Here is a 72,089-nt window from a genome sequence, read left to right on the forward strand (position 1 = left end):
ATCATAATCAAAAGACGTCCATTTAATGTTTGTGACGTCATAACTAACTTTTCTAGAAGCCCCCTTTTCTGTCTTCACTTAATAGAATAAATCACATATATCACCGATTAGATTACAAATGACATTCCGATTGACTTTATAAATATAAGCATGCTATATAGTAGCATTAAGAATTATCTGTTATAGTTATATTATCTTCTTATATAAACTAACATTATTAACATATAACATAACACATATTTCAAATGATCGCTAAGGAAATAATCATTTTATTTCATGTATTGTTGAAATTGAATATACATTTCATTTATAATTTATGTCATATTTTGCTTTTCTGTCATGGTAATATTGATTTGATATATTAGTTCGTGTGTTGCTTAAACGTTTGATTTATATAAAATTAAAATTATTAATATATTTTGTTCCTATCATATTTAGTGATGTATATGTTTTGTTCCTATTGTTTATAATGATTACATGTACTTTTTTTTGTTTCTTTCACAATCATAGTTTGAGTGATTACATGTAAAAACAAAAGGAAATAAAATATATCATTATCATTGAACATGTTTTCGTTTCATTTGAACACTTTCAAAATAACAAATAATTTGAATTTTGATCCTTATGAGAGCAAAAATAAGAAAATACAGAACTGTCATACTGATAAGTAAAATATATCACTCCTTTGTGAATCCTGATATTAGAAATTTCTTGACTTGCATCAAACAAGAGTGATTATTCTTTGTTCTCTCACACTTTTATATCGTAAACGTGACACGTAATGGTGAACGAAATGCATCGCGCCATCATCAAGGACTTGTTAACTTTGGGACAAAATGTGTTGACGCTACCCTGGTTACACTACATGAAGTGATGATGCGTTGATGACGGTTTAAGAATACTATCGCCTCAGGACAGGTCTTATTTTTACGTGTGATGTTTGGCGGAATTATTTTGCTTACATATGGTATACAAACAGCGTCACACACAGGGACAAAATGGAAGGACACATCAAAACTAAAGAAGGAAAATACATAAACCTAATAAATAATGGAGGGTATGCTCAAAAGTGAAAAGAAAGCTAGCCGTTCATAAATGTTTTATGACATTATACATTTCAAAGGCCACTATGAAGACATTTTACAATGAAGCATTTAGCATACATATGACAAAGGCATCCTTGATTCGGTAAGATTACCATGAAGTCTTCTTGTAAGTTATCATCGGGGTTTTGTCATAGGAACACGATCGTTACATGAATCGGCAAAATAGATATTTACCGTTTACAATTTTGTCACACACAAAGCAGGGAAAATATGTATCACCAGCTTTTGTGAGATGTCTTTTTACTGAGAATTATATTGTATGCCAATGTAATGCAAATATAAACTGTTGAAAAGGCTGCTGTTTATTAGTTTTTAGATAATTATGTTCCTTCTCAGTGTGTGACATAAATATGTATACATAAATCACATCCGTGTTACATATATACACAAGTATAAGTAGCCCTAAAACTACATCCTTATCAAACTGCTATAACAGGTTCCAAGTTGTGGTCAAAGATATACCTGGGATGCAAGCCGACTAAGCAAGAGTTACTTCCCTTCATTTAAATAAAAATATGTTGAAAAGTTGAAAGATACTACAGCATCAGGATATAATTCAGCTGTTGTATTTGCTTGTATCATTAACAGGTTAAATAAGATATAAAGAAGAAAAATGCTGCATTTGGAAATCTCTGATTGCATATAGCGTTTTAATCAAATTAAACTGACGTCTGATTTCTGGAGAATCATTTAATTTTGTCATAAAGAATATTTGTCATAAAAGTAATTTACAAAGACATGTACACTTTTTAGAAACAATTGCATTAAGTTGGTTCCGTTCAAAATTCAATAACCATATTAATTGTTTCGTTTTCATCATTCTATGTAAACCTGATGTACATTTTGCAAAAAATAATATTTCTGAAAGGAGGAAAGGGCAAGGCCGAGCGACGTCATAATCGAGAAACATTGGGCTGGAACTCAATTACGTTTTGTTATCATTTGAGATTACAGAGGTTCTTAAGGGAATCTTTCTGGTCACCAACCAATAACGACTGCTTCGCTATCTTTCATAAAGATAACCGATTTAAATAATCCCGTATGTGGCCTCATATTTTCGTTTATTAATTAGATAGTTCGATGGGCCAGGAAGATATCTGACGGTAGAAGATGACGTCTTTAGGACCTCGGTATCATCGAAAAGAGGCAATTTGGCTCGCTACCAGATGCCGGGCACATGTTTACGACATCTCCAGCATGCACATGACATGCATCGATTGCATAACGTGTCATTTTCGGCAGGCTTTGACGAACGGCAACATATACAACATGGCGGTTGGGTCAAGGGTCAATACAGGTCAGTAAAGGTTACGCCGAGTTCGTGCTGTTCTTATCGTTAGCCAAGTCCGTGTTTCACCATTGGTGATCAGTTTCGATTGTGTTGATATGTCGGGCCAACCATTGAGGCCTCGTCGGTTCATGTCGAAACAAATAGCACAGTCTAGAAAATGAGTTTCCTGTCACAATTTTATTTTCAGGTCGACGGTTTTTAATTAACAAGTTCAACGAGATCATTATTTCAGATGTCCGTTCACAGTGTTTTGTTTAATGTCGCATACTGAACTATTCATAACTCATTTCGGTGTTCAAACTTTTCACTTAGAAAATGAATCTGACATTCCGCCTTTGTCGTTTGCTGGTATCCATGATAATGAGTTTCCTTAATATTTAAATATAGATTTATTGGTCTATACGCGTCTAGCCGTGTGTACTATTAACCTTGTCCGGGATCTGTGACTACATAAACAATTCAAAAATACATTATACACGTATTTATCGAAGTTATTTGGGTGTTCCCAACCAGGGTTGTCACCAGTTATCTTTCCTGGTAACCACAAAGCTAGGTGACAGTAAAAAAGGTCATCTTATAGACAGCATTCGGCCTAAGTAATAGGGGATGTTCAGACTGGTTGTCTTCCACCTCTAAACACTGATATGTTTGTAGACGGTTAGATAATACACAAACTTGATGTAGACTAAAATAATTTGACAAAAAACAGAATAAAGGTGATGACATCTACAAACTGTGTTCTATTGCTCAAACCAATGCCGGCATCTTTAATGTATTCTAGCGCCACTGGCTGAGTATTGAGACAAAATAATCCCTCACGGTGTGGTATTTATGATACTCTCTGGAAGTGGCATGACTTAATTAAAGGCTGTACTGTGCTTCTTCATTCAACATTAAAAAGGTGAGAACTACTAGTCAAGCATGTCCATGCGTCCACCGCTATCAAACGACCACATCTGTTACGAGACCCTATTTAATGTCCCCTTTATAGTTTTTTAATTTTAAACTGTACTTGTATTAAGAGTCCATTTGCGTTAAGAAACCACGGTTTTGGAAAACTCGAAGTTGGTCTCTTCATACTAGGCTGACCTTATATAAAAATAAGAAGAGGGTGATAATCTAGTACCAATAGAAAAAATATAACACAGTTTAACTCAACAAGGTAAAAATCCTAACTAACGGCTACGTCAGGAACTGATGATCCTACAAAACAAACAGAAAAAAACACCTAATGAACACTCATAAAACTGTAGAAGGGTTTCTTTTTTCGTTGGCATGGCACTCGTCAGGATATGTCTGCCTAATCATGTAAGGCATGGTAAATATGCAAGAAATTGAAATACAATCCAAGGAAATATGGTTTTATTGAAGACCGTAATAAAATTATCTCAGCTTGTATTGCAGCCCCTCCAGTAGAACTTCTCGTCTGGGTAACTGCACACACTAATCCAGGAAGTCCCGTGTTTATACCAGCTATGAGATGGAAACTCGACAAGGAGGCTGGTGTGAGGAGTACTGAGGATATTGATACAAAAAATAGTATTTTATAACATTGTCTTTTCACGAAAATTATTGTGCCGTAATACGGGTAAGAAGACATTTACGGTGAATGAGGTCAATATTGTTTTTATATTTCAATCCAATAAACTGATTCATCTTTAATTATCAGTTGACTCGATAGCATTACAGTATCGACTTAGATGTAAGTTCATGTGTTGATTCATTTAATGATCGCTAGATACCTTCATAGTCAGTAACAAAAGCGATACCAACAACAGCCGAACTAGAAAAGGTTTCCAGAAGAGAAACACCATACCAAGGCGTTTTCCGTATTACTATAATTAAATGTTACTTAAATTTCACATCGGTGTTACATTACAAAGCTGTATGATTTCTCTGATTATCAGGAACCATTTTAAACTTGGCTGAATACTTGTGTTTATCACATTCTTGACATTATATATTGGCAACTATTTGTTTCTAAATTCCTCCACATACCTAATATACATGTTCAGTCGCTAAACCTGTACAGCGAATCCGTGAAAGTAACCCAATCTCGTGGTCAGAATCTGAACGTTGACACATATTTCTCGATATACAATCTCCCGGCAGCTTTGTTTTATACTTGAAATAAATTTACTGTATCTCGCATCTTGCATGAACATGTTTTTCAATTTTCAAAAAATATAAAAAAATAAAAAAATAAAGATATTGCTAAACGTCGCCCCAAAGAAAAAATATGAGACAATTTGACAGACACTGGAAACATGATCCAGAAAAACAAAAAACAAAAAACAAAAGGAAAGACATCATGAACTGGACAAAACTCCTGTAGAAATACCAGGTCCTCCTGAATGGTCAGAATGTCCCTAGCTCCTGTTGTAGCGCCTATACTACTGCCTATCAGAGTGACTAGAAAATAAACAGCGTTATACTTGCTATTTATTTGTACTTAATAGTATTTTCAAAAATCCTTGCCATTCTGAAATGTGTTGAAAGAAGTTTTAGGTCTGAGCCATATGTTCGAGCATGCCCGTCTCGCGCTCGCGCGCTGAAGTCCGGGCCCTTACAGATCACCTCTTTAATTGGCAGTGTTATCAGAGAATATGAAACGAACACCGTCCTGTAGATAAAACCTTACACCCAGGAATCAAAGAAAGCGAGTGTATAGGGATCTTATCCACTCTCATTAGTAAGAATATATGGGAATTATTGGGTGCTTTGTTATCTACTCGATGTTTATTTTAATGGTAGGTGATGCAAGGCAGTAGTGAGGATCTATAATGTGACCGCTGCTATGTTTATTATCGGCTTACTAAAGTAAAACTTACACGTTTAATATTGTTTAACAAACATCAGGGAAAAAAATCTAAAGCTAGGGAACAAGTCAAAAGTCGGTTGTCTTAGCTTGTAATAATCGTGTCTGTTACTGTAGTATTTGTCAGTAACCGGTAAAGTATTATTTTGAATTTTTCAATATTCTCCGTTGTTTTTTTTAATTTAACATGATAGACGATAGTACTTCGTATTCTATCCAACATAATTTGAACAACCTCTGTACATGTCATACATGTATCAATTTTATGACTGTAGCAAGCTTTCATATTGTCATTTTGTTCTCAACGGATGTCATATTCCATGTGTTTGAGTAACGAAAGCATCTCCTTATGCCAATGTTGCAGGTTTTATATTGTACATTTCTTATTGAGAATCCCCACCCCCAACCCTCACCCACCCACCCCTGAGCATATACATCTTTGGTTTGAAAACAAATATTTCGCAGATAAAATTTGCTGTGCATATAAACCTTAGTCTGGCGGTATAAATGTTTGTAAAAATATAAATAGTGTTAATTGTCTCAAGAAAGAGGAATTTCAATGTATAGGGAAACCATTTTGATATATTGGTGTATATCTATGAAACAGACGACCCGAAGTGTCTCAGCAAAGCTGACTTGTAGAATCCTGGTATTTTGTAGACGTCGTATCTTAGAGTTGTGTTCAAAACAAAAACTGGTTCTTGAGAACATAATCATTTATACAGGTTGTTTACGAGACATACCATCGGGTTCATCTGTAGGCACAATCTACGGGAAATCTAAAGGAAGTATTATAAAGCTTATCATCGCAATCAAAAACTCTCGCTGCATAAAGACTTTCTTCGCAAATAGTTTTATCGTTGTTTTAAGTTTCATTATTTCCGTTAATATATCCTCAATGTACTTGTATACAATTCCTACACAACAAACTGCAGAATACCTCCCTGCAATAAACCGTTTAATTGTGCAGATTTACAACGCCGGAAACACGTGACTATTTCCCAATCGTCCGTGAGAAAATAAAATTGGCCATGTTATCCGAGTTCCGTACGAGGAGGCGGTAGCTTTGATAGATTTTTATAACGTTAATCTGATACGGACCAATGGTATTATGAAACTTAGGAACTATCAAAGGAACGTGGAAGATTTCTGTATCTTTCTTCAAAGAAACGATCTATTATTCGAACAGATTTATGTGTGCACGGATTTCCAATTTTTGCCTGAAGAGGTATATCATTTTTATCCAGATTCAAGTGTTTTTGTTGTGGTTTCAGTGCATTTTTCTCAGATACTGTTTCGTAAACAAATGCATCAGGAACAGCGCTATCAGAGACTCCACAATTCGTTTTTGGAGACCAGAACATCTTTTCCTCTTTTTCTTTTGCATCTCGTACAGTGTCCCTGTAGTTTTGGTCTAAGTACGATTGACTGAAATCACCATTTCCATGTTAATCGTCTGTATCTTACCAAAACAAAAGACAATTTATATAAAAAAGATTTATTTTTATAATTATGCATATCAATAAAGATATTAAACGATATTAAACGTATGAAAATAGTTTACAGTCATTTACAACAGAAAGGAGATGTGTACAACAGTGATAATACTGTCCTTTAGGGACCACACATTCACCAACACGCTCAGACGTGAATCTCTTACGCGCATGCATCATTTATAAAAACACACATACACACATTCATTTGTTCATTTTCACTTTATAAACATTTGTAACACGAACACACATACGGTGAACAAGAGACTCTACAAACATTTCTTTTTTCAAGTCGTAACGAGTATTATCGTGATTTCTTAACACAAAATCACAATCATTCAATGTAATATACAGCAATGTAATCTTTTAGTATATAATTATACATGTACCCTTTATCGCCCATAGCACTTGGCAAGGATTTAAATTTTAGTTGTAACCCTTGGTTGAATACAATATTGAACAGTGCATCAAAGAGATGAAGCACTTTTAAACAATTAAAAAGCAATTAAAAGATTATTAATAAATAAATGGTTTAACAAGCGACCTTTTATATGTCAGTTTTAAAAGAAAAGACCATAAACGAGAGAAGTTTTGTAAGCAATGCTACCTTTTGTTTGATGGTCATATCCCTGATACAATTTAATAAAAGTAGGCACTATCACCTGGCAGACATCACAAAATATAGTACGTACTCAAAAGAGCATGTTACCGATTTTACATGCCACAGATTTTGGAGCTATTCATGACACTTTTACCCAACACATATATATATAATATGCATAATCAGATTTCAGTATGTTTAGAAAACATATTGTATATTTAACGTTAATATTGCACACCTGAATCAAAATAGCTCTTTGGAAAACGCTTATTCATAATATGAATGTGACTTGATCACGTAGATGCTTGATTTTATGCTGAGACGTACACTTGAGCTGTATGACCTTTACTGATGACCTTGATACTGTCAACGTGAAGTTACTGCTCGTTATCGCGCATGATATTTTCGATGATAATGTCAATGAGACGGAATCAGTTGGGATGATTACTGTGTAGCTAAGAATACCTTTCACTTGCAGATTCACATCACGTGACATTATCGGCGCTATGATCTCTGGGCAAGTATGTCTTTAACACTCGAGGAAGACGGCGTATAGACACAAATTTCGTTCTGAATCATGCACCGCCAGATATTTTTGGCGCTCTAAGAGTTTTCGAATGTTGCTGAGGGTTTTCGGTATTTTCTTTTTCTGACGGATACAAGTTATATAGGGTTGAACTGTACTATTTACAAAACATATCGTTTATAATGGCAGTGAATGCTTAAATGCAATATGATAAGGCACATTGTTTTTATGTAAATACGTTATCTTTCGATCAGTATGAGCTGCAATCGTACAGGAAATGCCATAATGTTCGAATTATATCAAATGGTAATGATACTACCATCTAAAAGGAATTGAATGAGAAATTAAACTCATTGTTTATTTGAAAGGGTTGACGTTATTGCGATGTGTAAGAAACACCCGTATTTAATAAATGCTTTGTTTCCTGTTTCTTGATTGATAAAACGTTTTTCATAATTCCTCAATTGCAACAACCAATATACAACGTCACACGCATGACGTTTTTTCTCATCTTCCAGCACGTGTCACAACCGAAAGTTCTCATTTGAGTAACCCATTATACTTTCAACAGAATATAAATGACGCAGTTGCTGTGGGCCGCCAAATGAAGCATTAGTCCACAACAAATCCTCGAACTATACTTCTCAATGTCTTCTTCACTCGAATGAAATCTTCAGAACTGAGATCCAAGCTGTTTCGTGACATTTTGACGTCATATAGCTTGTCAATATCAGGGGTGTAACACACACGTTACATCATACAATTTAAAAGTAAACTACAGCGTCTTTGCTTCACGTTTGGCTATATCTGAGCAATTGTGTAGTTATCATTGTCTTGTGTTTGTAATCCATGATTTATTTCCTGTCCAAATTGCCCGTACGGGCTACCATAAGTCTGTTTTTCCCCTCCCAATGCCCCACCCACAACGTTAACCCCACCCACTCCCGCACCCCCTCCGCCTAGTCATTGCTGCATTTGATGCGCGTATGGATTATGTTGCATAACGTTATTGTATTCTTGCGCCTTGAGTCGAAGACAAGCAATGCTGGAGCCGATGTTTGGGGGAGGTGGGGTGTAGGAGTGGTTCGCCAGGGCACAACTGTTTGATGTCGTGGAGGGACTGTACGCGGGAGGGGCGTACCACGACAGGTTGTCAGTGTTCATAGATGATGGGCGGGGCGTGATGGGTTGTTCAATGGGCGTGTTTTCTGGCCGCCCGTAAAGGTTTCCACGTTGGGCCATCATATTACGTTCATTTCGACGGAATTTTGCTCTTCTGTTTTGGAACCATACCTGAAATGTAATAAAAACAAATTTAAACATTGTTAGTGAAAGAGGCTCTCATAGATATTGTCACAAGTTGGTTGGAAGGTTATTGGCTTTTGGGACTATACCAATGTCAGTGATTGGCGAGCTATACTTTATGGATAATTAATTATTTTCAAAGCCTTTTCAGGGTTTGTCGTTCGAACAATTTTCTCAACGTAATGTTGTCATTATTTTACTATGCATTAACGTAGTAAACTGTGTCAAATCTGAAACAGACACATTCTAATTTTGGTAAATGAAAATCAATAGCATCTCACCAGGTATTAACACGTCTGGTTAAAAAGATGATTACCTGATGAAAAGACAAATCTGTTACTACATATCAAACTGACATATCTGTAGCTACAGGTAAGACAGACATACGCAATACTGTAGGTGAGACTACGTGTAAATACAGGCAAGACAGACATACAAACTATAGATGAGACTTGCACCATTGATACTTATAAATAAAAATCGGCATACTTTTTGCTGCATTTGGGGCAGACATACCTTTTCACCATACTTCAGACTATCAGTACGTGCTTCATGTATGGCAGGTGTACATATTTAAATACAGTTGAGACTGACGCAACATTTTTAGGATAGAGGAATGCAGCGATACTAGACTGGGTCGATCGTCGGCGACTAGCTTATAGCTAGTTCTCTCAATTGGTAGAGCGTCCGTCTAGAGTTCGAAAGGTCCCTGGTTCAAATTTTGATCTGGCCATGCGTTTGTCTGTCTCCTATTGCACTAGTAAGACTCGTTACATGTGAGACAGACACGTTTACTACACCTGAGACGGGTGTACCTGTCACTACAGGTGAGAAAGCCGTACCTGTACTCTGGCCTCGCTGAGGTTCACTCTCCGCGCCAGTTCCTCCCTGACGAAGGCGTCCGGGTAGTGTGTTCTCTCAAACACTCGTTCTAACGCTGCCAACTGTGTACTGTTAAACGTCGTTCTGTTTCGTCGCTGCTTTCGACGTCGTTTGCCATCTTTGTCATCTTTATCATCGTCATTGCCTAAAAAGATAAAAAAAAATAAATAGAATGTCTGTTATAGCAATGCCTTCAACCACACCCATCTTCTGTCCGAATCGGGTCAAGGTCACCATGTTCTTAATTCACCATTGTATACACGTCGTCTTTCAATATAAAACTATCATATGCTAATTAATTTTTGAAGTTATGTGAACCACTCAAGTTACATTTAAAAAGTGTATCTTCGTACAAATATGCCGCTTAAAATATTTTTATAAACATCCAAACATCAGCTATATATGATGAGGATCTCAAATCATGTATTCGCCTTTATTCATGTAAACATTGTTTACATATTGCGGATCTGTATTGAGGGTTGGGTGCCCTATATTTACCGTACACCAATAACCTTATTGTGCCAAATCTGTTGGAGCCCTGACAAACAACGCTATGCAGGAAGACTGTTTACGATACCTAGGACATTTTGTACCTAGCCCATTAGAGTGAAGGAAAATGTTAATGGTTATAGGGAAACAGTAAGCTGTATTTCTCTTCACTCTTCTCCTTCCTCCTTATCACCTTATCCTACTCTTATCTGCCTCCTCATCAGATCTAACGTCTCCATATAAAATCTAAGGGCGTTGTTATATTCAGATCGTTTGTTATATTAAGATCTCTGAATGACACTTATATCTCGAGTAGGAGTAGATGATTTTGTTTCATTGCATCACCTAAGAACAGTTGCATAATACATGCATGATCAACAACAAAAAAGCGGTTCTATTCTCGAATTATAAATGTTAAGAGGATATGTGTATCGAAAGCATAAACCTTGTATATCGAATACGACATACATGTGAAATGATAGGTATATTACTGTGTAAAATTTGTGTCCGACCTAGGAATAAAATACGCGCCAATGAAAACATTTTTTTTTTTTTGTTTCTCGATTAATTCGTGTTTGAATGTGAAAAAAATCCCTTCAAAGAAAAGTAAAAAGATGTTTCTAACCAACTAAAGTTTAAATACATCTGAACGTAAACTACTTCTTACAGCTCCCTCTCGACACGTCTGAAGGAATAAGAAACCTTGTTCCAACATATCAAAACTACTTATGCCCAAATGTACAATAACTGAATTAAACGTGTATTTTTATGCATTTATTTAATTTTTCAGAAAGTCGATAGACACTGTTTTAGTTGGTAATGTCTTTGCTCTGCTCTCTAAAGCAGACTATGCATGCCTGTTTTGGTTGTCGGGCGTTATACTATTCGTCCTAATGAAGCTACGACTAATACGCGAAGAAGGTTAGGACCATCCTAACCCTAACACATAGTACGGCAATGCGATAGGTCGTCTTTGGTAGCTGTCTTTTGGTGCACTGCGTTTTAAATGGTCGCTGTGTGTTTGTGTAGCAATGTTCCAAGATGTCTGTCCTACGCTACCCCAAAGTTCTTGTACACAATCTCAAATGATTTCGTCCCTATGTTAGAGGGGGAAAATACAAGAGTGTTGTTATGGCATGTGTACGCTTTAGTTGATGGTACGCGCTACCTTACATATATAGAACACATGTGCATATCATAACTTATCTACTTAACCTCGCTGTACGCTTCCCTTTCATCCGTGACGCTCGGGCCCTACTGGTCCATCTTGTTGGGCAAATTAAAACGTAAAAATGACATGAGAGGGATAGCAAATGGCGCCATCTTACGGCATTGAGAAGAAGAGGGAGAGAGAGCTCTCCTGTTTCCGTAGCCTCTCGACTTGACTTATCGTTGCAATGGGGGAAAATCAAATGACAGTTTCTCTACAAGTGGTAAGGGTGATTTACCGGACCTTAAACACTTCATACCAATGTTTCCGCCGCTAAATAGCAATGTTCACCGTAAATTTATCATCAAATTAGAATCGTTCGTATTCAAGCGCAGTCCGTCCACTCAAGACATCAAAGCGAAACTCTTGAGGTCTGAGGCATTTAATCTATGTCCAAATATTTTTTTTGCTACATTTTCATCAGCATCATGCTATTATTTATTGAATCTCAAGACATATATAATAAGATTTTTTTTCATTTAAAAAATATGAACAGTCCTTTAAAACATTCAAACTATTTGACTAAAAGAGACCATTAAGACCATCCACTTGAAATTTCAAACTAGCTGAAGTCGAGCCGATGTTTCCGAGGGCGACCACTTCATCGAAACCATGTCTACATCATAAATATTGGAAATATTTACTTGAAAATGTTAAGCATTCGAATACGAGAACCTTCTTATAAAGTGCTCTTCGGGTTGACTGAAGTTAAATAGATTTTCTTACTGGTAGAAAACGAGGCAGTCAAGCATAAAACTCAAAACATATTTGTTGTCGAGACAAACTACAAGTATATATATACATTATTACACACATATATATCATATACATAGTATCAGTAGATGATATCAACATGTACTCAAAAACTTTGATGGAGTATTCAATAACGGCACACGAGATACAACTTCAAAGACACTACCTGAATAGGTGCACGGAATACACGTGCGTACATGTTTGATACATCGAAAAATCTTCAGAGACATACAAAACTCGTACAATTATGGTATACAAACCAAAGCCGGAATCCCGTATGTATTATATATGCAGACGAAGATTCATTCAAGTATCGTCAACTTCATATCATATCAACTTATTATGTACAGTTAGTTATAGGAACACATTGCTTAATATTTACTATCTTTAAATTAAATTTACATATGATAGTAACATGAGATCACAACTCTTAGCTTTGAATCTGATAAATTTGAACTAATGTTGTATTGACAGCTTATAAACTAACCGCTTTCCGTTAAAACATGTTTATATTTGTCGTCTTCAAGTTGATGATACTTAGATTAAATCGTGCAGACATCACCAGGATGCTCAAGTTCTGACAATACTATTTTCTGACTATCACACAGCGTAAGTGCCATCTGTTATATGAAAGCAAGAATAGAGGGCTATTTATCCCTTTGATTAAAGTATTATGAGGCAATGAGGAAAAGACCCGTTGTATGAACCCGTGTGAGTGCGTGTCTAAATACCCCCTTCATTACTGTGTCAACGTTGTCTCTGCGACGAGGTGTGCATATTGGATGTAAAATATTAAAGATATGTTATTCTGAATACAAAGCATTTGGAATTAAGTTTACTTCAACTGTGAATTATAATAAATGGGTTTATTGATATCAAGAGATAAACATATTGTTGTTCTGTCATTATCAGTCCTCGACTGATCCAACTTTTTAGCAAACAACTACGAGCGCCTGCGTTTTGGAATCAAGGGTGGTCGGTATACACATTGCGCATTTTTAGTCGTCAAATAAACTTTCTTTTACAAAAATAAAGGCAAGCAATAACCACAAATCACATGTAAATAACACTAAAGAACCTCTGTGGCACGAACCGAGGCACAGACCACGGTCTACAGAGGAGGCTGCCTCCTGGCCGAGAAGTCTTATGAACGTGTAAAACATTCTGCAATAGGCTAAGATAGACTGTGCTGTCAAACTGAAGACACAACGGAGGATCGGAGATTTATACTCGTGCCACTGAGGCACGTGAAAATCCGCTTTGATAGGTACACAAGCGGCCCACCATTTCTCTCTCTATGTACGCCGTCGCTAGAGATAGAGAAAAGGAACATGTGTTACGGAGGCTCAATTCACAGTTCTGGGGCCAACATCAATCAGGGCATTATAAATCTAGGTTTTCCAAATTGACATCGATATATATTTCTGCACTAACATTCAGGGACTCCGGTAACAAGTTTATGTGCTAAGTAATTCTCTTATCTTGGACCAAATGATAATAAAATCGTTTAGCCCCACTAGTGAAGCAATTCACTGACAGTGTCTTTAGACGCTTGATACGATTATAGCAAATTTAAGGCAACTTTTATAAACGTGTTATGTTTTTTGTTTACATTCGGGTAACACAAATACTCTGTCTTTATGTATTAACTATAAAGATGTCTTGTTTACAGATATCCGACTGTTAGTGAGGACACAGCATCACGTGATTAGCAATCGACTTCATTTAAACGCTTACAGACTCGACTGAAAGCTGAGATTCGTAATATTCAATTGCATCAGTATCACATCAACGCTTATACAAGACATTTATTGCTGAAATGTAATTAAACAACACCACGTGACGGTTAGGTAAAGTACGACATGTTCTTGGCTAGAGTTCGGTATTGGAAAATAAAACACCGTAGATCATCCAAGTATACTTTTATTAAGCACGGATAGATTGCTTTACCTCGGCAAATTGTCGAGCATGGCCATCTATATAGCCCAAGGTCGCTCTCAAATGTGCTCTGTATCCGTTAAGGAAGCTTTGGAGGACATCGTTCTTTTGTATTATCTACTTAAGTTTTATAACTTACGTTAAGTGAGTCACACTGACAATTTGGACAAATGGACAAAGACATTCACTCTAACATGTACACATCATCATCAGCATCATCATTATCATCATCATCAGCATCATCATCATCATCATCATCATCATCAACAACAACAGACAGAAACCCCTCTTATTCAAACAAACATTCATACACACGGTCAAATCTGATATCATCCGATACACCCAACAGGACTTCTTTATTTCACAAACGAAAAACTGGACACAGAAATCAAATTAGACGTTGAGGTTATGCAATAATAAAAGCTGTCGAAATTATGTGTAGCCATTCCTTTATAGTCCAGATGTATTCACCACACAAGGTGCTATAGTTTGGAAATTAGACAATGTCTTGTAAATGTAGTTTAAAGAGTTCATTTTAAAACATAATGTGTCCGGTCTTACCTATTGATATTTCACATAATCGCTCGTGTCCCCATGACAATGTCGTCTCTACATACGAAAGACCCATACTGTGTTTCCCTGACGATGCTGTCTCTACATATGAAAGACCCATACCATTTGTTTCCCCTGACTGGACCGTCTCTACATATGAAAGACTCGTATCGTACGGTACTCTTGATGATGTCATAACTACTAATAAAATATACATACTTACTGTTCTCTTGAAAAAAGGTGTTATACAAACAAAAACAAATCACACATTCATATTTTTACATTGTGTATATACATAAGGGTTGACCTCATCTAACTATTTATGACATAAAATACAATTTCTGATTACACAGACTTTTGATTTAAAATACAATTGCCCCTTCCTGCAGCAAACAAAGATGTAGAGGTCATATATTTAAAACAAATGTTACAAGAGTCGGACAACGGGGAACCGTTTCTATCAAAGGAGTCAAATCTTGAAAAGCCACGGGCTCGATCGATAGAGATTTTATATCGCATTTTGTGTAATCGTAAATCTAAAACATAAAACGCCGAACTCTGACATAAATGTTACGTAACATGTTCACGAATCCATTAAATGAAATTGATCCTTTGATTTAATTTCTTCCGTATAGATTTAATTTCTTCCATATAGAAATTAGGTATGTTCGAAAAGTATTCAACCTAGTTATTGTAAAATAGTCCCACAGCGCTGTCTGATGTTTACTCATAAATCATAACCGTAAATGACAAAATGAAAGACTGGATACTTTCTAACATATTCACAAAACTATAAAAATGAAATCATATCTTTCCTTTTTCTCATATTTCACATGACGTTTTCTAGTATCGGTTGCGTATGGAGGAAACACTATTATAGTTTTTATTTAATTTACAATCGTAATAAAAGTGTATACGATTTCATTTTTCGTATCAAATTTGTAAGGGAGTCTTATAGGTCCGCGCGGGTTCATCTCGAGATAGTCACGGTGAGTAATTTCCTGGCATTAACTCCTCATGCCGCTCATGCGCAGGGCTAGATTCCCCTGGCACCCCGCCATATATTTACAACGTTTTAAATTAACCACAAACTGCCTTTATGCTTCCGATATCCTTTTTTACGTTTACTCATATCAAAATCACGAATTTAATAGTATTCCAAACGTTGTCCTCGCTCTAACCTAAGCGTGTAGTCCCGTGTTTTGAGAAACAGTTCTCAGACTCGGCACTTCTGGAAACGACATGGGTGTACGGCGCAGACAGAGTGTCTCCGACAAGTAGATACCGCGAAAAACCCGCCGATTCCTGGCTTCTCAAGTATCCAGGGAGGAGGCCGTAGATCAGGTTTGAAGGGGGTCTCCTCGATACGTCCCTTCAGGAATGGCCGATACGCACTCTTTATCATAATCAGCCGCAAAATTGCAATTTACCATTTTAATCAGTATAACTATCGATAAATCAAAGACGATGGAGAACGTTTGGGAAGTGATTTTGGTTTCTTTTCCTTGAAAGTTCTGTCAATGTTATTGAAATTATCAAACAATATCAAGATTTTATCATTTTGAAATATGTTTTTTTTTTAGATATTTTGCAAATAAAAAACACCAAAAAGTTAAGCCTCAGTTTATCGCTGTTATTGATATATGGCATGAGATTGTTCTTAAACCAATGGCAGCGAAATGGCCTGGAGTGCAACATCAAGGAAATCGATTGATAAGATTAAAAAGAAAATTAAGTTTCGTGGCTGATAACCAGCACAGAAATAGTGAAATTTGAGCATGGTTTTTTAATCTTCCCAGAATTAAATTTCAAACAATTAATCATACTGGTAAAAGTAACTAGACTTCAAATGAATTACAGTTTCGAAGATGTGTTGAATGCAGATCGTTTAAATTGAATAATAAATTATGTTCGTTCCATCATGATGTCCTTCGCACTGCCGTGCACCGTTTTCTCCCTACCTCTCACTCACCAACACATACACATATGGTACACCGGGATGATGAATGGGAATTTTCTGTCGGGAATTCAAGAACAAACAGCCAAGGAAAACAGTTATTCATTAGTCTGACATAAGACTGTGCGGTATGGTGATAGCCTGCCCTAAGGGAGTCTGCTGGACCCCGGGGCACAATTTGGAGGTAACTTTACCCCTTTGTTTAGAAGTAACCACCCTAGGAGTGACCTGTCTGGGCATTCCGGCCAGCCAAGCCGTCCATCACTGACTAAGCTCACTGGTCAAGATGCTGAGTCACGAAATACACTTCCAGCTTCGTAGAAAACAAAATGAATGATTTAAACCGGCCAATTTTGGATATTTGAACTAAATGCCCAGAACGGTGCTGACTATATATTCAAGGGTAAGATATTTTATAGAGATATAGACATTCCTCTGTAAGCTATAATCTTGAACACAATGATAATGGTTTATGGTAAACTGACAATGCTTTTTGTCAGAATAGTGGATGCTGACCAGCAGGAGCGGGATAGTACAATACCAACATCTTGCATATCGTAAATATTGACATAGATATGGCCAGTGCTATCCGCCATTGTGCCAACACCTTCCCAGATTTGGCCCACTTGTGGGGATTGATGAGCACGAAATGCATGTGTGCGATGATACTGCACATGTTTTACAATATAAAAAGCTTCCGAAATAAATGTAAAGTTATTTAGATTGTTAATTCACAGAGATGATTTTAGTACGAATTCTACATCTTAAAACCATACATATTGTTTATTGTTCCCTCTTGAGGTGAACGGATTATTAACCATTGACAAACAAATGGCCTCCGATTTACACTCCCTTTTAATAACTCCTCAGGAATTAATCATTTTCCATGTTCACCTCACAAGAGAGCAGTAATTGTATAATGTCTCGTAGAATATATATCCTACGTGACCCTCTAGTCAACCAACGAGATAAGGTAGAAAAAGGGTATGGGGAAGGGGGCAGAGGGGGAAGAGGGGGTAGAGAGCTAGGTAAAGGGATTTGGTCATCGCTGCTGATGTATACATGATAAGACATTCTGTACTGCCATCTGCGATCAGCACATTTGAACATCCATGTCTGTTTAACGTATAATAATGATTAAGACACTCCCGGATTGTTGTAACCCATGGTACTAGGCAGTACAGCACACTCAGTAACATCCAATCACATATCTAATAATCCTTAAAATATCCTGTTTTTTCGTGGGATATTTATTTTTTCCTCATCTCGCGATCATATTTGACTGCGAAAACAGATATTTCGTGAATATTTATTAAAACACATTAAAACAATGTACATATACGTGTAGCTATCTTTCAGTTTGCGAGTTCAAATTCTCACGGAACATGTTGGAAGTATAACCGGAAAAAATAGTATTCACCAAAATCATGTGATTTACAGTAATCAACACTAATTGAATCTGTCGCTTATATTTCCCCGAGTTACGAAAGGATAATAACTTACGGGACTGTCAAGTGTATATTGCATGACGAATTTTAAGCTTATAGCATGTTGATATTTCAGCAGGATACATTTTACATGTGGCTATCGTACGGAATTGCGTTTTAACTTAATTAGGAAACAATAATTATGTCTGTTCATTCACTAAACAAACGCTTTGTTATGCCTTTGGAGACCACTTGATAATTTATGATAATGACTGATTTTATTCGACAATTCAGTAGGTAGAATTCCATGACAACTAAATGAAGATTAATCATTATGTGTCGTATTAACAGCTCGCAAGGGCTAACGTTTCTTGTTTGCATTAATGCGACCATAAATACAGTTTCTTGTATCATGTATCTTAATTTAATCACGGAATTATTCAAATTATATACTGTATATATTAGATATATGACAACTATCAACGTAACTGACCATTTGGGAATATATATTTCTTTAACCCTTCACCCTTATGAAACCTCTATCATAAATGGATCTGGATGACAGGGCTAACAATAGGTTATACCTTTAACCCTTCACCCGTATGGAACCTCTTACATAAATGGATCTGGATGACAGGGCTAACAATAGGTTATATCTTTAACCCTTCACCCTTATGGAACCTCTAACATAAATGGATGACAGGGTTAACAATAGGCTATATCTTTAACCCTTCACCCTAATGGAACCTCTAACATAAATGGATGACAGGGTTAACAATAGGTTATATCTTTAACCCTTCACCCTAATGGAACCTCTAACATAAATGGATGACAGGGTTAACAATAGGTTATATCTTTTATAGTTTACCTTCATATACAAAATATCAGGATTTTGTATTAAATAGACCGTAAGATATAGATTAAATTAATTTAAGCCCATTGCTATCCCTCTTTTTCATTCTGACATGTACATGCACTGTATTCAGGATAACTAACAAAAACGAAAATGATAGCAGACAATGATCCAGACAGGTTTCATTGCATGTTTCAATATTTATGGCTTATAAAACAATCGCAGACGATCTGTTTAATATCAGATTTACGTTACTAACTTATATTTGTCTTATTTTTGACCCATATAACTCTTCGTAAAGGGACTATACAGCATAAACCGCAGATAGAGCTTGTGCCTTTTTAACAGGAATGAAATTTCACATATGTACTGGCGGTAAATTTAACACAAAAGCAGAGTCGCTCTAACAGGCTAGCTGGCTCTAATGACTGATGTGGGTACGGTGGGGGAAAGAAACCGTTACCAACATGTGCAGAGAAAACAAACAAATGTTCAACATAAAAACTCGTAAACCTCCACTGCAGGTACAGTACATAAAAGCGAGAGTTTGAGAAACCTGCGAACTGCAGGTATATCACATAAAAGCGACGCCGGTGAGCTCCCCAGCAAAGAACATTTCAATGGGTCATCTCGCGCTGTTTTATTTCAGCAAAATATTAATAATGCGCCTGTCAGAAGGCTTGCTTCCTCTGTTGGAGGAACCTTGTTCCTGTCTTCCTGACCGAGTCTTTGTTGTTGTAGCGCCAGAGGGAGCAATATGGATCCTCCAAGCCGCGAGAGTGCCAAGGAGCGCTCCCGCTGTGACGGAAATGAACGACTGCGTTGCTCACGTAATGATTGCTAATAACGGCGCTATGATGCGGAATGGCGAACATCCCACACCGCTGTGCCCCGAGAAAAAAACCACAGCACTGTTCCCATGTTCACTGTCACAACACGATGCGACGGTTGTGAAAAAACTTTAGTGTAAAAAAGGTGTTACATTAAGACCATACACGATCTAGACTTTTAGTGAAGAAAACAGGAGAGAATGATACGAAACTTACAGTGTTGTTTATTGGCGTGCGTCTCCAAGACTTAGGGAGGGGTTATTATTTTGAATCAAATGGAATGTACGTCAGAGTTTCTGGCATTGCTACATACATATCTGCTAATTGTTTCCAATAGTCGCATGTTGTTAAACTTAATGGTGCCTTCACAATCAATTGTTTTGTTTATTTAAATGTGTGTCGCCGTGAAAGCTTGCCTGATATCAAGGCGGTCGCCTTTTATTTATAACGACACTTGGGACACTCAAAGTATGTCAAATGTCAGAAGAAAAACATATTTGGCAAATAATTAATCCCATCATTCGAGAAACTCTGGTAACTTATGCGACTAATTGAGGCAGTCTGATAGTGGTCCCAGTGTATGGCAACAGTCTACTATTTGCATGGCTACTTGCAATTGTTTAGATAATAGATTTGGTATCTGGATAACTATAAATACAGTCACATTTCACGAGGCCACAAAATTCTTATTGTCATGGTTATTGTTACGTCAAATTTGACAAAGTCAAATATTAGGCTAGCGTTAAATCTGGTCGCCGATTGGCCAGTTTTGTTATAAGTTTTAAAAATATCTACTGTAAAACTTCGTTATGCTGCCACCCTTTATTCAGAGATTTGTTTTGTAGTTATAACGGGTTTTGACGATCAATCGAAGGAAAAGTATAAAGGAATTCTTAAGAAAAAATCATCTTGAAATATGTGGTGGTATGTGAGGTGGCAAGTGGATCGAAGGGCATCATATCGAGGTTTTACTCTATTTTATTTGAATTCAATTGCAGCCCTCGCTGCTGCTAGATCTTAGCATTGCTACTTATTTTTTTATTTTATTTTTTTCCCAACTTTTAGAGGAATTATCAGTAAAACTTGATGGAAATATCTTATTTTTTTTTTTACATTTTGCACAAAAAGACATGTTATCATTTTGATCTCAAGACTATTATCATGGTGGAGGGTATCACGGTATTATACCAAATTATTGTCACGTAGGACACCCACACAATACATGAGAACGTGCTGATGTTCAGGTTGTATTACTTGTGATGCAACTAGTGGTTAATGTGAAGGCCAAATATCTATGACTAATTCACGGCAAACACAGACACGAGTATCTGTTGTTAAACATTTATTGTTCAATACGGCAGTACGTTCCATTTATGTTTGTTAAGTACGGTATTGTAGATAATCTACATTTCCTTGTTTGTGTTTCACTATCCCTAATCATTAAAAATAAAATTAAAAAAATACTGGGAGCGATGAATATGTCTGCCTTATACCACATATATTTACATTTCCGGTGCAAAACTTCTTATATGAAACTATCAAGAAAAAAATGCATTTATTGAGTTATGAACGCAATTGGATCAGTATCTTCTGACCTTCTGTTCACATAACGTAAGATCGTCGTAGGAAGAAATCATTTAGATGACATTAGTTTGTTCTGGGAAAGTCTTTGTACTAATAAAACAGAAACTTACACCGAAAATTTAAGGAAAATTTCTTATTTATATCACTTATAACTATGAAGTGATGATGTTAATATAAGCATTGACTTTGGGAGTTTAACGATGCTTTGAGACGTCATGTTCAAAATGAAGTTGCAATATAACATCATTAAAATATATATACTACGGCAGAAACCATCGTGGCATTTTTCAGTTTAGTTGTTAAATGTTTGTTTCTGGCTTTGTACAATTTGAAAGTTGCTCTCTCTAGTTAGAAAATATAGGATAATAAAACAATACTATAAAGGGAACATCTGTCTGTGTTCCAAAGCCAACAAATGCTATGCTTATTAGTATATACCACACGTCGTTATATGTATAATCAAACCAACAGCAAATATAAATTGAATGATTATCATTAGAATACAAAACGCGGTTAAACTCTCAATGTTTAAATACATTTCTTTTTCTAAATTTTTCAAAAATGAAAAAAACACACGCTTATCATGTAAATTTTTCATTTGTATTAAATGTTAGACAGCCTGTGTATGGCGAGGACAATGTAACACCGTCTAGTTCCAATTGAGTGCTATTCAAGGTATCGGGGGCGTTGTAGGGGAGGGGGGAAACTACGGAGGAGGTAAAGAAGAAACGGGACGGTGTATCAGGAGTTCTGATCCGCCAGTGATAATGTTTAAACAGCGGGGATCTAAACGCGCTCTGACATTAGTGGGGCTAGTATGAAGAAGAGGGGCATTTACTATCGTAAATCGCCGTACAGACATTTTTGTGGAGTTTACTACTTGGGTCTCTCTGTCTGTTTGCCTCTGTGCGGCGAACAGTATGTAGGACGGGAGTGTACGATGTGACGTGATGACGTCAGACTAGCCTTTATGTATACGTTACATTTCATAGTCAAGGTTGAAGAGATCCCAGTATTGAAAGGCAAAACAAGAAAATAACCAGTAGAAATACATTTTATAGTTTTAAGCTTTTTTTCTTTTTTTTTTCTTCCGTGTGCTCTCGAAACAAAACATGTTGTTAGTGTACGTCGCGGATTTCATGGTTTTTAAACTTTGACGGTTTGAACCTCTGTAATCAAAGATCATACCATTGCTTATAGCCAAAGTACAATTATAGATAATGACAGCTTTCAGCAATTTTCTAAAATGTTAACAACACGTATATAGCAAAAACAGACACTTCCCCCTATACATGTATTTGCAACCTAGTTTTCAGTAAAGGATTCAATGATAATTATTTTTTCATCTGGAAATTTTCATTAGTATATGTTCGGCTTTTTTAAATTAAGAAACCCATTAATACTCTGGCTTAATCTTCCAAAAGAGAAAGAAAATATTTCAAAATGTTTTATTTGAGCTATCCAATTTTACACAATAATGTGTCCTTAAAGAATATTTTCGCTAGTAATTCAGAATTTCCTACTCAATGATAGTCCAAATCAGAAGAAAATATCAGACAAAAGCTCAACTCCTTCTTTAATGGATAAGACGAAACACATGTCACAGTGAAACAAGTTTACTAGTACTATTGTATATACACCTTAGTTAGAATTTTAAGTCAGTAGCATTGCTTTCACTCCCTCCAAAATGACAAAAAGCAAGTTTCAACATTTCTGTCTTGAAGCTTTCAAAATACCGTAAATTGGTCAGTTTGACATTACATCTGACAAAGTCCCGTTCTAAACGTCTGTTTAGTCACTGGACCATCCAATAATGACTTCTACAGTACAGCAATAACCGACTGACCATGTAATCACAGTGTTCTCGTGAGATTTTTGTGAAAAGCCCTCCTCCAAACAATATGGAATACAAATGCCCGCACAAAACCAGCATGCAGCTAGCGTACCCTGACGGCTAATATTTCCTGTCTGAGTACATCGATTTTTGATACACCCCACCACCGAAAACCGGTACAGAGTTTTCACTCAACCAACAACGAGCGGAACTCTCTAAGTTTTGAAGAACGTAAAGACGTGCGTCGCCATGTGAACCAGGAAGGAGAGACTAAAATTCCGCCGGAGGCCGGTCTGGCTGGTGCCGCTAAGACTCCCACATGTCACCGCTTGCGCTTAAATTTCCTTCAAGTACCTAAGCAGTTGACCCTACACACATGTTAAAGTTGGCTTTTGAGAACATTAAGTTTCTACTTCCACGCAGATAAAAAGAAACATATATTTTCTTATTTTATAGAATTATTTAGCCGCCACCGATAGGTATAATAAAGGAAAGTGGTTGGAGGCAACAGTACAGAATATCTGAAAGATATATCAGAGTCGATGTGTTTCGTTCTAATGCTACATTTAACGAATCCTTCACATTTTCAATCTATCCTGACAGATATAACTCTTCTGTCATAAAAGAACCGGAAGTATAACAAGAGGTCACAGCAAAGGTCGGCACACCACGGTGTGAATGGGTGTATAAAAAACACAAATGTTGTCGAAGATATTCGTAAAAACATTTCATGAAATAAAGGAATGATCTCAGTTCGGTACATGTTAAGTATTATTTATCCCAGTATCTCAGGTTTGATGCTTTGCAGAAGGATTTTTTGTCATTGAAATTTGATCGTAAGTTGCATGTATCAATAAATCAATGATGCATAACGTTGATTGTGAGTGAAGCTGATAGTAGTTTCCTGTATTCTAGCGTTTTATTCCTTCTAGTTATTGGAAGATTATAGTCCTTCATAAAAGTAACACCAACCCATTAGTGAGGCAGAACAAGTTTCCCTACGTATGTCCGAATTAAAAAACAAATTATTCACATATCTCATCTAAAAATGCTGAGAAAAGAAAAAAAGAGTCTTCGAAAAAATATTTACGGCACTTTTTCAGGGTCACGGACGTTAAAACACGATATCAAAAAGATACTTTACTTGACCATTATATTAATCTCTAACGTTTATTGAGTGAAAGCAAATTAATTTCTGAAATCTGGGGCAGTATTCAAAAAACCGTTTTTATGCCAAGATTCAAATTCTCTGCTCAAGCAAACTTTCATGTCCTTAAAAGATAAAAAATAATAAGAATAATAATTTGACAATGATTAGTTATGAATAGTTGGTTTGAGCACAAAATACGTGCTTGAGCATGATAACAGTTTCATAAATACGAGTACTTAAATATTGTTGTGTGCAAGCGTATTACACGTTTAGGTTTAAAAAAAGCTATGTACTCGAGCACGTATGAAATGTATTCTGCGGCATATACCACAGACATTGAAACTCGTATCCAGATACATCTTCATTGAAACCATCGAAGTGTATCATTGAAATGCAACTACGACTGTGCAGACATATCGCGCATCGGGTCTGGTTTCATGGCGACTTTCCCCTAAACCCCTCCCTAATTTTACAAGGTCGTGCAGACACGTCGACTGGGCCTGTTCGATGAGGATATCTGACGCGGCTTACAATTAGGGGCCACAACGCTGTTCAATGTAATGGAGTGGCTTTAAAGTACACTTGGTTGTGTATTGGAGTAAAAAGGTCAGGTAGCTTTCAAGTTGATAATACGTTGCACATTGTCAACAAGTTTACATCAATTCATTATCATAACATGGTGTAATTTTTGTTTGTTTTTGTTTTTTCATTTCCAGAATTGTTTTGATACATAAGAAAAACGAAATTATGAAAACTGCATATAGACAACTGAATTGGTGTTTCACAAGCTTTAAGGGTTTTGCTTGTCTGTTGTCTAACGGTTTAGCAACAATAAAGGAGTTTTCCTTGAGAATAGACAGTTATACACGATATAGATAATGATGTAAAAGCTCAGAACTTACAGAAAAAATCATCATTAGAGATCAGTATTTATTGTTAAGAGAGACAAAAAATTCGAAAGCATGTACTTGCATAGGAAGAAATGAAATGTATGTGTAATGCGATGAAATTATGGCAGTACAAATTGGCTGGCGCCATACATACCTGACCATTTGACAGGTAATATAGGCAGAGACAAAAGAGGATTTTTTACGGAACATAATTTCAGCTTATATCAGAAACCTGTCATTCAAGCAGCCTAAATTGTCATGATATCGAGTAGGTAAGGTTAAATAATTATTTTTATCTTATCTTTAAGGAGAGAACTAAAAATTGTAAATTGTGCACGGTTATTTCGTGACCGTTCGCGTCGGTGATATATCTACCGTTTGTACCGTAGCCCTATCTTAGTCCTTAACTTATTGGTCTCGTTAGAAAATAGATGGATTTTCTCGAGATTGCTCGGCTATCACTTAAACGATAAGAATCGCTAGTCCATAAATTTTAGCGTAATGCAGACATGGAAGGCGAGAGGAGATACGTGTAAATTGTCTAAGAGACTTATCAAATACACTCACCAGTACTATGTGTATAGGAACAGTGGCATACTAATGATACCAATGCTTGGAGCAATCTTGACCGGCAAATCATGTATTATAAACAATTGAATCAGTAAGTAAATAATGTGTTATGTTTGTAATCATTAATAACGTATTTTCATTCATTTGCTGATTGGCTGGCGAAATCACATGTCTAACTTCTATTCATTTAAACTAAAATGATATACTATATGTTAGATGCCATTATTTTATTCAGAATCGCAAATCCACAATAAGTAAGTATGAAAACTTAACATATAAAATATGTAGCCATGAAATTTAACGGATGTGCAGTATGGTTAACAAATGATTTCAACTATGGACGAATATCAGCATTTTTTCATCTTATACTCAGGGGACTTTGCAGTGTAAGATATACTGTAGCACATCCAGTACAGATATGATATCTGAGCAACGATATATCTTGTGATATCCCGAAGGAACGAAGGTTGCATTCAAAAATGTACAACAGAGAAACAATTTCCCTTGTTTTTTATAGTCTAAATATGGAAAAAATGAATATGTAAAATTGCTTTTTTTGTGATGGCGTACATGCATAGGAAAAGTATCCCAAACTTATTTAATGTCTATTCGACGTTTTGATGCTTCTTTCATAAATGTCATAGTAAGTTATTGAAAGTTGTTTGCGATTTTATATAATTCAGTGACGAATGTGTTCCAAGTTCCTGTCGCATTTGAAGTTCAAAATGGTAAATAGGTGAAAGCGTTTTATGAATCAATAGAATATTACTTTGTAGAGAGTCAAATATTCAATTTTTTACAAGCAGAACATTAAACTAATATTTCAGTACATATGGAGGGTTTGTTTCGGCGTAGTTTTGTTCGTGTTGATATTTACAAGGCTCAACCAAAGCTGGTGCCTACACTTTTTGTATATCCAGTATGGGTTTTAGTGCTTTAAGTACACTTTTGTTGACGTTTAACGTTACAGTAAATTACATAATGTCTATTTACATTTAATTATCAAGCAGTATATACGCATTTGTATAACAAATATTTATGTCTGAAACAAACAAATACGTACTTGTTATGTTTTGCCAAATGATAAATGATCTCAATGAGATATGTCAAAACTAAGTCCAACGCGTACATGTATGTTGGCCTGATAAAAAGGACCAGTTACTTTTATGATATCGTAAGAATAGTGACGTACGTTTCTGTCACCTATATAATTATATTAAAACAGCGTTCATTGATTGATCGACGAGCAAACATTAATTACCCTCCTTATTCTGTTCACATATACAAACAATAGACCATTAACAAATGTAAGGTTAGACATATATATCACCTTCAAATTTAGTGCTATGTCGAAGTTTATCAGAACCGACTCAGCAGAGAGATTAGAATGGCGCATGTTCACAGATTACTACGCGAGCCTAAGGGCACTTATCGTATTGTATTCCGCCGCTAATAAAACAAAAAAACACATTTGTTGTCTTAGTGCAAACATTGGGTGTCAAATTCGGGTGAAAAAATGGCTTAACACTTTGACAAAAAGCAAGATAAAATCCAAAAGTGTATGGGGTAATTAAAGGTTATTTACGATAAAGGCACGTTTACGAGAATAATAAGGCAAAGTTTAAGACGGTGATTAAATGAAGACATTTCCATAAAGGGGGCAGTTAAGTTAAAACGCGAAATGTTTTAACGATAAACCAAATTAGAGCTAACCGAAAAAAGATAATGATAACTAAATTATATAAGAATGAAATTTTGAATTGTTGAGATCAACTATTATTGATATACAAAAAATGAAATGGTATTTGTTTTAAAACAATGGGGGTAAAACTAAGTATTTTCATACATTTCTCATCCAATAATCAACTTTCCACCACAAAAAGAAAATAAAGAAGGTTTGATAGAAAAAAAATCATTTAAGCTGAAAAGACGGACGACTGATGCCTCAATTTAATATATATGGCGTTTATTTCCCGAAGGAACATTTAAATAGACAACATGCTTAAGAAACATGTTTTTAAAAATACTATTGGTAAAATACACTGAACTCATTACCTCACAGTAGTACATGTATATGATAGCACGCATTCATCGGGTAGTCAGGGTGAGGTATTTAGTGAAATAACCGTACAGGTTAAGGTTCAGGTTAGCAAAGAGCTGTTAATCTAAAGGTTGAAATATAAGTTATTGAATATAATCATTGAGTGTTAAATGTTTCAGCACTTGCATTAATTAAGATACGGCTGTTGTATCATATTCATGTCGTATAAGTTTATTATTAGATGACATTGTTTTTTCCTATATCCTCGGCTCGACTTCGTCTCGGTCACTATCGCTTTTACGGGTTAATATAACCGAACATTCACCTCAACAAATGATACATATATTTGGGGAAATCGTTTGATCGTTTTCTACGGTTTCTTTTGTTCATAAATAGTTGCATATTTGCAAAAAGCACTTACATTCGCCTAAACATATAAAGACATTGGAAATGACCAATGAATACATTACCGGAAGATTTATGTAAGATATTAGTGGTACATCTCACTTGCAGATAATGGGGAACATCAAATGGGGAAAATGGCCACCAGAGAAATGTTTATCATTATACATTATAGTATTTGGCATATCTTATTATTGGGTAAACTTGCTTCATTAATGAGCTGAAAAGACACACAAAATTGTTTCATTATCCTGAAAATGGTTCTGGTTGTAAAGCTATCTATGATAATTTCCACAGTATGTATACATAGTCTGTAAGGGTTTGGAGTGAGTGGGACAGCCACTACTAGTCGTAAACCTAGTGTTCCGTTCTGGTGGCATTTCACGGTTCCTACATGCTTGTCTAAGTAAATAAACCCATGAAAAAGTCATCACGGCCTCACCGTAAGGCCAAACATTGGTCCATAACACTCGGGGTTCTATGTCTTACACACACTGACTGAAAGACGAGACGCGTAATGTTGAAAACAGAACTACGAATATACCATCCCTTGGTACATGTATAAACGGCGAGCTCACGTCTCTGTTCGGGCATTTTCACATGGGCAGTAAATGGGTTGTCCAATGAGGCTCGATATTGAGAGTGTCCGTATGTCAAGGGATCAAATGATCTTCTTTTGTAAACGAATATCCAAACATTTTCATTTTCTATTTAATAAGCATCTTAATGAGAACTTCCTTGAAATGATCGATCCCTTTGATAAAATGCAAATGTAACAATACTTAACGATAGTTTAATGCAAAATTATATTATGCTCACATCAAAGCGAATTAAACAAATTAAGGGTGAATGGTGTTTTTTCAAAAGTATAAAAATAATTTATCAAAATGATAAAAGCTTAAGCTGAAAAGGATTTTGATTATATTGATCATATCGATTTCTATTTTCTTAACAATATAATATGCATCAATTATTTAGAACAACATTAAATATTTCTATTTTCACGTCTTTACAATTAAATCAAATGGTTGAAGACCACTTTTCTAGTTTAAAATATTTTAAATGGGAACTTATCCAAGTAAATATTTAAAAGAAAATGATAAATTCAAAGGAAAACGTTTTAAAAATACTGAATTGCTAAACAGTATTAAATAAGTGTTTTTATGTTGTATCGCCGAACTGTATTAAACAGCTGAAATCGATACCGAGTTTGCAGTTTCAATAAAAATATATCTATTTAAAAAGTGTTAACAGATATAATATCGCTCACAAAAGTCCATATGACCTCTCCAACTCCATTTGTTTTTTCTCCTGGTTCTGTAAAAACTAAATGACTTTCAAGAATAAGTGATACAGGATGTTGTTGAAATGTACTTGAACATTTAATAAACCAGTGAATGCTTCATGCAATAGATCTCACGGACAGAGTGAACCCTGTTCATAATGGAAACAAATATTCGCGTGTTTTATATCACGTTTGAATACACACATTTTTAATAGTTGTTTTTTGATGTTACGTAATGTAGGTCGTACTGGTGTATATAAGTATATCTAGGTCGTTTGTTAAACGTGAGATGCAAGACGACGAAAATATGCCATATGGTCAACAGCAGGGGAACATACTACAGCGGAGACATCAATACAGAAATGGCATGGATGTCCGTATCGACGCTGTTGTAATTTTGTTATGTCTTTTTCACATTATATGTACTGGAATATTGATCTAGGATTTATCAGGAAAATATACTGAAGTTCCAATAAGTATTAAAAGTAGAAAAAGTGACACGTTAATTTTTGGTCGGCAGAAAGAAAACACCGTTTAGATTCTCTGTATCGATTTGAGGCAATACCATTAAAATTACAGGCTCTTCGTTCATCACAAATATCTTAGCCTAGACCACAATGCGCTACGCTTATGCTTATATGGCACAATCATGGTGAAGATAGATTTCTAAAATGATGTTAAAACAGTATCCGGTTCAAGACAGGTCTCTTCAAAGCTGATACCATACCGGGACACTAGCGCCCTTATTTCTGATAATCAAAACTGAGGTCAAGTGCATCATGACCTCGCCACGAGATCTCGCGAGAATGCAGTGTAAGCAAGCGTTTATCTTCGACCGAAAACTTATCTTTAAACAGTATTACATCCAACATGACATGCTTTTGATGCTCTCGGAAATGATGTGACCTAATTACGCATAAGTTATGGAATCAAGTAATTATATACTTTCTAGTTCACTAAAACTACATATTCCAATGACATTTCATTTTAGTTTCTTAGAGGTCAATATTCAACAACATTAATATATTCCAATAATATTAATTTCTTCATTTAAAAGTTCCTTTTAATAAAAAGTTTTTTTTTTTTAAATTCACGTTTCAAGTAAATCTATCTAAATATATCATATTTATTTCTCGATGGAAATGGTTAAAACAACAAGAATTGAATTTGATTCTTCAATATTTCTTATCTAAGGTCTTTTTTAAACATGAACTTTTTAAAATATTAGCCTTCTGACATGACGTGCGCGTGTAAGGGGGAGCCTGATATTTAATCTTTCTAATTAACTCGAAGAACTGTGTTTGTCTTGTATAACCTTACATGACCGGATCTCTGAAGCTACGTTCTGACACGCACAGAGAACGGTTTTGTTTATTATTTCGTACTTACACATATTGGAGAGATTAAATGTGTCAAATTGTGGTTTTCTACGATGACTCCAATTATAAGAGTTCGGTTTGGGGTAAGCAATTAATTCACAGCTCACAAGTCAGTGCGTGTATATAAAACAAATTCAAATTTCAGTAAAAATTAGAAAGTGTGCCCATAAGAATACACGTGAAACTACTTGATGAATTCTGAAAATTTAGAAACTAAGAATTTTAATAGGTTAAATAAATGTGTACCGACAAGGTACAGTATTAGATTTCAATAATTGATGCGAATAATGAATACAAAAATATTATGCTGAGTTAAATAAGCTAAATGGGAAAATAATTGCTATCAAATCTGATATATAACTACAGAGTGTAGGGTTTGCTAATGATTTAAGTAGAGCCTCTTAACAGTGTAGTCTCTACTCACTAATCAAACGAACCATTACCAACAGGTTGATATATCAATTATCAAAATAAACAGATTTCAGAAATTGGCATATTTACTATTGAGTATGCATTACTCTAGAAACATCTGCATCCACACATCGCCTCTGTATGTACTATATAGCAAGTCTGCTGCACTCACAGTAACTCAACCCACATGAAACTAATTTTCTACACTGGTGCTAATTTGTGTGACAGATTTTCCCGCGGTATTAATTGAATAAAAGTATGCATGAATGAAATCAATTTACTAAAGTATGTGTGTAAATGTCAAAGATATTTATGTAGATATTCAATTCATGAGGTTCACATAGACCACGTTAACCTGTTCTTGAACGATGCTATGTTTATTTTCCTACTGTTGTTCACCAACAGCAATTCTGAATAATTCAACAAAGACATAAAAGTGCAAGTATGATTTACAACTGTCTGCATTTTAATACCAATTAAGATATCCTGTGCCAATATGTGATTGAAATTAATGTTTTAAACTATACATGGTGTTTCAAATGAAATTGTTTTAAATATCTATATATCATTATAATGAAAGTGAAGAATTTTGAGTAACGTGTTCTTTTTTCTATCTTCTTTAGTAATCAAGTGCCTAACCTAAACTGAACATCCCATCAAATGCCTGTCATTACACGTGTACCTCGGCTTCCAACGAAAGGATGCACTTTTACACAATGCAGTTGTCACTATCTTAACATTGATCTACATATGAACTAATCGACACACCATTATGATACCCTCATGAAAAAGCCAACCCCTGATGAAGCTGGAAGTTGGGAGAGACATCAAATAGTTAGTCCAGTTTCATCTTAATCGGCCCACAAATAAAAAGAATAGATGATGCCTTTGAGAATGAGTACATTGATGAGTGTTTCAAGGCAACGGGATGAGTAGGAGCGACCGATGTTAAGAGTTGAGTACATGAATACATATCTTATCAAGTGTATGCGGATAACCAACGACTTTGCTGTTCGAACGCCGCGTGTCTTTCTTTCCTGTCCTTTTCTATATAACAATAGCTTGATTGGTGTCGGTGCTTGGATATAAATATTCATGTTTATAATTCTAATCATTTTAGAGACGCAATTGAAGATGGGTAAAATGTTAGATAATAGGACAATGACGATCGCTGTATTTTCTATTTTAAAGCTGTTGATGCATGTTGTGATTCTGACGGAGTAAGAATTACACGTGAAGAACAGTACCAACAAATAATCCTTTATGACATATCTTGTATTTATGGATGAATTATGTACGATACTGCCTACGTAACTATTTGCTGACATTATTCGCAAAAGTACTGATGCCATTATTACTTTTTACGGTTACTGTAAAAAATTCGGTGAACATATGTTCACTGATATTAAGATATTGTATTGTTTATATCCGGTACCTATTTAATATCAGACTGTGTAAAATACCGGACATATTTTTATTTATAATATCTATTAATTGAAAACAAACTGTAACTCGATGTTTATACAGGAATCTGTTCTTTTGATTTTTTCCCCTTGTTTTATGCAATGCTTGTTATGAAAAGTATAACTCTTGCTTAACTAACATCCAACATGGAATCGTCGTCAGATTTGTGAAAAACAATATTCTCAACACTTTTATTGTATTCGCCACGTGCAGGATAAAGACCATCTACCATTACCATGGTTTCTGTGAATGATATGTCATCACATCGAGGGTATAAAACGTCTGATGTAAATAACCCAGAGTCTTCGGGATCATTGATTGGAAGGGAGGGATACAAGCTACTGTGTAGTCCGCACGGGTGATATGATCGCAGGCCACGACCTGATAGCATGCTGTATATATACTGAAGTAGTATATCTATTAACGATCAACAAATAAAAATACACAAAACAGAATAAATCGACGAAGAACACGACTAATAAATATATACTCCTACTGTGGAAATTGTTGGCTTGCTGTTTTAAACCAATTATTTTATTGTATAGCTGTTTTTTTAATTATTTTGATAATGTATGTTTACGATGTCAGTGTGTGATCTGTGATTACTATTTACGCATTAAACAGACCTGACTCCTTTCGAATAGTGCTGAGAACTTATCGCATTATAATTTTGCATATTACTAGTTATCGTCATAGTAATGGTGTAAGACCACAACTTTCAATCAACATATTTTAAGAGATGGATGATGAACAATTCTGATTATATTTTAGTTCAAACCTGTCACTCTTTCACAAGTCAAACTATTAAGAATAGAAATAAACTTATATGCGTGGTACCTGGGGAGTGGTATACAGACAGATAAGTCGAAACCACAGGTGGATATACACATCTCTTTATGCCTAATTTACTACTATCTTACCATAGCAAACTCTAGACTTTCTCATATAAGGAGCCCCCCCCCCATAATTCTCCTGTCTGGCAGCTTTTTGTTAGTCCCCCTAGAGTTAAACCACATGCATGTCTATGTTTGATTTACTTTAACGTTTTGTTTTCCTTTTCAAGCTTTAAAATGCATAACAAAACTTACACTAAATGCACCACAATACGTTACATAGGAAACATGTCTCGTTTATTATTTAATGATCGAACAATTTCACCTACCAATGTTTTATCAATCTCTTAAGTCTTTTGTGTAAATTTGTTCAAAACATCATACATTTTAACATGATTAGTGTCAGTGTATTAATTGCAATTTGTAATTGTGTGTACAGATTTTTTTTATCAATGATGTTTGATGTGTAGCGTACATTCAAGAATGTCCTAGAATGTTTTAAAGATTTATTATTGTGTACCACATTGATAGGTCAATGTAAGAATGTAGTACATTATCCTAGTGTGACCTTATTTATCTATTTATTTACATTTTAGCAAAATGCCTATGCATGCTATACCCATTGATCGAATCAACTGATCATGCTAATCTCATTACCTATGGTCAGTTTGTAACGTTTCCGAAGTTTGGTTGTTTCTATATTTGACATTTGTTTTGTATTCGTGATACCGCCCCCGCAGGAAATCTCGACCATCCCTCTTAGACCCCGAAACACATACTATGATACAGGCAGACATGTTCTATTATTCTATGTAAAATACAATCCTGTTGAAGTAAGATACGTGCGTCAATTATTTCATCGTTTAATTAGACTGGCGGTGATTACAGCGTACATTTTAAATACTCGCTTATATAAACAATACTCATAATATAGGCAACGCAACGTTGCCTTTTTGAATTCGACGTCAAACGCCCCTTTCTGTCAGGGCAATATCATGTTTAAATATTGATATTGTTTAGACGTCCATTTCATTGTTTAGAATATCCTTTTTTTACTCATAGAGAGAATGTCATTTTGAAGTAATCTCCCTTATCACTTAAAGAAGCATTTTCGTTTTCACCTTTTAATTTTATTATACCTTTTGATGCCTATGGAAATTTAGATATGTTTCACTGTGGTTATCATGTCTGTCTAACCAATTTGCTTTAGATATAAATTGGAATAATTTCGATGTATTGATATGACCTTATTATTGAATTCATAAATTATAGATTTGTAATATGTTTACTACAGATTGATTCTATTCGCTTGAGTTGTGTCCATGAATTTATCAAATATTTGTATAATAGAATCCCATTTTTAAAAATACATATGTATACTCTCGGTTCAATTTAAGCTTTCTGCTGCTTTTAAAACAAAATTTAACAACAATTGTGTTTTAATGGCTGACGTGTTCTTCCCCCTGCACCCTTAATCGTACTTATAGTTAGCAAAGGCCAGAGAATGAGTACAAAAGAGCTTTCGGTAGCAATGTTGGTATTTGTTGGCGAACACGTGTTGAGGTGAAACTAGAGATCGTGGGCAGAATTTTGTGTGTATATGACGACTCTCATCATGAAACACACACACCATAGTGAAGGAGGTAGCAACGTTTATACCGCCGTACACAAAATGTGCATTGTGTCTATGGTCGACAGTCCTACTTTGTGTGTACTTATGTCTTATTCAGGACTCAAACAGAAACAATGTATTGATATCTATAATTTATTATAGTTTAGCTTTATTCCGTTTCAGTAAAATACAATGCCATTTATTGTTAATCTAGTTTTGTATTCTACCCTAACTACGTAATGTGCCTGAACATATTGTGATGCGTATATTGTTACAGCATAGCAAGGTCTGAAGTTGATTTGTCCTGTTATAGAAAACAGTGATTTATCGGATAAGTATATAAATCCAATAACATTTTAGTAGTCTCATTGTTTTACGATACTACTTAAGACCACACTTTGAAGTTGAACTTATAAATAAGTTCAGGCAATATTACAATGTCTAAAAGAATGTGTCTAAATGTATTAAGTACATGTTGATTGTTTACTATGTAACAAATAGTTCTTTCGACATTATCTTATTTTAAATATTATGTTTACAGAAATCTTGAATAAGTAATATGACAAATATTTCATATCGGAGTTTTGAATTTTGATTTCAATTTAATGTCTGCCTTAGATCGAAAACCCAATTATTAAACCTGAATTCCAATATAACCCTTCAAAATACACAACCAACAAGAAGAACAAGTGAATTTGAAAAAAGTATTATTTAGCAACTGTCATCAAATAGTTTTTTACCATTATATTTCTTATGTAAATGTGATCATAGGTATTTATCGTTGTTGTCCTAGAGGTGCCCTTGCTCTTAAGTCAATGATCTGATGTGATTAAGTATACACGTGCCGAGTTAAATATAATCTAATTATTATATAATGTATGTCAATGATCATTTCAGTGGTTCTGTACATGTCATGTTAGATTAACTATAACCTTCGAAATGAGCGAAATAATATTTCTTTTCTATGAAATCTATTTATTCTGGTTTATATTCATAGATTATTATCTTCAAGGACTGTTTATTGCTTTGTGTTTATTCAAATATTTGCATATATTTTATTATACAACATACAGTATTTACAAGACTATATTAGAATTACATACATTATGTACCATTTATTATGCTGCACATTTTTATAATATTTCATTTAGAACAGAAACAGTTTTACATATATGGAAATTGATTGTGGTTATGGAAAGGTTATGTCTTATTTACATATTTTTGTTAACATAATTATTAACCAGTTTGCTGATAATCGTATGTAAACGAAATAGTGATAACCAGAATTGACATCGTCTGGACGCAATAGAATAGAAAATAAAAAACTCTAATAAATGGGTATTTTGACATGAGTGGTCAGTAAGAATGGCACACACACATTGACACACTTACTCTGTGGAGAGTCCTTAGATTGCTGATTTTGTCCGTTCCTGTCCTGTGGGCTGGGAGGTTCCTCACCCAGATCTGTCAGTCCCCCATTCGGGGTGCCGTTCAAGTTGGGGGTACATGCTTGTGTGGGAAGACCAGGCTGTGGATCTGTGTTCGCGTACATAGCACAATTTTCACTTGGTAATTCCTCTAAATCTAATAAATGACTTACTGAAAAATTGGCCTTGTTATTCTGTAGAGCGTTCTGATACGCGGCAACTTTGTCAAAATTGTTCGCAAATTGATGCTCCGCCGATGTCGCTGATAGCGTATAACTACTCATTTTCTCACACAAATGAGAAAAGCAAACCAGCTACTCAGTATTAACGAACAATCAATTGTGAGTTACAGCCCTGGATTAAGTTTAACAAGTTTCCTGGGTAGACATATGAACTGGCTCCTCAAGAGTGGCTAGTAATGAAGCGAAGGTCCTTTTCTAATGATCCCGTGCTTCGGCCTTATCTCCAGATTTATCGCTCTTTAAGAGACCGCTTGGCTTAGCTTGATAAAACCAAGAGACACAGAGGCAGGACCCAACGCTATATAATGCGTGTATGAGGGTAAACAACAGCGGGTAAGTCAAAATGCTCAGGAAACTGATACCGCAAACATAGGAAAGGAGGTCCCTCTCACTATACCATGTGCTTCTATGAGGGGAACATGACAGGCTGTCAGCATCCCAATGATTCAGAGTGGCCAGTTCAGGATCCAGTGGGCGTGGCATAATGTTTGAAACTCCTCCCAAACTGAAGGAAGATCAAGATGCTTATTTTTTCTTATGTATTTCTGAATAGAATGTAAAACACTTAATAAAGGAATAGTTAAAAGATAACCATTAGGTCCTACACAGCATTTAACAAGCACTTAGTGTATTATCAAACTGTCCGAGAACATTTTTGTAGATAATTACTTACGATATATTATGTGTATTTACTTTTGATAGCATTCATTAAAGTACAAGTATTGACATTATGATCAATTAAAGACTTTTTAATCACAAGAAAAATGCAAATTATCCTCTACTGTGTAGCAAACAACGTGCCGCTCCCCACACATATTGTGACCAACATGCCGATTCGGTCTTTCAGGATTTTAATCAAAAGGACGAGGAAATAAGCTTACGAGCTAATGAACTGGCTCTCTCGTCTATGATCTTTGTCACCCGGTGCAAGACATAAAGTAAATCATATTATATGGTTTAAAATTAGCATAAAGTAGCCCCTTGTGTTTAACTAATGAGTGTCGTCATTTCATTATAATTCTCTGTGTATGAGTGGATTGTATAAAACATAAACGTGTGCAATGGTAGCAAAGTTTAATCTCATAAAAGGACCCCTGTATAATAATTTCAAAGTAAAGATTAGACATTCTTTATGCACATATCTTTTATAAGTCGGCCTTTGTTCAATACACAACGTGTGGTCGGGTATATGCATATTATCATATGTCACGAAAGAAACCTAGTTTTGTCCTACGATTCCTCCTAAAGTTATGTTTGCTTAAAGACCAATACATTATTTTTTTATGAGACTATTCTTCAAATCAAAACGTTTGTTGACAGACTAACTATCATTGTGACATGACATCTGGTTATTTTTTATTTTTTTTAGGTGGTTTATCTAAAGCATTATTCCTTATTATATATATTTTCTCTCTTAAAGATATAAATATGCATATTCAGTCTATAAATAATCCCTACTGTGGCGAATTGGATTGTTGATAGAGCTTTAATACATTACAAGATACAGTAATTGTTATACACACATCATGAAAAGCACTCTCTGGTGATATAAGGAAGGTGCAAATTGCATATATACTTATATAAATATGCAAATTAGCTTAAATGTGTTACTTTTTGGCAATGAAAACCTGGCTTTGGATGTACATGTGATGTATTCGAACATGTGCAGTCCCTCATAAAATCCAGCTGAAGATTTTGAACATAAACTATATGTATATATTTATTACAATGACATGTAATTGACTTCTATCATCTGTTGAATTTGAAATTAAATGACTATGTCATCACTTGTATATATATATAATATTTTGTTGATAGGAGATGGCTTCATGAGTTGCTATAACTTGTGTCAAATAGTTTGTACCTATTTTGGACAATAAAATATGTTTAAAGTCAAAGTCGTCATATATAGTATATAGATAATTAATGTAAGTTCATAAAATACAACCATGTTTTATAAAAAATCTATCACATTTCAAGTTCTCTCTTTGGGTTTTCTATACCAAATGAGAATTTTAAATAGTTTGAACAAATGAAATGAGTCGGTACCAAACTCATCGTTAATTTGGTTAGGCTGAATGTCAGTATATTGCTTCCCTTTTTAAGGGTTTTGCCTCATCTTTAAATTTAAACTTAAATTTCCGGAATGTGCCTTCCTTTTGGTTTTTATTTTGGTTTATGTCCAGTTTCTGTTGCTGAGTTGTGATATTATCGTAAGTGCTTCTGTCTATGTTATTTTCTTCATTAACGTGTTCATGTCAAATAGCTAGTTCAGATGCAATTGTTTAAATAGTTCTCAGGTATGGCATTACTAAAACACTATATTGTTGTTGTTGAAAATATAATTTGTTGATCTTTATTTTCTTGAATGTAATAATTGTTTGATTCATATTACTTATTGTGTATGTTTTTAACGTTTGTTCTCTAGTTATACTTTAAATATTCGTTCTTCATAACCTTAAGATATTGTCCAACACAAGTATATGATAGATTAAGAAAACGGTATCAATGTAGAAGAATTAATTTTGATATAATGCTTACGTCTAGTTCTTCAAAGAGTTTGGGTATAACAACTGGGTCAGTTTGCCCACCGTGGGTGCTAGAACTGTAAACGAACCGTGACGAGAACGCACGACTCAGCTCACACATGGTAGATAGCAATGAAGATAAGGCAAATACCGGATTAATCGATTCAATGTCTTGAACAAAAATATGGAAAATTCAACAAATCTTTTGTATTGATAACGTTTTTTGATTAACCACCAAACATTAAAACAGGTAGTTTACGATGCATAATCCGGCAACATTCAACAACAAATTCAATGTCGACCTTTAATTGGTCAAGAACTACATTGAAGCTGTTTTTAGGTATCTGAATATTGCTATAATATAAAGAATTCCTACTTCGTTACTTTCCATTTTAAACGTTCATTTTTTTTAATATTTTTATATTTCCTTTTTTTAAAGATGAGTTTAAACAGATCTGGTTTGATGTATAATGGTTATATAAGTGCTGGTAGCTTATATAGATATTACTTTTTTTCGTTTATTTATAGCATAAAATTAGTTCAATTAAGCGGAAATAGGAACGACACAACATGGGTTTTATACTCGCAGGGTTTATTTTGATAGAAAATGACAACAGATTCTTTTATCAGGAATGTTTGTCATGTTCCCTGCTTATTGAATAACAAGGGGTCATGTTGGCCAAGTGTTAAAGGCGTCTGACATTCTGTTACCACTAGCCCTCCACCACTGGGTCGCGGGTTCGAGACTTACGTGGGGCAGTCTCCAGGTACTGGCCATATGTCGGTGGTTTTTCTGGGAACTCCGGCTTTCCTACGCCACCAAAACTTGGCACGTCCTTAAATGACCATAGCTGTTGATAGAACGTAACACACAAACAAGCAAACACACAAATACACAAACAAATTATTGAATAACATATGAATATCTTAATTTTGTAACTGCTTTTGTACATATTACCTCTTGTTATATCAAACGTATTAATGGGTGATATAAAGGGACGCAACTCTGTTTAGTTACTCTGTGGGTTGGTATTATCGTTTATACAAAAAAGGTACCAACAACAATACAACGTGTAGCGACACTTTTCAGAATTTATCTATTTTCTTTGACGAGAGCATGTTACCCAAATTGATTTCCCTATTTATATCCAGATTATACAACTGACAGAAAACATTAATTTTGGCTTTTTCTTTTTCTATGACATCGGAGCAGGAAATGTTTAATAATATCTTTTTTTAATTTTGTGTGGTTACATACATTTGACGATCTGATATTTCATATTTGTGCCAAAATGGATATTATTGCAGATATGATGTGGAAATGAAAATTATAAAACCATTTTAAACTATGAGAGTAATTGGTCACCTGCGACCATCGCGCTATATAAACCACCATTAATTGCGCAATATCGACTGTTAGATATATTTGCACTCTAAATTTTACAGTTATTCTGAATACAAAACCTTGTAATTATATTGCAATCTAAATATTTTTTGGAAAGCAGAGAGACGTTAACGAAATCAAATCCATTACATTCCAAATACAAATGAAATTATCTTTGGCAATACATATTTATTTTTCTGTATTAACAGACAAAGTACACATTCGGTTTTCTGCTATATCTCCAGTTATGGGTATCATAAATGGGTATGATTTATGACACATACTTCATTGTACATTTTACACCGGTATACCACATAAATGGCAAAATTGATACATAGATATACTTTTTAAAAAACACCTAAAATAAATAAATCTTAATTGAGTGCATCAACGATACTGTATTGATCATTATATAACCTTCTTTGCCTAACAAGAAATCTGATGACAATATCTTGCTTTTTATAGTTTTTCAAATCATTGCTAGCTTAACTGGTCATTAACACATTAACACATTTGTTTAGAATGTGATTTCTGAGAAACGTCTAAAATTACAAATTAAAAGTGTTTTTCGCCATTAATTGATTACTTAAATCCTAATCCATTTTTCAATCTTTTTCAATATATTTCATTTAAAACAATGCATTAAGTAGTCGCTAATGTTTTTTCATATTTTGAACAAGTGGAACTTGGTTTTAGAGAATAACAAAACTCGTAAAATTTGTATCACTACATGTAATAAATTGACTTGTGGAGTAGCTTTAAACTATAGGCCATCTGTAATTTGGTAAGTGATTCCTTTTTATAAAATATTTGATTAAATAACTCATATATTCAGTATGGTTTGTATGTGCAAATGTTTCCTTGTATGTTAGTACTACACTTGTCAAATAGAGATAAGTTTTTATCCTATCAATTAATGCATTGCCATTGGTAAGATATCAAACATGTCATTTAAAGTCTGTATCGAATACATAGCAAACTTTGTTAATTGTTTACAAACAATTTTATGCTAAGATGAATTCAATGACATGCATATACATGTATGCACTAGAGTGACACATTGTCCTATAACGATGTTTGTTTCCCACATGGTAGTATTGAAATATAGTTCACTTTGTCCTCTGTGTTAAATTGGTTTATGTGAAATCGTACTCATGCATGTAGGACAAATGTACCTAATCGTATCCAACTGTTAGAGGTTTTCTATTTCATCGAAAGGCAAAGTTATCGTTTTTTAACCACCACATTGAAAGTAGGGAAAAAATACAATGTTTTGTATAACCCTGGCTTTATGCTACATATATTAATAAAGGGCTTTGTAATACAGCACGACCCTTAAGTTTCACTGCTAGAAATGTTGAGTAGCCTTTATCATTAAAACATTGCAGTATGAATTTCGAGAAATACTTGCATCTCGTTTATTCTCCCAAATCAAGATTATAAAGATTCTTCTTCTTTTGCTTCAAATGTTGTACTTGACCAACAATACGACATTACCCTAATGCCAAGTTCTGTAACAATACGTTTATTTCTTTGATTCCCATATTGATTTCACAGCATTATGTTTCATTTCCTCAGCAGCAACATAGTCTCTCTAGTTATCGATAGCTCGACGTCTATTTTAAGTATCAGGATTTTCCAGATACAAAGGTGCTTCTTGAACACCGATCTCATATTTAATTGGGGGTATTTCCGTGAACAATATTCAATCTATGCTAAAAATAATCGTCATTATACTATAATATCTACCTTATGACTTTTATTATCAAGCATAATTATATAAGTTTTAGTGTATATTTGGTGGTTGGTAACATAAACAAAATTGGGTTTGAGTACCTTAAATTACCAACGATTGGCCTGGGACCATTTTTTTGTTTTTGTCCACTTTATTTCTGTAACTATCTTGACGTGCCGAATATCAGTTTGAATGTTATAAAGATTCATCAGCATCAGGTATGTGGTACATTGTATACCTGACTGGATAAATACCTAAAGGTCAATTTACAATGAAACCTGTATAGAAGATCATCAGCAGTAGTTATATGTTCTTACGCTTACAATTGCGGGACATCTGATCTTATTCTCCTTGTACATTTAAAAGGGTATCCGTGTAACTATTGCCTTTGCTCGCATTTTTCTTTGTTTTGATTTCAAATTATGGTGTCTATAACTGACTTAGCTACAAACTTCTATGAGGAACCAAAATACTTCGTTCTGTACATAGGAAACTAACTGTTAACACCACTTGCCTGTTTACATTTTAAAATTACAATTTTCCTCGTGTTTTCTTGATTAACATAAGCTTAATCAACTTTTTAAATCATTATATAAGTATCACTATCCAATCGACTATAATATCATATAAATGGATCGATCGAAATCATCATATTTTGGACACTAAAAATCGTTTATATTTTCTTTCCACTTTTTCTAACTTATAAAATAAACAACAATAATATGCCCCATCTTTCTGCTGTAGTATGTTTTCCAGGTGAAATACGTACATTGAACTGTTTTCAGAAGCCTTAGTGTTTAAATTGAAAAAAGAAGTTATCGATCGCGCTTTTGTTTCATATTAAAAATATTTGGCAGGTATATTGTTTGAGATATGGACATGAGTGAAACAGAATGTGAAAGGTGAAACAAACGGTTATAAAGGTCAGATAGCATAGTGGAAAAAGTGCAAAAGATATTATCTTAACCGAAAAATATTTTTTCGTTAATGTTTCATCTAGTGCATCAACAATTTGATTACATAAAATGAATGAAAAGCATGCGAGCGGTGAATCGCTCGCAAACTTCAAAGGGTGATGTGCAATGCACCTAATGTTATGTGCATGGTTCACAGAGTTTATGAAACAATAGCATTCACCGTACAGAATACATCTGTGAAATGACACAGATAACAACCTGACGACTTCTGATGTCAGTGTCAGCTTACAGACTATATAGATTACAATATGAATATTATTATTCCCATTTTTCATTAAATAAATTAATTCCAGAATTTTTATAAATATTTCAACATCCTTTTTTATATCAGTTATGTAATTGGCTTTGCGAGCGGCTCGGATGTCAACATGAAATGCACCAGAAACCAGTCAAATTTAATATGAATAAGAAATTAATAACTTAGCATCTTAAATACGTACTTTACTCAAGAGATGAATATAAACAGATACATCCAAGGTATATTATTTGACTTCCAAGAATCCGTTAAATCAAGTTGACGTTTAAGTCTTATTTGCATCTATTTAAGAATCAGTTGTATGAAGAAGATGTTAAAAAATCAGTTGTATCAAGTTGAGAAAGCGTGTCATAAGAAATATTAAAATTGAGAAATGCCACATCACCACTACACAAAGATACAAAATGAAAATAACGGGGGTCGATAACAAAAGAGTTGACTTGCTTCCCGTCTATATGATTATTTCATGTTAATGACTTAATGGTCAATAGCTTGTAGACTTACTCAAGTCAAATATATATATATATACATATATGTAGAAACAAAACTATAGTCATACAGGCTGACGTCTGATAGTTATTCCACAAAGGAAAATGCGCGATTTAAATAATGTGTAGAAGCTTACATAGATATACCAAATTTTGCATCTTATTAACACATTTTATAAATTGTACACGAAGTATTTATCACTTGCATGGTGTCACGCTCTGTCTGAGTATGTTGATTCCTAGCCACAATCCCCCCCCCCCCCCCCCCCCCCCCCCCCCCCAGCCAATTATGACTTACTTGTTATATATAAATATATTTGGACCTCACATATTCTGTCCAAGTGTATTGGATCGAATACATGATTGTATGTAGATGCAAACACATTTTTTTCGATAATTTTTCAATACCTTAATCAAAATGATCGTAATGGTTAAACGATCCTTTTTCATATTTTAATTTTAAAGTTACCGACAACGTTTAACATAGGAGGCCCTTCAATTTGAAGCAATATGTGTGTAGGTGTCAAACTATTTAATTAACTATTTTGGCAAAGATGAGCGTTTTAAGAGAAAGTTAATGTGTGCAGATTTCACTTAGGGCTGTAATCTAGACATAGCAATTAGCAGATTGTTATATCACCAGAGTTCGTTTGTAATGTTCCTTAAAATGATGTATACCTTAGTAACAATATAAAGTTGTAAATGGGTGCATTTGCAGCAATCACATACAGCTGTATTTGTAATAAACGTCTATACCATTGTTGGTTTATTATATATATTGTATAAACATGTCTAGCTGATCGGCACTTACAGACAAAAAACGTTGTATGAAATATGTGCATAGCAGGTATATTTTATGCATACAACTTCGTACATTGTAAAACAATTAAGTACAAATTTACACAAAAGTATAAAATATTGTTTTGCTCCCTTCACAAAAGGAAATAATACAAGCATATAGTCTTAAAAATTTGTCTAGAACTAGTTTGCCCTTAAATCATATATTGTATGTATTGCCAACAAGAGTGAACATGTGACCTTATAATGAAGTAAGAGGAAAGATCAATCAAATTAATTTTAACAATATATGTCTATTTGTGTTTGATTTATCTCCATTATAAACTACTTCTCTTCAGCGTTATCAGATAAAATGATATTTCTTTTTGTGTACTTTCAATACATTTAACAGGATGGCAATTATTTTCAAAAATAATTGCGCGTGGGCATTATAGTGTGTGTAAAAACAAATCGATGAGCTGTAGAAGCTGTCTAACGGTACATATACCGTTAAATAAAGGATAAAACTACGAATTAAATCGCATGAAACTGATATTAATAATGCACAATATTAATTTCGTCTTTTTATCTAGTAAAATTTGATTTCTGTATTCAATTCAGCCACCCAACGTTTTTCTAATCACAACATGTAATTATATACAAGGTGAGTTGACATTCGAAGTACTTTTGTTTATCTCAGCTTTTGCTTTGTACAGTGTGTACATTTTTTATCATTTGCAGACACATTGATGTCGCTAAAGGAAGCGTTATTAAGGCTTTTGATGCGTTGACGAAATAGAAATGAAATTGTGGTGATCATTATTTGACTTAGATATTCAATATGTTTGATACCGTTTAAACAAAACAGTTCCTTTTGAACAGCATTGTTAATGGCGATTTCATCAATGTCAATATATTGAAAAAGTAGTGTATGTGTGACATGTGTAACAGTGCCAAGTTTCAAATATGTTAAGCGCGAGAAAGGCCTTTATGTTGTATAGGGTACTTATACCCTTCAATAAGGAAACTGTATTTGAAACAACAAAGATTTTCGAAGTTTGACTGAGTATATCTGCATACAAGGATACAATTTGGAGTGGACTTGAGTTTGATTTAATCTGTTTTTACCAGATATCCATTAAGATCAAAATTCCTCTATCAGTTTCAAAAGTTCCATATTAAATTTAAACTCGTCAAACAGAATAACAGCTTAGAGCAGGTTTATAAGTGACATGCTGTGACCAGATTTTGAAGACGTTAAATAATCACAATTTTTGCTGTTAGTTGAAAATACATCAAAGATAACAATTAAAAACAGGTTCATTTTGTCCTCGATTGAACCAACTTTTGTCCTATATTAACAAGGGACGTCCTCAAGAATCCATGTACCACGTGTTTCTTGTAACGCTAACGTTTCCGGAACGTCTGGTCTCGCATCCTGTCAAAGTTTGTCGTATTTATATGTGTCTCCGCAGCTCCTCTTGTTACTGCAATCTTATTTGTCCTGTTTCTATTTCTTCTTTATGCACTTTTTTAAAAAAAATAAACAAAGCTTACATGGTTAGCTTAACAGATAATCTGATGATTCATTGTTGGTACAAAATCAAATCGCATCTACCGCAAGGAGTGAGTGTTTTTTGGTAGCAAAAGTGGTACGCGTTATGATGTCTTTACTTGATCACAACAAAATGAAATATATATTTCAACGAAATTATTCGTACAACATTTCCAAAACCATTCATAAAGAGATAAATCATAAATAATTATTTAGATTTTGTTGGTATGATAAAAATGACATTCCAATGCCTAAAAGAAATATGATTTTTTTATAAAAAGTATTAAAGCTTTTCCATGTAAATAAATCATGTTTACTGGAGATTTGCTTCCTGTATTTTTCCGTACTGTTATGCCTGCAATGGTGCTGCAATGGTTTTGTGTAATATCATATTTAATAGGCAAACTGAATTTACTCATTAATATCAGCCAACGCTATTTATTTTATATCTTAATGATATCAAAATTCGAGCAAGATTTGTCTTCCGCATGCAGTGTTAATGGGTTCCTTAATTGTATATGTAAGTATCTAAATGATCCGCGTGCGTTTAATATCCCCCAGTGGACGGGTACAATACTTATTTCACAGCAGTGTAGGGACAATGAGTCCGAGGCTTCTCTATAACAGCAAACCGGAGGCTACACTGATGTATCATACACAGGACGTGCCTTCTGATGATATCTGTCTTCCGCCTAATCTCTTGATTACAATGTGTTTTCTCCATTTCTAATGTCTTTTAATGTTTTACATTTTCCAACGTCCTCGAAAAAGATGTAAAAGAACTGTTAATTTGTCTATGTAATATACTTCTCCAGTTCTGAACTACGCTAGCGTGTGCTGGGGTGTGTCGAAAATATTATCCAATTTAGCATCATTCTTAATGTCTGTGTAGGGATGAAACGTGAAAATGACTTCCATCTGGTGTTATAATGTTACTAACGGTATCTCTAAGTCGAGGGGTGGAACCCGGTCCAGGACTTTGCCTCCCAGTATTCGTTTCCTTAATGAGATTTAATCCTACATTGCTACTTCTGACCCCTCCGGCTAGACTATGTCACATGAAATACGCCCTGGCAGTGCCAGCTACGGTCATAATCATTGAATTTATAACCGCAAATTTCATACATAAAAATCAAGCTTTTCTCTGGAAACATTTTCAGGTAATAACTATGAGGTCTTAAAGTGCATAGTGTTATTAGTTACAGGCAGATCATCACTAGATAACTTCTCCTGAAAACATGTTCTTATTACGAAAACCCCCATCTCATACATGATATTTTTATTACTCCCCACTTTAATCAGAACATTGTATTTTCGTGTATCTGTACCGATTAATTACTAATACACTCTTTGTCGCTGTGTGAGTGTCTAATTAAATGTACCTTGCTGACAGAGCTGAGGCCCATAACTTACACGTCTGTATCTCACATTGAAGAATATAAAGCACAAACCTTCTGAAAGTAAGCTTTTTATACCGTGTATTAATATATATTACGTGTATATGAAGATGGGACAATATAATAGCACACTTTCGTACTTTGTAAAGTTAGTAGACATAAGGAACTTTTGGCCTCACCAATTGAAAATAAAGACAAATTATGCTACATAGAACCTGCTTAATTGATCAGCAAAGCGTAAACCGTGATAATAATCTTAAATAACCACTTGAAATACAACGGTGCCAGCCGAACAAATTCAACATTTTTCAGCTTCATATAACAATACAAAAACACCATAATATATAATCTAAAAACATATATATGTAACTGCAAATTCAATGCAGTCTCTGGTAGAATAGGGAGAGTAATTATTTTGTTATTATAGGTTATTATTGTCAATTAGAGGTGTAATTGAATATAGAACCTCAATATCACCACTTGTAAAGGCGATAATGAGAATGAATTACATTATATTTGGTTCAAAGGATTTCATAATTGCTTTTTTTTTTTAAATATATCCATTGTAAATTTTATGAAATTTCTTTATGTTATTGCTACCGTTTAAATACTAGCAACGGAATCATTCCAAAAAGGGTTTTATGCTATCTCTAGTATCTATTTTAATTCGTGTATTTTGATTTACATTTCTCTAATGGAAGGGAAACAGATACCGACCTGACACGTTGTTAAATAGACAATAGGGGGCATCCACATTGGGTATAAATATTATGCCAATCTGACGATTGCTTGGTGTCATTGTAGTGACTTTCCATCTACGTAAAGTTGTCAGGTAAATGACGACGACTCACTTAGTACCTGTAACTAAGTGGCACCGACAACGATGCTGTGGCGCCTATCGACCTGATGGTATAAAAGTCTTGGGTTAATTTATCTCGTCAATCGTAACAACATTAAGCATTTATTGAGCAAAGCAGGATGGAAACCAAGAAGAACAGACAACAGGAAAAACGGATCAGTATTGTAAGATAAAACAGTGACACTTTTACGCCTCCCTTGGCTGTAGTCGTTTGATTATCCCTATATACAAACATGAACTTCAGTTTTCCATGTCAACAAAAACCAGCATGAGATATCCAAGGATTTCATGGACGTTTCGACAAATTTAGATATTAAAGTGCAGAACATTTTCTCCCCGAGTTCTTTTATGAATTCGGTTTTAGATAAAGGTAAGATCATTCTTCTTCTTACACTTACGTAACAAAGGCATGAGGAATCCAGAAATATGACAAGACCCTATACATACTGATATGTGTTACACAACAGAAAGAATAAAACGTTGATCAGAGCATAACATCACATTGACATGCATCAGCAGGATACTAGTTTATAAGTTTTCGCGACACTGCTTTGTGTGTGTGTGTGTGTGTGTGTGTGTGTGTGTGTGTACAAATTCAACAACGTGTCCACCTGTATTTTGCACTAGTAACGCAAAACTATCATTCCGCGAAATCAAGTTCATATACAGTATATAGAATAAGCTGAACATGTTAATAGTAATACAGGAAATGTATCAAATCAAATTCCCTCTGCTTCGGTGTAACACATATTTCAGCGTTACTACATTTGACAATGTCCCAGGTATGAGATGCCATGGTGTGCTCCCTACAACAGACGGAGTTTGTATTATGGAAATGTAGTTGTAGGATGCAGTGTAATTCATTTTTGGCATACTGTGTCTATTACCAAATTTGAAAGTCGAAGTGACCTGTGTGTGTGAAGATCTATCTTTATATAATTGGATGGATTGTATGAAGAAAAAAAATATAGAACATTTTTCCTAATACAGTATTTGTTATATTTCGTTGCAAATGATTCTTATCGTCAAAACCACTTTCTCGCAAATAGTTGCGGTAAGCATATTTTGATTTTAATACGAAAAGACTAACAATTCATTAATTAACGACTGCATCACGTGAAACAATAAAACATAAGCGACTCATGTGTAAGTTATTGTTTGATCCTATTATATATCACAAAGGGAATTATATGTGTAAGCTAACTAAGACATAAGTGGGTTTTTTTTTGGATAAATACCCCAGAATTAGCCAATTGCTGAAGTAGATACGAGTGACATCCCGATGTGTTAGGAATGTAAGGAGGTTTCGGCTTCATTATACAGAGTCTACCAACACAGGATCCCCACGACACAGACTCGCATATATATAACATATTTAGAACGGTGTGGGGGACATCCAGAATACTGTCAACTCGTGATATAATTATTTGATTTATGTCGGTACAAATGTTTATTTTTAATACGACAAAATATATGAGGCATACTAATCTCATTCAAAGCAAATAAAGATATGAAAAGCATCAATATACAAAGACGAAATCTTAATTCAAATTCGACAACAAAAAATAAAATCGGAACTGAGGAGAGAAACACACCACTAAGGGAATTATATTTATTAAGGAAGCGAAACAATAAGGGGGAAAAAACGTTTAGAGAAAGAGCCAAAACACTTACGAAAAGAGCCAAAACACTAAGGAAAAGAGCCAAAACTACTAAGGTACAGCCAAAACCACTAAAGAAAAGAGTCAAAACCACTAAGGGAAAAAAACAAAACACTAAGGGAAAAACAAAACACTTAAAGAAAGAGTCAAACCACTAACGAAAGAGCCGAAACACTAAGGAAAAGAGCCAAAACACTAAGTTAAAGCCAAAACCATTAAAGAAAAGAGCCAAAACACTAACGAAAAGAGCCAAAACTACTAAGGTAAAGCCAAAACCACTAAAGAAAAGGGCCCAAACCACTAAGGGAAAGAAACAGAACACTAACTAAAAGAGCCAAAACACTAGGGAAAAGAGCCAAAACACTAAGGAAAAAAACCAAAACAACTAAGGTAAAGCCAAAACCACTAAAGAAAAGAGCAAAAACCATTAAGGGAAAGAAACAAAACACTAAGGGGAAAACAAAACACTAAGGAAAAGGGCCAAAACAACTAAAGAATAGAGCCAAAACACTAAGGAAAAGAGCCAAAACCACTAAAGAATACCAAAACCACTAAGGGAATAAAGCCAAAACAACTTAGGGAAAGAAACAAAACACTAAGGGGAAAATCAAACCACTAAGGGTAAACAAAACACTAACAAACAACAAAACACTAAGGGAAAGAAACAAAACACTAAGGGAAAAACAAAACAATAAGGGAAAGAAACAAAACACTAAGGGAAAAACAAAACACTAAGGGAATAAAGCCAAAACCACTCAGGGAAAGCAACAAAACCACTAAGGAAAAGCAACAAAACACTAAGGGAAAGAAACAAACTACTAAGGGGAAAATATTTTTTTTTCCCCACAAAAAGCAAAACCAAGCGTTTCAGAGGGATAAGACTACCTTCATCACACTATGCCTACCGTCAAATCCAGGGAAGTATCGCAGTCACCAACAATCTAATACACAACCAAAGACATGTATTAGCCAAGACAGAAACTTAAATGTAGTTCATAGATATCAGGACGAACACTTAAGTACACGTACAAATATCTATAGCGTAGATTAAAGCCGTTCCGATGGAAAGCCTGTGGTATGTTTTACTCTGAACATTACCACTAAAATGAAGGTAAATAAAGAAGGAATAAAAAGCTGGTAAATATTTGTTTAACCAAAGACAATTTGACCTTGCCAATGAAATACGGATTAATTCCAAAATCAATCTCTTGAATATAACACTGCACCCATAAATGATTAAAACACTTCTCTTAGGAGACATATTGTGGAAAAGTATAACAACGGTGTTGGCTATACAATCGAAGCATTCCAAAATAACGCAAATTTGTTAATGGCAAAACCAGAGGCAACAAACACCGTATCTGGACACAATGTGTCTCTTTAATTGCCACAAAGAAGGACAAGCATGTGTTATAGAATAATGCACCAACTCATTGGTAACAAATACTGTCGCTGAAATCCGAGGATTTTGCTTGAGATGCACACAGCTTTTTCCGCATCCTTAGAATATGGATTTCAAGCAGCTATTTTCGACGACAGTGTGTTGCATTTCCCAATGAACTGTTTTAGCAACACTAACAACAGCAGACATCAAAACAATGCTTCACCTTCCGGATCACTGTGTTGTGCCTTTACTTTGTATGTAGTTTATGATGCCTTTCCTTTTTATTCGGTGTCTTCTCTTTGCATCTTTGTCTTTCTGAATGGACTTAGTTTTGTTCTTGTGTGTTGACGTTTTGCTAAAGCTTTCTAACTATGTTTTACCATTTTTGTGTTGTCGTATTGTAAGTAGGTTGCGGGGGTCGAGTGATTAAGGCGTTCGACTGTCTTAAGATACTAGCTTCCACGACTGTGTCGCAGGTTCTAGGCCAACGTGGTGCAATCGCAAGGCACTGGCTGCTGGTAGGTGTTTTTTCTCGGTGCACTCCGGTTTTCCTCCACTACCAAACCCTGGTACACCCATAAATGACTATAACTGTTGATAGGTCATGACACACAAACAAACTTAACCAAGTAATTTTCAAGCGAGGGTGAATTTGATTTCACAGAAATATACGCGGTTTTTTTAATATAAATATAAATATGATCGTGAATATAATAAATTTAAGTTTTACATTACAGTTTTCGTTAAAAGAAATATATATCATCTAGCCAACTGTCAATGTAAGTTGTACTTGTCAGTTGTTTTGTAAAATAATCACATTGAATCTAAAGTAGAAAGCAGCTATTTAAAAATTTAGTTTTTCGATGCAAAAAGCCAAACAACGGAAACATGTAGCTGCTCTGTATGAAGTTTTCGTCCATTGATAACGCATAATTGATACTAAATGCCAAAAGAATGAAAATGTTCCGAAACATATGTAGAAAAACTGTGCTAGAGGAAAGGTGCATATTTAAACCTTTGTGACGTTACAACCTTACTACTTTTAAGAAAACAGATAATTGATATGTAATCTAATATTTCATGTAAATCATGCCAGAATAAATTTAAGCTACAAGGTCAATGTCATCATTTAGAACTGATAATCCAACAGCAAATAAACCACCTTGTGATGCTATAAAAATCAGAAGAAATGACGTTAGTTAGTATACCAACAAACAAAAAAAGTTGTATTTACATTCTCAAACCGTCAATATAAGTTGTACAAATCTGTATTCGTGGGTGATATTTAAATTTTATATAAGACAACTTAAATATAAATTTTACAACAAAGCTTCCTTGGGAATATGTAACCACAACGATACATCAAATTAAGTACCACCATAATGGTTTTCTACGACTCTATATTGCATATGTAGCCTTTCATTATGAGTAGTGTAAAATAGAATATTTACTTTCAATTTAGCTATACAATACATAGAGTTTATATGTATACTGTCGATGTAAGTAAGCACTATCTTTACTGCTTGACACGATGCTCAATGTGTATTGGCAATGCAATCTACTAAGGCTGTCCTTTAAGATACTCTAGATACTATTGGTCTTTTTTGTGATTTTGTCAATAAATGAGATAATGAATACAATGTTTGCTAATTTATGCTTAACAAAAGTTCGTTTTAAAAAAATATCAACACATCTAGTCACATTTTCAGTATTCACTGTAAAATTAGTGTTATTTAATGATATATTTAGAATGTAAATAAAATAGATTTTCATGAAGGAACCGTGTGTTTATGTTAAAAATAGATTCCCGTTTAATTGTGATATTGTAGATATTTTTGTCACTCATTTCGTATATAAAATTAAAATGATATATCAAAAATTTAACACTAAGTCAATATCACATGTTCATGAGTTGTAAGCTGTAGCAGGGTCATGCACAGTTTATGCGCTGATAAATGATAAGGCTACCCTAGAAAATGTTGACACAGTATTTACCTAAGCAGTCATGTGTGTTTAATTACTACATAAACACTGTATGCTTACTTTTTTAATTGAAAGGACTTCCGCAAAACTGCATGACAGGTAAATGTTTTACTGAAATAACAGCTGGTGGCAACGCACTAACGGTAAGTGCAAACTGCTTCCTGTTTATTTTCATTAATTTTTATTTTTATATATCCAATCCATGATTAATGTTCGCATCACTGAACGATTAAATGTTCTGTTTTTATAAAGTTATATATTGATACTATCATAAAATCATCAATATTTATCAAGACGTGTATATATTTATTTAAAGTGATACATTCATTCTGTACATATAGGTACAGCTGTTAGTGGATAAATCTAAATATTCTTCGTCAAATTCCTATCAATACATGTACATAATAATAGAAAACTAACATTTGTCAAAGAATCGAAACTGACAAGGACGGTTTATACTCTGCTACGTATTGTAAAATATGCACGCATTCATGTATTTTATTGTCTTATTACTTTGTACAGAAGCAATTTATTCAATATTTATTGAAATCGACTGCAAAAAACATTACAATCAGGAGGATATATACTTTTATCTTTATTTTAATACTTAAGTTGGTAGCGTACTGGTGTATGTAAAATGATTAAACATCTGATTCGTTAACAGAGTAGTGTTTATATATGGACAAATTATTATTTCTGAAATGACAATCGTTTCGTAAAAACATATTTTAATGACTTTCCTCTTCATTGCAAAACGTACAATAACGTTGAAGGTAGTAAAGCAATGGTTCCACTGTAGATTGAATACATCATTATAGTAAAGCATAATTATAATTATGCTATAATAAGATAGCATACCTATTGGTAAATCATAACCCGATATGTAGATTTACTTTGCCTATTCACAATGTGAACCGACCACATTAAAGAATGATCAACTTTCCCTTACATGGGAATGGACTCATGTGATTTGGTAATGCCGCCATTGATAACTGTTTTAGTGTGACGTTTACCGGCAGTTCGCTAGATATAAGTAGCTCTGAATCAATCGCTCAAGCGACCCAGGTTGTTAGTCTGCTGTTCCACCAATATCTTTTGATTGAAGAAACATCTACAAAATGCGTAAATGACCATAAAGAAAATAAAAAAAATAAAACATGCACCAACATAATCCTATTTAATCTGTTGCTAAGGTATTTATGCATATTCAATTACTGTAAAATTATCACAAACTTATTTTGCACATTCCATCAGGACTAATTATCGTTCTTGACATGTCTTATGTAAGAACTCATCAAAAGCTGTGTATGGTAAACCATGTGATCGTATCCATCAATGGATACTCGTGTAATAAACATTGTGTATAATATGATGTATACAGTAATATGGTTTGACATATTATATGCATCACTATACAGCTCGTACTAATGGCTTGTGTCACGCCTGCTTAAGTGTCTACTGATATAATTGTGTCACATATCTATATATTTTCTTCATTTCTTTTTACCATCAGTCCACGTCCTGTTTGGTCTTGACATTCTACGCAAATCATTGATTATATACAAGCGTCTGTACGATCGAGGTAAATCACTTGTCCCATCTGTCATTCGGAGCCTGATGCGTTTTGGCATATTCGTATCTTCCGGAGAACGATACGTTACATTTTTGGGACAGCTTTTTTCCTCCATAAAAACAAGGAAACATTAAAACAGTTCTTTCTACCTGCGGCTATGAAATAAATGAAACATATCTTTCTCTCTTCTGTTTCTTGCTGAAAATGCAGTACCATTAAATAGTTGTAGCGCGTCACACAGAGCGAGATAATGGGAGTTTTGCATTAACATCTAAGTTTTGCCAAAACAAATATAAGTTTTCTATTAACTAAACCATATATACGTGAACATACTCACTGCGACACACAGTTTTCTAACATGAAACAATATTTCAACCCTAAAACACTCCGTGAAAGCCAGTTGCTAAGTACGGCAAGACCGTTAATTAGTTGCCAGGACTGCAGAAAGCCGACGTGGTTTCAACATGTGCTTGCGACGCCACAGAGACTACGGGGGCGGAGCCAACCTTGACAGCCAGGCAAAACTTTCTAGTCAAGTGGGGCCCGTTCCCGTGAAGTAAGACCCACCGTTGGCAGCAGAGCCAGAAAGACATAGGCCGTGGTGCAATTTGATACAAGTTGTAAGCGATTTTTCATCGGTCGACTGCACCATACCGCGGAGATTCTTTTTGTGGGGTACTGTACAAAATAGTACTCACCGCTGGTGAAGCAGGAACCTGGTCATGTCTTTGAGACACTGTGGGGCCCAGAAGGGAACATAATTCAACCAAAATATAATGTTTCCCAGCATGTTCGAAACATGTTTCCCTTGTTATGGCCATTTGACGTGTTTTTCAAATTGAAAAAATTGCGAAAAAAAATAAGAAGGAAATAACGCAGGAAAGACTAATTCTTATTTCTCTATTGCAGAAATGGTCATAACGTACCAGAGGTCAGTGATGTTTTTAATGCTCCCTTGGGAGGTACCCCGCCGTATTTGCCACCATGGTACAGGAAATGAACGGTCTGATATTTAACAGAACGTGAAAATACCGTCACACACAGCCTAGGTATAGACTGGGCGACGACACGCTCTCTCACTTGGTTTCATTTACAAATATAGATTGAAACTCCCTAAAGCCGGGAGGATTTATAAAAAAATGTTCCTGTAGAAAAATGTTATGACAAATGTAAGGAAACAAAACATGAAAAAATACCACAGGATAAGAAATACGATCTTATAAAAATATAAATAACAAAACAAAAGTGGAACGTGTTTATAGTGTAACAAGTTTCACTTCGAATGTTTCCGTGAAGTGAGCTTGTCTCTTATGAACTACGCGATGAGTGTTTTGCGGGTTGGAAGTTTCTGAATGCGCTTCGCGCATGTGCAGTGCAAATATTTTGCCTCATAATTCAACAAAGTTAACATTATATTTATTTCTTTAACACAATGTTGTTAAAAGAAGACATTATAACACACAATCTTTTCAAAAGTTATACAACTCTTTTTTAATAAAACTATATCAATATTTTGAAGAATACATTAAAATTATACAAAAATACTTCATTTTGTTGTCAATATAAAGCATCATGTAATTATGTTTGATTATAATAATATTTTGAGATGCTCTTTTCCTAAAATGATAATCATTCCTTTTCTTTTTTTAAGTTTATAAAACTTTGTAAATCATATATTTTTGCAATGTCGTCATTTAATTTCGGTTTTTACAGTTTATTGACTTAAATCAACTGAAATCAGTTCACCATGTTTTCCTCTTCCGTATATGGATCGTTTTGCATTTTTTTTATCTAAAAATTTGAGCATTACATATTATCCATAAAGATAATGTGTAGAACTGATTGGTGGTTCGTTGATTCATTTTGACGCAAGCCAAAAATATTATTACAATGACCTTCAAGAAAAGCTGTGCCTGATGTCGACCTAGATAGTTGATGGTTGTATCTCTATAGGGGTTAGGCAATCACAAATGCATTGTGAAATTGACATCAATTTAAAATACATTGCACCCTAGAATAATTCAAAATATCTGGTTTTAAGCGCCTATAAATGTACAAAATATCCAAGAAATGTTTATGTAAAAACCAACCTGTAATAGCATAGAGTGAAGTTTTGTAACCTCATTTCACTCTATGATTGGCCCTTTTGTACTTTGCTTGTTTTCTTTTACAAAATGATATGCTATCATGTAAGATTATTTTCGAGATCAAAATGAACTTTGAGAGCGACAATGCGCTCATTAATTTATTCTTGGTGGTTTTAACATGAAATGTGTGTGATGAGTAACTGCTTGACCAGTGTTTAACATTGGGAAGTATTCATTATATTTTGCCAATAACGCTGTCCGTTAGTTGAGGTTTTCATACCTTAGAGGTGACTCAATATCAACAGTTCAAATGTATTGCTTGATAATGCGTACAGATTGTCATTGCCTTGCTTTTTATTGGCTTTTCTAGTGCAACGAATGGTGATATGTCTGTGCTCCAAAAACACAATGCCATTAAAAAGACGGCCACAATAACAAAACTTAAAAGGATTATGATGATATGGAATATGTTATTTTTTATTTACATAATTTTAGTTATCAATTGTTTAAGAAACATTTAGGTACATTTAATGTTCACGATTGTCGCAAACAAGCAATAATTGCACCATATATAAACAAATAGGAAAAACAAATATTACATTAAATAACCTGACATTCCTTATAGTATTACATCATAGTAAAGTTGTGCTGGTGTTCATAGCTACACAAAGGGTTATTTCCTTCTGCAATGCATGGCTGTAATTCAATTCATATTCGTGAATATTTGTATTTTGTGTTTAAATGATTTACATAACGTATTCGCACGGATTAATTACACAACTGGAACTTCAGATATACGAAAGTATACACTGTTACAAAATATACCATCTCCATTAATTTATACACTATGACAAAAGACACTTTTACAATATACACTATTACTAAAAACTCTATTACAATATACACTATTACTAAAGACTCTATTACAATATACACTATTACTAAATACTCTATTACAATATACACTATTACTAAAGACTCTATTACAATATACACTATAACTAGAGACACTATTACAATATACACTATAACTAAAAACACTATTACAATATACACTATTACTAAAGACTCTATTACAATATACACTATTACTAAAGACACTATTACAATATACACTATTACTTAAGACTCTATTACAATATACACTATTACTAAATACTCTATTACAATATACACTATTACTAAAGACTCTATTACAATATACACTATAACTAAAAACACTATTACAATATACACTATTACTAAAAACTCTATTACAATATACACAATTACTAAAGACACTATTACAATATACACTATTACTTAAGACTCTATTACAATATACACTATTACTAAAGACTCTATTACAATATACACTATAACTTAAGACTCTATTACAATATACACTATTACAAAAGACACTTTTACAATATACACTATTACTTAAGACGCTATTACTTTTACAATATACACTATTACTAAAGACACTATTACAATATACACTATTACTTAAGACTCTATTACAATATACAAAAATACTAAAGACTTTATTACAATATACACTATTACTAAAGACACTTTTACAATATACACTATTACCTAAGACTTTATTACAATATACACTATTACTAAAGACACTTTTACAATATACACTATAACTTAAGACTCTATTACAATATACACTATTACAATATCCGCTATTACAATATACACTATTAAAAAAAAGACTATTACAAAATACACTATTACAAAAGCCACTATTACAATATCCACTATTACTTAAGACACTATTACAAAATACACTATTACAAAAGTCACTATTACAATATTCACTATTACTAAAGACTCTATTATAATATACACTATTACTTAAGACTCTATTGCAATATACACTATTACTAAAGCTATTATTTCAATATACACTATTACTTAAGAAACTTTTAAAATATACACTATTACTTAAGACATTATTACAATATACACTATTACAAAAGACACTATTACAATATCCACTATTACAATATCCGCTATTACAATATACACTATTACAAAAGAGACTATTATCAAATACAATATTACAATATAAACTATTACAATAAAACTCTACAACAGTTAACACTATAACAGTATACACTATTACAAAAGACTATACTACAGTAAACACTATTACTAAGACACTATTACAATATATATTATAACAAAGAACTCTATAACAATATACACTATTACAAAGGACATTATTACAATATAAACTATTACATGTACCATATACATTGTTACAATATACACTATTATAAAAAAAAATAAAAAAATAAAACTAAAAAAAAAAAGAAATGTTATTATATACACTTTTACTATAAACCATGTTACAATATACACTAGTACCATATTCATTGTTACAATATACACTATAACCATATATATTGTTACAATATATACTGTTACCATACACATTGTTACAATATACACTATTTCATGTACCATATACATTGTTACAATATACACCATTACCATATACATTGTTACATTATACACTAGTACATGTACCATACACATTGTTACAATATACACTATTTCATGTACCATATACATTGTTACAATATACACTATTACCATATACATTGTTCAATATACACTATTACCATATACATTGCTACAATATACATTATTACCATATACATTGTTCAATATACACCATAACCATATACATTGCTACAATATACACTAGTACATGTACCATATACATTGTTACATTATACACTAGTACATGTACCATACACATTGTTACAATATACACTATTTCATGTTCCATATACATTGTTTCAATATACACTATTACCATATACATTGCTACAATATACACTATTACCATATACATTGTTCAATATACACAATAACCATATACATTGCTACAATATACACTATTACCATATACATTGTTCAATATACACTTTTACCATATACATCGTTACAATATACAATATTACCATATCCATCGTTACAATATACACTATTACCACACATATTGTTACAATATACACTATTACCATACATATTGTTACATTATACACTATTACCATACATATTGTTACAATATACACTATTACATGTACCATATACATTGTTACATTATACACTATTTCATGTACCATATACATTGTTACAATATACACTAGTACATGTACCATATACATTGTAACAATATACACTATTACATGTACCATATACATTGTTACAATATAAACTAGTACATGTACCATTTACATTGTTACAATATACACTAGTACATGTACCATATACATTGTTACAACAATATACACTATTACCATATACATTGTTACATTATACACTATTACATGTACCATCTACATTGTAACAATATACACTATTACATGTACCATATTCATTGTCACATTATACACTATCATATGTACCATATACATTGTTACATTATACACTTTTACATGTACCATATACATTGTTACAATATACACTATTACTATATACATTGTAACATTATACACTTTTACCATATACATTGTTACATTGTACACTATTACCATATACATTGTTACATTATACACTACTACCATATACATTGTTACAATATACACTATTACATGTACCATATACATTGTTACGATATACTCTATAACATGTACCATATACATTGTTACATTTGTACATTATATACTGTAACATGTACCATATACATTGTTACATTATACACTGTAACATGTACCATATACATTGTTACATTATACACTATAACATACACTATAACATGTACCATATACATTGTTACAATATACACTATAACATGCCCCATATACATTGTTACAATATACATTATTACCCAATAGTCTATATAAATCATAATTAGTCATTTTTGACTGTTTCTGGCCTTTTGTCCAATTTCGCCTGTAGGGGTGAAACAGTCAAAACTGTTTTCCCGGTCAGAGTGAACTGTTACCCGGCGCGAATTTGATGCGCAGAAATCCCCCCTCGAGAGCCCCGTTCAAGCGTCTCGGTGACCGCGACTCAGTGTTGAAGCAATGGCAACATTGCATGCAGTATTGATACTAATATTTATTTGGTAATAAAACAATTGTTTCATGGTTATTTTGGGAACAGTCAAAACTATCATCCCTCGGTAGGGGGAAGCCCTGTGGAACTGTTTGCCCTTGGCCTAGCGGCCTCGGGCAAACAGTTCCCCAGGGCTTCCCCCTACCTCGGGATGATAGTTTTGACTGTTCCCCAAATAGCCATGAAACAATTGTATACTATTACATGTACCATATACAATGTCACAATATACACTTTTATCATATACATTGTTACAATATACACTGTAACATGTACCATATTCATTGTTACAATATACACTGTAACATGTACCATATACATTGTTACAATAAACATTGTAACATGTACCATATACATTGTTACAATATTCACTTTAACATGTACCATATATATTGTTACAATATACACTGTAACATGTACCATATACATTGTTACAATATACACTATAACATGTACCATATACATTTTTACAATATACACTATAACATGTACCATATACATTGTTACATTATACACTGTAACATGTACCATATACATTGTTACAATATACACTATTTCGATACATATTGCTACATTATACACTATTACATGTACCATATACATTGTTACAATATACACTATTAAATGTACCATATACATTGTTACAATATACACTGTAACATGTACCATTTACATTGTTACATTATACTCTATAACATGTACCATATACATTGTTACATTATACACTGTAACATGTACCATATACATTGTTATAATATACACTATTACATGTACCATATATATTCTTACATTATACATTGTAACATGTACCATATACATTGTTACAATATACACTTTAACATGTACCATATACATTGTTACAATATACACTGTAACATGTACCATATACATTGTTACAATATACACTATAACATGTACCATATACATTGTTACAATATACACTGTAACATGTAACATATACATTGTTACATTATACACTATAACATGTACCATATACATTGTTACATTATACACTGTAACATGTACCATATACATTGTTACAATATACACTATAACATGTACCATATACATTGTTACATTATACACTATAACATGTACCATATATATTGTTACATTATACACTGTAACATGTAACATATACATTGTTACATTATACACTATAACATGTACCATATATATTGTTACATTATACACTGTAACATGTAACATATACATTGTTACATTATACACTATAACATGTACCATATATATTGTTACATTATACACTGTAACATGTACCATATACATTGTTACAATATACGCCATTACATGTACCATATACATTATTACAATATACACTATAACATGTACCATATACATTGTTACATTATACACTATAACATGTACCATATATATTGTTACATTATACACTGTAACATGTACCATATACATTGTTACAATATACACCATTACATGTACCATATACATTATTACAATATACACTATAACATGTACCATATACATTGTTACAATATACACTAGTACATGTACCATATACATTGTTACAATATACACTTTAACATGTACCATATACATTGTTACAATATACACTTTTACATGTACCATATACATTGTTACAATATACACTTTTACCATATACATTGTTACATTATACACTGTAACATGTACCATATTCATTGTTACAATATACACTATAACATGTACCATATACATTGTTACAATATACACTATTACCATATACATTGTTACATTATACACTATTACCATATACATTGTTACAATATACACTAATACATGTACCATATACATTGTTACAATATACACTATTACATGTGTCATATACATTGTTACAATATACACCATTACCATATACATTGTTACAATTTACACTATTACGATACACATTGTTACAATATACACTATAACCATATACATTGTTACAATATACACTATTACTACAACATTGTTACAATATACACTAGTCCATGTACCATACACATCGTTACAATATACACTATTGCATGTACCATATACATTGTTACAATATAAACAATTACCATAATATTATACATTGTTAAAATTTACACTATTACCATATACATCGTTACAATATACGCTGACTATTACCATACATATTGTTACAATATACGCTATTACCATATACATTGTTACAATATACACTATTATATGTACCATACACATAATAACAATAAACACTATTCCATGTACCATATACATTGTTACAACAATATACACTATTACCATACATATTGTTACAATATACACTATTACCATACATATTGTTACAATATACACTATTTCGATATACATTGTTACATTAAATACTATTACATGAACCATATAAATTGCTACAATATACACTATTACATGTACCATATACATTGTTACAACAATATACACTATTACCATATACATTGTTACATTATACACTATTACATGAATCATATACATTGTTACAATATGCACTAGTACATGTACCATATACATTGTAACAATAAACACTATTACCATATACATTGTTACATTATACACTCTTACATGTACCATGTACATTGTTACAATATACACTATTACATGAACCATATACATTGCTACAATATACACTATTACCATATACATTGCTACAATATACACTATTACCATACATATTGTTACAATATGCACTATTACCATACATATTGTTACAATATGCACTATTACCATACATATTGTTACAATATACACTATTACCATACATATTGTTACAATATACACTATTTCCATACATATTGCTACATTATACACTATTACATGTACCATGTACATTGTTATAATATACACTATTACATGTACGTTATACATTGTTATAATATACACTATTACATGTACGTTATACATTGTTACAATATACACTATTACATGTACCATATACATTGTTACAATATACACTATTACATGTACCATATACATTGTTACAATATACACTTTTACTATATACATTGTTACAGTATACACTATTACCATATACTTTGTTACAATATACACTGTAAAACATAAACTATAGAAATATACAATATACACTTTAACATTTATTGCTTCAACATACGCTGATATAACATCTCTGAATAAATATTTAGTGTCCCGATCGTCGGTTATTTACGAATTAATTTGAAAATATATATCGTAAACAATAATTGATTAACACCAAACATTGCTAAAAAATCATCCCTGGTACCATCAAACTGCAGTGCCAAAACAGAACCAATAGGACCGACTATATTGTAATATTAGAATGATGTAACTAGTACTCCTATTTATAAATGATCATTATTTTGGTGTTGTTATGAGATTGTTTATTTTGTTTGTTTGTCCTCGCTACAGCTAAGAGCATAAAAAATCGGTTTTATTATGGCCAAGATATTTAGCATCCATTGTAATGATATAGATAAATATTATGCACTACAGTTAATACATTTATTCACCTCCCCCTTTGATTAAAAGCACCGTTTCTTAATGGTGAAATATCATCAAGTTATACAGACGAATGATTAATTTGAAACAATTCCATCTATTTTACAAAACACTAAAGTACAGAATGACGTAACTCCGAATTCTATTTCTGAAAGGTTAGCTGTACCCACAAAACTCACGAGCCTAACGTATTCCCCATTCATTCTTAACAAGTTTATGATTTATTACAAACTTGTCAACTTGTTGCTCTTATCACTAACATTTCTAATGCGCTAAATAACCACACTGGTTTATACCGATCAGCTGGTAAAATGTCTAGAATATCTCCCGCCAGATTTAAGAGGGGAAATAAATTAAAATTCTCCCGATTATTGATAATCAGCATGGAGGGCATTAAAATGACATAGGGGGATTTTATCGAGCATACAGTAGATGATAGCTGGCTCATTACTCAGACCATCTTACTGATCCCCAGGCCATGTATATATCATCGCAGACATTTCATTGCGGCTCTTATTTTCTTATGTCCCGAAGTGAAGAGGTACGATGCCATGATAAAGACAACAAAATTCAAGGAAAGCCTGTAAGTGTAAAGTGCACGGCTGCCGTGTAACGTTGTACCATTGACAATAATGGCCAATTACCGACACATGGCTCCAACCCTGTATGATCATTAAATGATTATAGTTAAGTCTTATCTAGTTTTCGGGACGGTCGACGGACCAAATATCGCCGCTTTGAATGAAATGTGTACGTCTTCTCGCTACCGCAGTTTGGTTATAACATATATACAACTACATGATCACTATGCCCTGTCGATGATGGATCGGCTCAAAGCATCAGCAACTTAAATGTTTATTTTCACAAGTTAAATATTATAAGAATTATACCAGATACAAAATATTTAAGATATTTATATTTCGTGGTAGTTGCGCAAGCTTTGTTCAATGATAAATGTACTAAATATATTCCAAAATAATGTATTTGCTCCGGCTGATCAGCAACTCGACTGAAAAGGCCTAGGAACCAATCTTGGTCCTGGGATGTGTCTTGTGTGACCTCATTACTGCAGCAGGTCATGAATGTCAAGTATATGAATAAATAAAACAAGTGATTAAACGCGATATCGAGTGATGAAAACAAACAAACAAACGAAATCTGACGCCTCGTTCTGATAAACCGACTTACACTAACATGTGTTATAACAGAGAAACCGACAACGTTGATCCATTCACAAACTATACATGTGCTTGGAGCGTGTGTGTACGTCTATTCCTTATCAACCTGTTGTTCGGGGATAATTAATAAACTGGTACGGGCACTTCGTTAGATTGTGTCGTGAAATAGAAGAACTTCACACGATAGCCAATTAATGTACTCTTTCGTTTTACACATTTATCAGATAAAGTTATTTCACCAGAAACCTGAAGTGTTGTATATATTTATCAGATGTGTTATTATACAGACAAAAGAAATGCAATAGGTGTATGGATAGAAAAACATTGCTCCAAACTTCACAGTGATCTATGTATGATATACACTCAAACACGGTACGCTATGAAACCTCTTTGTGATGATAGCTAGAACGTTACACGTGACCTAAACCAAGATATTATTAAAGTTTTTTGCATTAGTTAATGTTGCTTTCGTTTTATGTTCATGTTTCTTTAGTTCCAGATATCATTTTAGGTAGGGTTCCGACTTTGTTCTGGTTTCAAGGTATATGTCTGTGTCGGCAATATTGTATATTTTGTCCTTGTGTATTTTCGTTGTGGTATATATTTGTGGTTTTTTTCTTCTTATCAAGGATTAATTTAAAAACACGAAACATTTTTAGGACGCAGAAACTTTCAATCTCCACATAGCCAGGTGGCACGACATGTACTATGAAGTTCTGGTTTCTTTTTGGAACCACATGTGGTGCCTTACGTGATTCCTATCACTGGTAATCCAGGGACGTCTGTCGGTCACAACTAGTGGTCAAATAAAACAATGGTGGCATATAAGGTCAAAACTTATTGTATTTATGTTTTAATATCATGCAATCGTTACGATAAATAAAAATATCTTGAGTACATCACAATGTTCACTTTGCATTACTAATAAAGATAACCAATGGATATCTTCGAATTCCTAGGTTCCGTTCTCGATATACAAAATGTATATGCTATGTTCTCAACAGAGAAGACTGAAGAAAATAATTGTATATGAAATGTGGAACGTTCTGATTTCGGAGATGGCCATTCTGATATCCATTCATTTCAAGCCATTACATGAAGTAAGTATTAAAAATGTTCACATAACAGATCAGATCGCTCGGATCAGTTACGAGATTTCCAACTCCACTCAATGCCCTTTGCCATGGCTATAATTCAACATCAGCTAGATATATAAGTGTTTTATCTGGAGTGCATAGTAACTTGACGATATTATATATTCAAATTTCACAAAAAGTGTTTCAATTGAAAGAATACTTTCTTAACATTGGATATATATGACAAACGGTCATAATTAGAAATTAATCCACTTTGTATATGTACTAAGAATGATGTAACTGAAATATATCTACATATGGGCGTTATTTAAAAGTGCATAGGCCGTGTTGGACCAGAGTTCTGTTGCTAGCGATAATGTCTTTCATCTGATAGCTGATATTACTTGGGGAAGTTAAAAGGAAAACATGACCAGGTCATTCATCAATATACTACTTTTCTGAATGCGTCCTATCTTACCCGACATCGGGAGTCACTTTCTGAATGCGTCCTATCTTACCCGACATCGGGAGTCACTTTCTGAATGCGTCCTATCTTACCCGACTTCGGGAGTCTCCGTTCTGAATTCGTCCTATCTTATCCGACATCGGGAGTCTTCGTTCTGAATGCGTCCTATCTTACCCCACATCGGGAGTCACTTTCTGAATGCGTCCTATCTTACCCGACACTGGGAATCTCCGTTCTGACTGCGTCCTATCTTACCCGACACCGGGAGTCTCCATTCTGAATGCGTCCTATCTTACCCGACATCGGGAGTCTCCGTTCTGAATGCGTCCTATCTTACCCGACATCGGGAGTCTCCATTCTGAATGCGTCCTATCTTACCCGACATCGGGAGTCACTTTCTGAATGCGTCCTATCTTACCCGACACCGGGAATCTCCGTTCTGACTGCGTCCTATCTTACCCGACACCGGGAGTCTCCATTCTGAATGCGTCCTATCTTACCCGACATCGGGAGTCTCCATTCTGAATGAGTCCTATCTTACCCGACATCGGGAGTCTCCGTTCTGAATGCTCCTATCTTTCCCGACATCGGGGGTCTCCATTCTGAATGCGTCCTATCTTACCCGAAATCTGGAGTCTCCATTCTGAATGCGTCCTATCTTACCGACATCGGGAGTCACTTTCTGAATGCGTCCTATCTTATCCGATATCGGGAGTCACTTTCTGAATGCGTCCTATCTTACCCGACATCGGGAGTTTCCGTTCTGAATGCGTCCCATCTTACCCGACATCGGGAGTCTCCATTCTGAATGCGTCCTATCTCACCCGACATCGGGAGTCACTGTTCTGAATGCTTCCTATCTTACCCGACATCGGGGGTCTTCGTTCTGAATGCTTTCTATCTTACCCGACATCGGGAGTCTCTGTTCTGAATGCTTCCTATCTTACCCGACAGCGGGGGTCTCTGTTCTGAATGCTTCCCATCTTACCCGACATCGGGGGTCTTCGTTCTGAATGCGTCCTATCTTACCCGACATCGGGAGTCTCAATTCTGAATGCGTCTTGTGTCTTGCTATCCGTGGTGTATTGGTAGTTACACTTTTATCTTTTCATATTTCATTGTGTTCACTCATTTTGATCTCTGTACAGTGGGTAGATCGATTTTGATCGCCATTTTCAATTTTTCAATTGTTGTCCCGTATATGTTTACTAAACAATACCCTTGTCTACATCGAAACACTCTCAATGTTGTTTTGAATTTATCAATATGGACTGGAGTTGTCCCATTATAAATTCAATTAACATACATATAAGTGTATTGGCTAAGAGTCAAATCGGAGATCATTTCTTTACCTTTTTTCATTTTTTTCTTTTTTCTTTAGAGCTTGTTCCATTGAGACACGCCAGCCGTTACCGTGTTCATCTCCAATTTGAATTTGCCGCAGCGTTCTGCTATTCTGTTGTGTTGGTACAGAGGTAAAGGTAGCACTTTTATTGAAATACTATTTCTGTTCCTACATAACATTATCGTTAGGATGGACTGTTACAACATTATATTTACATCGTACTAGTCATCGAAACGTCATACAAAACCACATAACACGCGTTCGCTCCCTTTTCATTAGAGCTTTTTTCCTCGAAAGGCGAACGGTTATGTAAGTATATGGTTGTAAACTATTTTGTAGATTACGTTTGTGAAAAGTACAACATACATGTAGATCAAAATGAAATATAGAAGAAGTCTGGTCATGTCGCAGACGGTTGGTATTCCAATTGGAATGTGTTTTTCACCTCTTCTGGTCGATTTGTTTTTGTTTTCATAAGAGCATGAACTTATTGATGAGTTCATCATGACTGTTAACAAAACGTAGTTAAGTCCTTCAATTCCAAATTCAGATGTGACCTAGAGTTACTTGAAAGGTGTAGCCGATGAAGCAGAAGACGCTTACCCTCCCGGAACACACGGTCTTATTTTTCACGGTTGGTTTTGTTAACACTATGGTATTCTCCTTTTTTGTGCTATCTGAATCTAGATACAATTTTAGTTTATTCCAGACTCACTATGAAACTGTTGACCGTGTATAACATTTGTAACGTACCGTAACAAATAGATTTATAATTATAAAGGGCATAAGTATTACAGTGATGGACATAAGTAGTGTAAAGACAATAAAAGATAATTATGAGTACCGATGGTATGTACGTCCCAATTAATTAAAACGTGTCACTAATTAGATCTGAGTTCTATGCCTCGTAGGAAGAGTTTTATTGTATAAGTAAGTACTGCGTCGATGTGGTATGATAGTACAAAACAGTACTCCTGGCTCAGTAATAGAGTATCATAGTCTACGCAATATGGCAAGAGCACGGCACAACAAAACGTATACCCTTTGTACCATGTGTGATGTATATGTCTCAAGAGTATTTTGAACGTTCGTTTTTCATGAAGTCGAGATGTTTTACAATACCCAGGTCTAGATATCTGATACGGTAAATTTAAACTCTGTAGATGGGAACTTGTCATTAGGTCAATTTACCATTTTCAGAACTTGATATCCCACTTGGTTGGAATATATACTAATTAGTATATCAATATGTATGATACATACATGTACCTTGCTGATTTCATACTCTGTCATTCATTTTAAAGCGAAATAAAATGATGACAAAAAAAGTTTCAATTGGTATTTTATATATTGAAGAGAGATAACTTGTGAATTTTATATATTGAGTTTCATTGTTTATTCATTGGGGGAGAGGGAGGGATGAAATTTATTCAGATATATCAGATCTTACAATTTAATCAAATATATCTTCACTTGATAAGATCACATTTTATACATAAATGTATCTTTTTGAAAACTGTGCAAAGTTATCTCCCTTGGATTTTTCAATTGTCAATTTTTGAAAGCAGTTTTAATTGCTGCTTACTCATGAGTTTTAACAGTTTTGAAGAAAAACTAATAATGCCTGCATCTTGTATGAGTGATCCAATAAAACTGTTTTAGTCATATATTTACTGTTTGTTTGATTAGTATTTTTTTTTGTTGGAGTTTTACTTATTTAATTACTGTACCTATTACTTATTATTATTTTTATCAGTATTATTATCTTTGTTTAAGTGCCATATCCTGTAAACCTTTCATAAGAGTTTTTTTTCATTTCTTTGTTATTTTAAACTTATGTTAGTTATAAACTACCGTGATGTTCTCCAATGATAGACTGTTGATTCTAGAGCCTTGTTGAATCTTGTGGTTTTGGATTCTGTCAATAAAAACTCCGCTTTGTATAGATCTCTAGATTGCAACGAAGGTGTATATTATATAGCTTGTGGTATATTTCAAACCTAAATGTACATATAAATGTGTATTTTGTATTGGTCGCACGAAATATATGTGTTATAAAACTTTCAGTGAAAACATTATAAAAATGTATATGTATGTGCATTTTTCCAGTCCACAATCAATATTTTATTAACACAAAGAATTAAGGAAAATATATTTCCTTGGAACGCAGTATATGTATCCTAAATTATCTAATAAGCCGCCAATATTCCATAAACGTCTCAAAACAAAATACGCAATCTAAAAGCATACGCTAACTGACAAATTGGAGTTAAGTCTAGATCTAACTTCTCGAAAATCCAGTGCTATGCACTTGAAGCTTATAAACTGAGCCATTATTTCTCCATGCTGTCCTTTTTTATAATAACATATAATTTGTTTTAACACTAAAATGACTACTTAAAAAGAATAAATACTTACTCGAGATTAGTAACAATCAGAAACCATTTTTAAAACAATATAAATGACTAAACTTTTATCCTGTTGACGTACATTGTAAATGTAGGACCATACCTACAAATCCAGATAACTTATTTACTTGCTTCCTTATAAGGACTTGAAGAGGATAAGCATTAAATTTTACCTATTCTTAGTGTACCACTAGCGTATTATATTTGATTAGCGATCTAGGCAATATTTTATTTCCTTTTTTTTCGTTGAGTAGATAAGTTCAAACGTACTTTATTTGACA

General features: G+C 33.9%; 1 protein-coding gene across 1 annotated transcript; it reads right to left on the reverse strand.

Annotated features, from left to right (window-relative positions):
- Nucleotides 1–8,287: 8,287 nt before the first annotated feature.
- LOC110464429 (paired mesoderm homeobox protein 2-like) lies at nt 8,288–37,505 on the reverse strand. Its single transcript, XM_021519637.1, has 3 exons — nt 36,879–37,505; nt 9,983–10,167; nt 8,288–9,128 (listed from the first exon to the last, which is right to left on the reverse strand). Exons 1-3 carry the CDS (start codon nt 37,195–37,197, stop codon nt 8,799–8,801), a joined length of 834 nt encoding a protein of 277 aa, XP_021375312.1. The 5' UTR covers nt 37,198–37,505; the 3' UTR covers nt 8,288–8,798.
- Nucleotides 37,506–72,089: the final 34,584 nt, after the last annotated feature.

Source organism: Mizuhopecten yessoensis, unplaced genomic scaffold, assembly GCF_002113885.1.
Source record: "Mizuhopecten yessoensis strain PY_sf001 unplaced genomic scaffold, ASM211388v2 scaffold10987, whole genome shotgun sequence".
Classification (NCBI taxonomy): Eukaryota; Metazoa; Mollusca; class Bivalvia; order Pectinida; family Pectinidae; genus Mizuhopecten; species Mizuhopecten yessoensis.

Excerpts from the sequence above, each read along its gene's own strand:
- LOC110464429 (XM_021519637.1), bottom strand. The coding sequence starts at position 37,197 with ATGAGTAGTTATACGCTATCAGCGACATCGGCGGAGCATCAATTTGCG. Across the intron at positions 10,168-36,878 it reads ATCTAAGGACTCTCCACAGA|GCAATGACGATGATAAAGAT; the intron begins GTAAGTGTGTCA and ends TTATCTTTTTAG. Across the intron at positions 9,129-9,982 it reads TCAGCGAGGCCAGAGTACAG|GTATGGTTCCAAAACAGAAG; the intron begins GTACGGCTTTCT and ends ATTACATTTCAG.